Source organism: Mytilus edulis, chromosome 9 (genome assembly GCF_963676685.1).
Source record: "Mytilus edulis chromosome 9, xbMytEdul2.2, whole genome shotgun sequence".
Lineage (NCBI taxonomy): Eukaryota > Metazoa > Mollusca > Bivalvia > Mytilida > Mytilidae > Mytilus > Mytilus edulis.
This window is the reverse complement of record NC_092352.1, coordinates 16,631,213-16,690,804: the sequence shown is the minus strand read 5'-3', so window position 1 is coordinate 16,690,804 and position 59,592 is coordinate 16,631,213. Positions and strand designations below refer to the sequence as shown.

General features: G+C 32.4%; 2 protein-coding genes across 6 annotated transcripts; both read left to right on the top strand.

Moving 5' to 3' along the window:
- Nucleotides 1-16,462: 16,462 nt before the first annotated feature.
- On the top strand, nucleotides 16,463-27,855 carry LOC139487711 (heat shock 70 kDa protein 12A-like). Of its 5 annotated transcripts, none has more exons than XM_071272730.1 (12): nucleotides 16,625-16,861; nucleotides 19,342-19,442; nucleotides 19,958-20,008; nucleotides 20,650-20,725; nucleotides 21,356-21,435; nucleotides 22,050-22,125; nucleotides 22,721-22,787; nucleotides 23,225-23,336; nucleotides 23,645-23,930; nucleotides 24,259-24,477; nucleotides 25,714-25,867; nucleotides 26,559-27,855. In XM_071272730.1, the coding sequence occupies exons 5-12, from the start codon at nucleotides 21,422-21,424 to the stop codon at nucleotides 27,581-27,583; spliced, it is 1,953 nt and encodes a 650-aa protein (XP_071128831.1). In that variant the 5' UTR covers nucleotides 16,625-16,861; nucleotides 19,342-19,442; nucleotides 19,958-20,008; nucleotides 20,650-20,725; nucleotides 21,356-21,421; the 3' UTR covers nucleotides 27,584-27,855. The 5 variants fall into 5 exon arrangements, with proteins under 5 accessions (XP_071128829.1, XP_071128827.1, XP_071128831.1 ...); XM_071272727.1 differs by lacking the exon at nucleotides 22,721-22,787 and adding an exon at nucleotides 18,913-18,982 and having other exon boundaries at nucleotides 16,721-16,861; XM_071272728.1 differs by lacking the exons at nucleotides 16,625-16,861; nucleotides 22,721-22,787 and adding an exon at nucleotides 16,463-16,597.
- Nucleotides 27,856-35,459: 7,604 nt separating this feature from the next.
- Nucleotides 35,460-58,764, top strand: LOC139487710 (broad substrate specificity ATP-binding cassette transporter ABCG2-like). Its single transcript, XM_071272725.1, has 16 exons — nucleotides 35,460-35,583; nucleotides 45,646-45,760; nucleotides 46,479-46,631; nucleotides 47,014-47,171; nucleotides 48,232-48,383; nucleotides 48,908-48,991; nucleotides 49,326-49,386; nucleotides 50,654-50,762; nucleotides 53,298-53,363; nucleotides 54,013-54,098; nucleotides 54,741-54,785; nucleotides 55,086-55,210; nucleotides 55,644-55,798; nucleotides 56,608-56,697; nucleotides 57,633-57,688; nucleotides 58,290-58,764. Exons 1-16 carry the CDS (start codon nucleotides 35,534-35,536, stop codon nucleotides 58,441-58,443), a joined length of 1,659 nt encoding a protein of 552 aa, XP_071128826.1. The 5' UTR covers nucleotides 35,460-35,533; the 3' UTR covers nucleotides 58,444-58,764.
- Nucleotides 58,765-59,592: the final 828 nt, after the last annotated feature.

The following is a 59,592-nucleotide window of genomic DNA, read 5'->3' as shown; positions in this document are numbered from 1 at the left end:
AACCACCAAACCAATATTAAGACAATTCCAACTACCAGACCAAGACAAATCAGCCAATCTTATGACAACATTAACCACTAAACCAATAGTAAAACAATTCAAACTACCAGACCAAGACAAATCATCCAATCTTATGACAACATTAACCACCAAACCAATAGAAAAACAATTCAAACTACCAGACCAAGACAAATCAGCCAATCTTATGACAACATTAACCACTAAACCAATATTAAGACAACTCCAACTACCAGACCAAGACAAATCAGCCAATCTTATGACAACATGAACCACCAAACCAATATTAAGACAATTCCAACTACCAGACCAAGACAAATCAGCCAATCTTATGACAACTTGAACCACTAAACCAATATTAAGACAACCCCAACCAATAGACAAAGACAAGTTAGACCAATCTTATGACAACATTAACCACCAAACCAATATTAAGACAATTCCAACTTCCAGACCAAGACAAATCAGCCAATCTTATGACAACATTAACCACCAAACCAATATTAAGACAATTCCAACTACCAGACCAAGACAAATCAGCCAATCTTATGACAACATGAACCACCAAACCAATATTAAGACAATTCAAACTACCAGACCAAGACAAATCAGCCAATCTTATGACAACTTGAACCACTAAACCAATATTAAAACAATTCCAACTACCAGACCAAGACAAATCATCCAATCTTATGACAACATTAACCACTAAACCAATAGTAAAACAATTCAAACTACCAGACCAAGACAAATCAGCCCATCTTATGACAACATTAACCACCAAACCAATATTAAGACAACTCCAACTACCAGACCAAGACAAATCAGCCAATCTTATGACAACATTAACCACTAAACACATAGTAAAACAATTCCAACTACCAGACCAAGACAAATCAGCCAATCTTATGACAACATTAACCACTAAACCAATAGTAAAACAATTCCAACTACCAGACCAAGACAAATCAGCCCATCTTATGACAACATTAACCACTAAACCAATATTAAGACAATTCCAACTACCAGACCAAGACAAATCAGCCCATCTTATGACAACATTAACCACCAAACCAATAGAAAAACAATTCCAACTACCAGACCAAGACAAATCAGCCAATCTTATGACAACATTAACCACCAAACCAATAGTAAAACAATTCCAACTACCAGACCAAGACAAATCAGCCCATCTTATGACAACATTAACCACCAAACCAATAGAAAAACAATTCCAACTACCAGACCAAGACAAATCAGCCCATCTTATGACAACATTAACCACCAAACCAATATTAAGACAATTCAAACTACCAGACCAAGACAAATCAGCCAATCTTATGACAACATTAACCACTAAACCAATAGTAAAACAATTCAAACTACCAGACCAAGACAAATCAGCCAATCTTATGACAACATTAACCACCAAACCAATAGTAAAACAATTCCAACTACCAGACCAAGACAAATCAGCCCATCTTATGACAACATTAACCACCAAACCAATAGTAAAACAATTCCAACTACCAGACCAAGACAAATCAGCCCATCTTATGACAACATTAACCACCAAACCAATAGTAAAACAATTCCAACTACCAGACCAAGACAAATCAGCCAATCTTATGACAACATTAACCACTAAACCAATAGTAAAACAATTCAAACTACCAGACCAAGACAAATCAGCCCATCTTATGACAACATTAACCACCAAACCAATAGAAAAACAATTCCAACTACCAGACCAAGACAAATCAGCCCATATTATGACAACATTAACCACCAAACCAATAGTAAAACAATTCAAACTACCAGACCAAGACAAATCAGCCAATCTTATGACAACATTAACCACTAAACCAATAGTAAAACAATTCAAACTACCAGACCAAGACAAATCATCCAATCTTATGACAACATTAACCACCAAACCAATAGAAAAACAATTCCAACTACCAGACCAAGACAAATCAGCCCATCTTATGACAACATTAACCACCAAACCAATATTAAGACAATTCCAACTACCAGACCAAGACAAATCATCCAATCTTATGACAACATTAACCACCAAACCAATATTAAGACAACTCCAACTACCAGACCAAGACAAATCAGCCCATCTTATGACAACATTAACCACCAAACCAATAGTAAAACAATTCCAACTACCAGACCAAGACAAATCAGCCAATCTTATGACAACATTAACCACCAAACCAATAGTAAAACAACTCCAACTACCAGACCAAGACAAATCAGCCAATCTTATGACAGCATTAACCACCAAACCAATATTAAGACAATTCCAACTACCAGACCAAGACAAATCAGCCCATCTTATGACAACATTAACCACCAAACCAATAGTAAAACAATTCAAACTACCAGACCAAGACAAATCAGCCAATCTTATGACAACATGAACCACCAAACCAATATTAAGACAATTCAAACTACCAGACCAAGACAAATCAGCCAATCTTATGACAACATTAACCACCAAACCAATAGTAAAACAACTTCAACTACCAGACCAAGACAAATCAGCCAATCTTATGACAGCATTAACCACCAAACCAATATTAAGACAATTCCAACTACCAGACCAAGACAAATCAGCCCATCTTATGACAACATTAACCACCAAACCAATAGTAAAACAATTCAAACTACCAGACCAAGACAAATCAGCCAATCTTATGACAACATTAACCACCAAACCAATAGTAAAACAATTCCAACTACCAGACCAAGACAAATCAGCCCATCTTATGACAACATTAACCACCAAACCAATAGAAAAACAATTCAAACAACCAGACCAAGACAAATCAGCCCATCTTATGACAACATTAACCACCAAACCAATAGAAAAACAATTCCAACTACCAGACCAAGACAAATCAGCCAATCTTATGACAACATTAACCACTAAACCAATAGTAAAACAATTCCAACTACCAGACCAAGACAAATCAGCCAATCTTATGACAACATTAACCACTAAACCAATAGAAAAACAATTCCAACTACCAGACCAAGACAAATCATCCAATCTTATGACAACATGAACCACCAAACCAATATTAAGACAACTCCAACTACCAGACCAAGACAAATCAGCCAATCTTATGACAACATTAACCACCAAACCAATAGTAAAACAATTCAAACTACCAGACCAAGACAAATCAGCCAATCTTATGACGACATTAACCACCAAACCAATAGTAAAACAATTCAAACTACCAGACCAAGACAAATCAGCCAATCTTATGACAACATGAACCACCAAACCAATATTAAGACAACTCCAACTACCAGACCAAGACAAATCAGCCCATCTTATGACAACATTAACCACCAAACCAATAGAAAAACAATTCCAACTACCAGACCAAGACAAATCAGCAAATCTTATGACAACATTAACCACCAAACCAATAGTAAAACAATTCAAACTACCAGACCAAGACAAATCATCCAATCTTATGACAACATTAACCACCAAACCAATATTAAGACAATTCCAACTACCAGACCAAGACAAATCAGCCCATCTTATGACAACATTAACCACCAAACCAATAGAAAAACAATTCCAACTACCAGACCAAGACAAATCAGCCAATCTTATGACAACATTAACCACCAAACCAATATTAAGACAATTCCAACTACCAGACCAAGACAAATCATCCAATCTTATGACAACATTAACCACTAAACCAATAGTAAAACAATTCAAACTACCAGACCAAGACAAATCAGCCAATCTTATGACAACATTAACCACTAAACCAATAGTAAAACAATTCCAACTACCAGACCAAGACAAATCAGCCAATCTTATGACAACATTAACCACCAAACCAATATTAAGACAACTCCAACTACCAGACCAAGACAAATCAGCCAATCTTATGACAACATTAACCACTAAACACATAGTAAAACAATTCCAACTACCAGACCAAGACAAATCAGCCAATCTTATGACAACATTAACCACTAAACCAATAGTAAAACAATTCCAACTACCAGACCAAGACAAATCAGCCAATCTTATGACAACATTAACCACTAAACACATAGTAAAACAATTCCAACTACCAGACCAAGACAAATCAGCCCATCTTATGACAACATTAACCACCAAACCAATATTAAGACAATTCCAACTACCAGACCAAGACAAATCAGCCCATCTTATGACAACATTAACCACCAAACCAATAGAAAAACAATTCCAACTACCAGACCAAGACAAATCAGCCAATCTTATGACAACATTAACCACTAAACCAATAGTAAAACAATTCAAACTACCAGACCAAGACAAATCAGCCAATCTTATGACAACATTAACCACCAAACCAATATTAAGACAATTCCAACTACCAGACCAAGACAAATCAGCCAATCTTATGACAACATTAACCACTAAACCAATAGTAAAACAATTCAAACTACCAGACCAAGACAAATCATCCAATCTTATGACAACATTAACCACCAAACCAATAGTAAAACAATTCCAACTACCAGACCAAGACAAATCAGCCCATCTTATGACAACATTAACCACCAAACCAATAGTAAAACAATTCCAACTACCAGACCAAGACAAATCATCCAATCTTATGACAACATTAACCACTAAACCAATAGAAAAACAATTCCAACTACCAGACCAAGACAAATCAGCCCATCTTATGACAACATTAACCACTAAACCAATAGAAAAACAATTCCAACTACCAGACCAAGACAAATCATCCAATCTTATGACAACATTAACCACCAAACCAATAGAAAAACAATTCAAACTACCAGACCAAGACAAATCAGCCCATCTTATGACAACATGAACCACTAAACCAATAGTAAAACAATTCAAACTACCAGACCAAGACAAATCATCCAATCTTATGACAACATTAACCACTAAACCAATAGTAAAACAATTCAAACTACCAGACCAAGACAAATCAGCCAATCTTATGACAACATGAACCACCAAACCAATATTAAGACAATTCAAACTACCAGACCAAGACAAATCAGCCAATCTTATGACAACATTAACCACCAAACCAATAGTAAAACAACTCCAACTACCAGACCAAGACAAATCAGCCAATCTTATGACAGCATTAACCACCAAACCAATATTAAGACAATTCCAACTACCAGACCAAGACAAATCAGCCCATCTTATGACAACATTAACCACCAAACCAATAGTAAAACAATTCAAACTACCAGACCAAGACAAATCAGCCAATCTTATGACAACATTAACCACCAAACCAATAGTAAAACAATTCCAACTACCAGACCAAGACAAATCAGCCCATCTTATGACAACATTAACCACCAAACCAATAGAAAAACAATTCAAACAACCAGACCAAGACAAATCAGCCCATCTTATGACAACATTAACCACCAAACCAATAGAAAAACAATTCCAACTACCAGACCAAGACAAATCAGCCAATCTTATGACAACATTAACCACTAAACCAATAGTAAAACAATTCCAACTACCAGACCAAGACAAATCAGCCAATCTTATGACAACATTAACCACTAAACCAATAGAAAAACAATTCCAACTACCAGACCAAGACAAATCATCCAATCTTATGACAACATGAACCACCAAACCAATATTAAGACAACTCCAACTACCAGACCAAGACAAATCAGCCAATCTTATGACAACATTAACCACCAAACCAATAGTAAAACAATTCAAACTACCAGACCAAGACAAATCAGCCAATCTTATGACGACATTAACCACCAAACCAATAGTAAAACAATTCAAACTACCAGACCAAGACAAATCAGCCAATCTTATGACAACATGAACCACCAAACCAATATTAAGACAACTCCAACTACCAGACCAAGACAAATCAGCCCATCTTATGACAACATTAACCACCAAACCAATAGAAAAACAATTCCAACTACCAGACCAAGACAAATCAGCAAATCTTATGACAACATTAACCACCAAACCAATAGTAAAACAATTCAAACTACCAGACCAAGACAAATCATCCAATCTTATGACAACATTAACCACCAAACCAATATTAAGACAATTCCAACTACCAGACCAAGACAAATCAGCCAATCTTATGACAACATTAACCACTAAACCAATAGTAAAACAATTCCAACTACCAGACCAAGACAAATCAGCCCATCTTATGACAACATTAACCACCAAACCAATAGAAAAACAATTCCAACTACCAGACCAAGACAAATCATCCAATCTTATGACAACATTAACCACTAAACCAATAGTAAAACAATTCAAACTACCAGACCAAGACAAATCAGCCAATCTTATGACAACATTAACCACTAAACACATAGTAAAACAATTCAAACTACCAGACCAAGACAAATCAGCCCATCTTATGACAACATTAACCACCAAACCAATATTAAGACAATTCCAACTACCAGACCAAGACAAATCAGCCCATCTTATGACAACATTAACCACCAAACCAATAGAAAAACAATTCCAACTACCAGACCAAGACAAATCAGCCAATCTTATGACAACATTAACCACTAAACCAATAGTAAAACAATTCAAACTACCAGACCAAGACAAATCAGCCAATCTTATGACAACATTAACCACCAAACCAATATTAAGACAATTCCAACTACCAGACCAAGACAAATCATCCAATCTTATGACAACATTAACCACTAAACCAATAGAAAAACAATTCCAACTACCAGACCAAGACAAATCAGCCCATCTTATGACAACATTAACCACTAAACCAATAGAAAAACAATTCCAACTACCAGACCAAGACAAATCATCCAATCTTATGACAACATTAACCACCAAACCAATAGAAAAACAATTCAAACTACCAGACCAAGACAAATCAGCCCATCTTATGACAACATGAACCACTAAACCAATAGTAAAACAATTCAAACTACCAGACCAAGACAAATCATCCAATCTTATGACAACATTAACCACTAAACCAATAGTAAAACAATTCAAACTACCAGACCAAGACAAATCAGCCAATCTTATGACAACATGAACCACCAAACCAATATTAAGACAATTCAAACTACCAGACCAAGACAAATCAGCCAATCTTATGACAACATTAACCACCAAACCAATAGTAAAACAACTCCAACTACCAGACCAAGACAAATCAGCCAATCTTATGACAGCATTAACCACCAAACCAATATTAAGACAATTCCAACTACCAGACCAAGACAAATCAGCCCATCTTATGACAACATTAACCACCAAACCAATAGTAAAACAATTCAAACTACCAGACCAAGACAAATCAGCCAATCTTATGACAACATTAACCACCAAACCAATAGTAAAACAATTCCAACTACCAGACCAAGACAAATCAGCCAATCTTATGACAGCATTAACCACCAAACCAATATTAAGACAATTCCAACTACCAGACCAAGACAAATCAGCCCATCTTATGACAACATTAACCACCAAACCAATAGTAAAACAATTCAAACTACCAGACCAAGACAAATCAGCCAATCTTATGACAACATTAACCACCAAACCAATAGAAAAACAATTCAAACAACCAGACCAAGACAAATCAGCCCATCTTATGACAACATTAACCACCAAACCAATAGAAAAACAATTCCAACTACCAGACCAAGACAAATCAGCCAATCTTATGACAACATTAACCACTAAACCAATAGTAAAACAATTCCAACTACCAGACCAAGACAAATCAGCCAATCTTATGACAACATTAACCACTAAACCAATAGAAAAACAATTCCAACTACCAGACCAAGACAAATCATCCAATCTTATGACAACATGAACCACCAAACCAATATTAAGACAACTCCAACTACCAGACCAAGACAAATCAGCCAATCTTATGACAACATTAACCACCAAACCAATAGTAAAACAATTCAAACTACCAGACCAAGACAAATCAGCCAATCTTATGACGACATTAACCACCAAACCAATAGTAAAACAATTCAAACTACCAGACCAAGACAAATCAGCCAATCTTATGACAACATGAACCACCAAACCAATATTAAGACAACTCCAACTACCAGACCAAGACAAATCAGCCCATCTTATGACAACATTAACCACCAAACCAATAGAAAAACAATTCCAACTACCAGACCAAGACAAATCAGCAAATCTTATGACAACATTAACCACCAAACCAATAGTAAAACAATTCAAACTACCAGACCAAGACAAATCATCCAATCTTATGACAACATTAACCACCAAACCAATATTAAGACAATTCCAACTACCAGACCAAGACAAATCAGCCCATCTTATGACAACATTAACCACCAAACCAATAGAAAAACAATTCCAACTACCAGACCAAGACAAATCAGCCAATCTTATGACAACATTAACCACCAAACCAATATTAAGACAATTCCAACTACCAGACCAAGACAAATCATCCAATCTTATGACAACATTAACCACTAAACCAATAGTAAAACAATTCCAACTACCAGACCAAGACAAATCAGCCAATCTTATGACAACATTAACCACCAAACCAATATTAAGACAACTCCAACTACCAGACCAAGACAAATCAGCCAATCTTATGACAACATTAACCACTAAACACATAGTAAAACAATTCAAACTACCAGACCAAGACAAATCAGCCAATCTTATGACAACATTAACCACTAAACCAATAGTAAAACAATTCCAACTACCAGACCAAGACAAATCAGCCAATCTTATGACAACATTAACCACCAAACCAATATTAAGACAACTCCAACTACCAGACCAAGACAAATCAGCCAATCTTATGACAACATTAACCACTAAACACATAGTAAAACAATTCCAACTACCAGACCAAGACAAATCAGCCAATCTTATGACAACATTAACCACTAAACCAATAGTAAAACAATTCCAACTACCAGACCAAGACAAATCAGCCAATCTTATGACAACATTAACCACTAAACACATAGTAAAACAATTCCAACTACCAGACCAAGACAAATCAGCCCATCTTATGACAACATTAACCACCAAACCAATATTAAGACAATTCCAACTACCAGACCAAGACAAATCAGCCCATCTTATGACAACATTAACCACCAAACCAATAGAAAAACAATTCCAACTACCAGACCAAGACAAATCAGCCAATCTTATGACAACATTAACCACTAAACCAATAGTAAAACAATTCAAACTACCAGACCAAGACAAATCAGCCAATCTTATGACAACATTAACCACCAAACCAATATTAAGACAATTCCAACTACCAGACCAAGACAAATCATCCAATCTTATGACAACATTAACCACTAAACCAATAGTAAAACAATTCAAACTACCAGACCAAGACAAATCAGCCCATCTTATGACAACATGAACCACTAAACCAATATTAAGACAATTCAAACTACCAGACCAAGACAAATCAGCCAATCTTATGACAACATTAACCACTAAACCAAAAGTAAAACAATTCAAACTACCAGACCAAGACAAATCAGCCAATCTTATGACAACATTAACCACTAAACCAATATTAAAACAATTCCAACTACCAGACCAAGACAAATCAGCCCATCTTATGACAACATTAACCACCAAACCAATAGTAAAACAATTCCAACTACCAGACCAAGACAAATCATCCAATCTTATGACAACATTAACCACCAAACCAATAGTAAAACAATTCCAACTACCAGACCAAGACAAATCAGCCCATCTTATGACAACATTAACCACTAAACCAATATTAAAACAATTCCAACTACCAGACCAAGACAAATCAGCCCATCTTATGACAACATTAACCACCAAACCAATAGTAAAACAATTCCAACTACCAGACCAAGACAAATCATCCAATCTTATGACAACATTAACCACCAAACCAATAGTAAAACAATTCCAACTACCAGACCAAGACAAATCAGCCCATCTTATGACAACATTAACCACTAAACCAATATTAAAACAATTCCAACTACCAGACCAAGACAAATCAGCCCATCTTATGACAGCATTAACCACCAAACCAATATTAAGACAATTCCAACTACCAGACCAAGACAAATCAGCCCATCTTATGACAACATTAACCACCAAACCAATAGTAAAACAATTCCAACTACCAGACCAAGACAAATCAGCCCATCTTATGACAACATTAACCACTAAACCAATATTAAAACAATTCCAACTACCAGACCAAGACAAATCAGCCCATCTTATGACAGCATTAACCACCAAACCAATATTAAGACAATTCCAACTACCAGACCAAGACAAATCAGCCCATCTTATGACAACATTAACCACCAAACCAATAGTAAAACAATTCCAACTACCAGACCAAGACAAATCATCCAATCTTATGACAACATTAACCACCAAACCAATAGTAAAACAATTCCAACTACCAGACCAAGACAAATCAGCCCATCTTATGACAGCATTAACCACCAAACCAATATTAAGACAATTCCAACTACCAGACCAAGACAAATCAGCCAATCTTATGACAACATTAACCACTAAACCAATAGTAAAACAATTCAAACTACCAGACCAAGACAAATCAGCCAATCTTATGACAACATTAACCACTAAACCAATAGTAAAACAATTCAAACTACCAGACCAAGACAAATCAGCCAATCTTATGACAACATTAACCACCAAACCAATAGTAAGACAATTCCAACTACCAGACCAAGACAAATCATCCAATCTTATGACAACATTAACCACCAAACCAATAGAAAAACAATTCAAACTACCAGACCAAGACAAATCAGCCAATCTTATGACAACATTAACCACTAAACCAATATTAAAACAATTCCAACTACCAGACCAAGACAAATCATCCAATCTTATGACAACATTAACCACCAAACCAATAGAAAAACAATTCCAACTACCAGACCAAGACAAATCAGCCAATCTTATGACAACATTAACCACTAAACCAATAGAAAAACAATTCCAACTACCAGACCAAGACAAATCATCCAATCTTATGACAACATTAACCACCAAACCAATAGAAAAACAATTCCAACTACCAGACCAAGACAAATCAGCCCATCTTATGACAACATGAACCACCAAACCAATAGTAAAACAATTCCAACTACCAGACCAAGACAAATCATCCAATCTTATGACAACATTAACCACCAAACCAATAGAAAAACAATTCCAACTACCAGACCAAGACAAATCAGCCCATCTTATGACAACATTAACCACTAAACCAATAGAAAAACAATTCAAACTACCAGACCAAGACAAATCAGCCCATCTTATGACAACATTAACCACTAAACCAATAGTAAAACAATTCAAACTACCAGACCAAGACAAATCAGCCCATCTTATGACAACATTAACCACCGAACCAATAGAAAAACAATTCAAACTACCAGACCAAGACAAATCATCCAATCTTATGACAACATGAACCACTAAACCAATAGTAAAACAATTCCAACTACCAGACCAAGACAAATCAGCCAATCTTATGACAACATTAACCACTAAACCAATAGAAAAACAATTCAAACTACCAGACCAAGACAGATCAGCCAATCTTATGACAACATTAACCACCAAACCAATATTAAGACAATTCAAACTACCAGACCAAGACAAATCAGCCAATCTTATGACAACATTAACCACCAAACCAATAGTAAAACAATTCAAACTACCAGACCAAGACAAATCATCCAATCTTATGACAACATTAACCACTAAACCAATATTAAGACAATTCAAACTACCAGACCAAGACAAATCAGCCAATCTTATGACAACATTAACCACTAAACCAATAGTAAAACAATTCAAACTACCAGACCAAGACAAATCAGCCCATCTTATGACAACATTAACCACTAAACCAATAGTAAAACAATTCAAACTACCAGACCAAGACAAATCAGCCAATCTTATGACAACATTAACCACTAAACCAATAGTAAAACAATTCAAACTACCAGACCAAGACAAATCAGCCAATCTTATGACAACATTAACCACCAAACCAATATTAAGACAATTCCAACTACCAGACCAAGACAAATCATCCAATCTTATGACAACATTAACCACCAAACCAATAGAAAAACAATTCAAACTACCAGACCAAGACAAATCAGCCAATCTTATGACAACATTAACCACCAAACCAATATTAAGACAATTCAAACTACCAGACCAAGACAAATCAGCCAATCTTATGACAACATTAACCACCAAACCAATAGAAAAACAATTCCAACTACCAGACCAAGACAAATCATCCAATCTTATGACAACATTAACCACCAAACCAATAGAAAAACAATTCAAACTACCAGACCAAGACAAATCAGCCAATCTTATGACAACATTAACCACCAAACCAATATTAAGACAATTCAAACTACCAGACCAAGACAAATCAGCCAATCTTATGACAACATTAACCACCAAACCAATAGAAAAACAATTCAAACTACCAGACCAAGACAAATCAGCCAATCTTATGACAACATTAACCACCAAACCAATAGAAAAACAATTCCAACTACCAGACCAAGACAAATCATCCAATCTTATGACAACATTAACCACCAAACCAATATTAAAACAATTCAAACTACCAGACCAAGACAAATCAGCCCATCTTATGACAACATTAACCACCAAACCAATAGAAAAACAATTCCAACTACCAGACCAAGACAAATCAGCCCATCTTATGACAACATTAACCACCAAACCAATAGAAAAACAATTCCAACTACCAGACCAAGACAAATCAGCCAATCTTATGACAACATTAACCACCAAACCAATATTAAGACAATTCCAACTACCAGACCAAGACAAATCAGCCAATCTTATGACAACATTAACCACCAAACCAATATTAAGACAATTCCAACTACCAGACCAAGACAAATCAGCCAATCTTATGACAACATTAACCACTAAACCAATAGAAAAACAATTCCAACTACCAGACCAAGACAAATCAGCCCATCTTATGACAACATTAACCACTAAACCAATAGAAAAACAATTCAAACTACCAGACCAAGACAAATCAGCCAATCTTATGACAACATTAACCACCAAACCAATAGTAAAACAATTCCAACTACCAGACCAAGACAAATCAGCCCATCTTATGACAACATTAACCACTAAACCAATATTAAGACAATTCAAACTACCAGACCAAGACAAATCATCCAATCTTATGACAACATTAACCACCAAACCAATATTAAGACAACTCCAACTACCAGACCAAGACAAATCATCCAATCTTATGACAACATTAACCACTAAACCAATAGAAAAACAATTCAAACTACCAGACCAAGACAAATCAGCCAATCTTATGACAACATTAACCACCAAACCAATAGTAAAACAATTCCAACTACCAGACCAAGACAAATCAGCCCATCTTATGACAACATTAACCACTAAACCAATATTAAGACAATTCAAACTACCAGACCAAGACAAATCAGCCAATCTTATGACAACATTAACCACCAAACCAATATTAAGACAATTCCAACTACCAGACCAAGACAAATCAGCCCATCTTATGACAACATTAACCACTAAACCAATATTAAGACAATTCAAACTACCAGACCAAGACAAATCAGCCCATCTTATGACAACATTAACCACCAAACCAATATTAAGACAATTCCAACTACCAGACCAAGACAAATCAGCCAATCTTATGACAACATTAACCACCAAACCAATAGAAAAACAATTCAAACTACCAGACCAAGACAAATCAGCCAATCTTATGACAACATTAACCACTAAACCAATAGTAAAACAATTCCAACTACCAGACCAAGACAAATCAGCCAATCTTATGACAACATTAACCACCAAACCAATAGTAAAACAATTCCAACTACCAGACCAAGACAAATCAGCCAATCTTATGACAACATGAACCACCAAACCAATAGAAAAACAATTCCAACTACCAGACCAAGACAAATCAGCCAATCTTATGACAGCATTAACCACTAAACCAATATTAAGACAATTCAAACTACCAGACCAAGACAAATCAGCCAATATTATGACAACATGAACCACCAAACCAATATTAAGACAATTCCAACTACCAGACCTAGAAAAATCAGCCAATCTTATGACAGCATTAACCACCAAACCAATATTAAGACAACTCCAACTACCAGACTAAGACAAATAAGACCAATCTCAAGAAAACTCGAACCACCAGACTAAGACAAATAAGACCAATCTCAAGAAAACTCGAACCAACAGACCAAAATAAAAATGAGACCAATCTTAAAACTACTCAAACCCCCAGACAAATCTTAAGACAACTCAGACCACTAGACAAATCTTAAGACAACTCAGACCACTAGACAAAGACATATTAAACCAATCTTTGTACAACTCGAACCAACAAACCAATCTTAAGACAACTCCAACCACCAGACCAATCTTACGACAACTCGAACCACAAGACCAAGACGAATTATACCGATCTTTATACTCAAACCACCAGACCAAGACAAATCATGTCAATATAAAGACATGTCGAACAACCAGACCTAATCAAATCAAGCCAATATTAAGACTCGAACCACCAGACCAAGACGAATCAGACCACGAAGACTCGAATCACCAGACCAAGACCAATCATACCAATCTTAAGACAACTCGAACCACCAGACCAAAACAACTCAGACAAATCTTAAGACAACTCCAACCACCAGACCAAAACAAATCATATCAATCTTAAGACAACTCCAGCCACCAGACCAAAACAAATCATATCAATCTTTAGACAAATCGAACCACAAGACCAAGAGAATTCAGACCAATCTTAAGACAACTTGAACCACAAGACCAAGACAAATCAGACAAATCTTAAGACAACTGGAACCACTCTTGATGACAACTCGATTCAAACCACATTTGGAGGCAACACATAGATGTTTAAACGAGGAATTGAAATGGAGTTACCTCGACGTATAACAAGGTTATAAATCTTGCAAGTGAATAATATTAACGGTAAAAAAGAAATTATGTTTTGACTTTAAAAATACAAAATGTAGCGTGCAATTATAAACAACTTTTTGAAATAATTTCCAAGTAACCATTTGGAAAAGATACACTGAAAGCTACTACCAATTCACCCCTTTATGTTTTAGGCCCAAACACGGTAACGGATAAGAACATCAGCTGGGTCATCTCGTTTAAAAATTAAAAAAAAAGAGTTTGTAAATATAAAGACTATGATTGTTTTTTCAAAGAAACAAATAATTTTACTTTTGTTTAAATAAAAAAACGGGGTTTTCTTCTTTGATAAACCATTGTGAATAAAAGGGAAAGTGCGGTATACGTCAATGAGACACCAACCAAAAGACAAATACAGGTCAACGTCCAGTTGAGACGAACGATGAACGGACTTGCAAAAAATACAATCTTGAAATCAGTGTTTAATGGATATTATCATTACAAATGAATCTCTAATATCATACAAATTATAGTCATATAATGATATATTCATACACATTCCAAAATGCTTGTAATTATTATTTCATAGTTTCCTACGGAAATATGAACAACGAATATAATAAAAATTAGGAAATTGCCTGTAAGCTGTAGCAGGATATCCAGCGATTCATTCAAATACTATTGTTTCCTTCAACATAACATTCAAATGTTAAATTAAATGTCACAAAATGTTGTTTTAATATTAATATTAATATTAATCATAAATTCATAAATTTATAAATATTTAAACGTATTAATATTGTCGGTTAAAATATTGTAAAACATTATGAAGATATTATCAATACCATAATGTTACAATGTATTACAGAATAAACGACTGAATGAGACAGACACAAGCGGAAAATGTCATACATTTCTACTGTAACAAACAAAAAAAATAACTTGTCTTCTGGAAAATAGACCCGATATTCTTCTAAATAGTACCAAATATTTACCGAAATTAAAGACATAAACACAAGAGATAAGGAAAAGTCTGTGTCGTCCTAGTTATTGTACCAGCTACACCCCCTTTTCCCCCTAACCCGTAAAATTGGAAAGAAATATGCAAATCTAAAAAAAATCATAAGCCGTCAAAGTTTATATTTGAAAATATATGAAACTGTCTGCAATGCTGATAACAATTTTAATTTTTAATCAGCTATGAGTTGGCAAGCTTTTTAGACAGCGATATAACTTATTTGTTAATTTCTTCTCGAAAAGAATATGAAGAATAAGATGTTTGCCACTGGACGTCAGAAACATACATGAATCGCCTCTAATTCATATATTGTTATAAAATGTAGCACTACAATGTACTGCAACTCCAAATCAAGATTGATGTATCAAAAAAAAAATGTGAATTAGAGCTATTGATACTTAACATAGATACGTTCCACAACGGTAAGCATAGAAATAGTTAATGTCAATACACTCAGATTTTGACCTTGGATAATTTACTTGTAGTGTTCACTACACACTGAATCAATAATTATCATAATCATAGCTAGGTTGTTTAAACGAATGTATTGAAGAAGCAGACTTAAAGAATATCAGCCGCCTTGCAATCAATAAGCAAAGTATTCCTCCATGTGTATATTATTAGAAAACTGCAGCTAAGTTTATTGTAATGTTGATATTTTTAGTCAAAGGCGCGGCTCTATGAAGGTAAGCGAGTTTTATCTATAACTTAATAGTCTATCTGTACCAGGTCACAGGTATTGATTTACTTTACAATTTTACTGTTTACTATATTCTAACAAGCGATAGGTTAACCTAATATATGTCAAATAACATTTCGTAATTGTATTTTTGGAAAAGCTGCAATCGTGATGCATTCATGGACCAAGAGTTGGGTTCCAATCCCCTTCTTCAGATTTTATTCTCAAACTATTTACAGTTGTCAATAATAAGCCTTATTACAGTCCAACTTTACTTGCTCACTCGTTTACCCTCAATTAATAATCTTATATGATAAAAGAATCATATGTTTTGTTAGTTAATTCGGTAGCTGTTTCCCTTGTGAAGTCAAAATCATATGTGCATGATGTGGGCAGTGTAGTGCATATTTATATACAGATGGTCAATAGATCGTAAGGCCAAAAGACAAAAGTGTTTTTCGGATTTCCCTGGTTTCCCTGTTAGAACTCTTAAAAATAATAAACCTAAAATTTAAACTAGTATCTATCCTAATTTTCAAATTAACCCTCAACACTCAAACTTTTATCATGTTTATGTTTGGCGAAACTACATAATTCGTTGACCCTGTTATGGACAAAAAGTCCATTTCTTGTAGTTTTACCTGTTATATATATCTTTTTGACAAGTTATTAATCTAAACGATATGCATTGTTGACCAGCTACGCTTATAGGTTGTAAACATGTATACATGTATGAAGACGATGTGTGCGTGTTTATTGAACTATGCTTACTCTTTAAACAGTCCTGGGTTGAAAATAACCATTTTATAAATGTAAAAGGTACGTAAATTTGGCGATCGAATGCGGAAGTTTTTTTTCTTTTTTTCTTCTTTAAACTTCAATTTAAATTATTATTTCTAAAAATCTTTAATCATTACATATTGTACAGTGGTTATGAGAATAAAGAATAGATATAGCAGATACTAAAATTTACGTTTTGTATATGAAATTTGTTATATTTCCTATTTTGTAAATTCGGAATTTTTCGTTTTTACCAGGTAATTCATTATTAATATTTTAAAGCATTCTTTTTATGAAAATTACATTTCACATTTACTTTTAATTAAGTTTTATTTATTTAGTTCTATTTATTTAAAATGAGCGTTTTTAGTTTATTACATTACGATTAAATAGATGATTTTTTAAGTGAAATATACAGTAAACATAAATTCCGTAAATGTTATTTATTTCATTAATTTTCATTATTACATGCAAATTTGTTTACAGGAGATTTGTGAATTTGACGCATAATTTATTCGTAGTAAAGTTAAATTCTGTTATTTGGTTATATTTAATATTCAACGAAGTTTAAAGAAATCTTTGTTAGTCACTTTGGTTTACCTTGACAACGCAACAGAACACAAAGAAAATATTTGTTGTTTCATGTATATTGAAATCGTACCGATGCAGGATTGATCTCCAGAACAGAAATATTTGCGTATTACGTAATAGCAAGAAACATTTAATATATTACAGCTTGACATTATCTATGTATGATGAACTCTAAATATTGTGAAATATATTGTATGCATTTATATGAAATTGTATTATAGAGTTGCCATGAGATCTCAGTTGTAATAAAATATAGTTATTTTGGAATTCTTCGTTTTTACCAGGCCAGCTAAAGTCCAGACGACATAGGCTGAAAGTCAAGTACGACAAATTTACAGGGATAACCGAATTCGGTTTTATTCTTATCAGATTGATTTCAGTACTTTCGAAGTGTTTGAATATTACACATACATTTGACTGTTGTATACATTAAAATAAATAAAACCCGTAGGACATTTTTATGAAATTTAGCATTTGATAAGATATAAACTATCATACAGGTGGGAGGTTACGATAGCTATAAAACCAGGTTTAACCCACAATTTCCTCGGGGAAATGCCTGTATTAAGTCAGGAATATGGCAGTTGTTTTCTAATCGTTCTGTTGGTTCATCAAGTCGAGCACCTGATTTTGTCAGGTATGATAAACCATGGAGTTTGGTATCTTTGTTAATCAGTACTGTTTTAGAGTCAATTCATTCATTTTTCTGTTGAATGACCCGTTTAACTGTATGTTAAATAGCACACGAGCGACCACTGTGAGTATAAAAATCAAAATAGAAATGCTACACTGTTTTATTTGAATTCTAATTTCTTATTGTTTACGATACTAATTTATACTCAACATTCCTTTTTTGGGCATTTGATCGTTTTGTGATTGTTAGGTTCCGTTGCATTTAAAGCTGTTTAGAAGTCAATGTAAAAATATTCATTTAAGGCACATTTGATATTCAGTCTTAACTTTTATTTTAAGCATGCCAAGTCAGGAATATGACAGTTGTTGTCCATTCATTTGATATGTTCTATCATTTGATTTAGCCATTTGATTAGGGACTTTCTGTTTTGAATTTTCCTCGGAGTTCAGTATTTTTATGATTTTACTTGAATTTATACATAGGTAAGATGAACGGCACTTTGAAGAAATGGACGTCGCTATTCCGTGGATACCAACACAGATGGGTGATCCTCACTAATGACGGCTGTCTAAAGTACTACGAGGTAAAGAGAAATCTCTATAACTTCTTAATCGAAGTAAAAAATATATAATTACGACGTAATCCAATGAATCTCATGGTCTTAAAGCTTAAAATATGCATCAAGCATGGGCAATACCACGTCGTTCAATCTATCGAGGAAACAAGTGGGAAAAAAATAAAACCACTCACGCTGACCGTGAAGTATCAATGGTATTGTTAAGCACGGTATAACTTGTTATAAGACATTCTGATCGAGTAAGCTGATTTTTCTTATTCCAAGGCAGTGTCGATGTTGAAGTATTCGCCAAAAGCTTTATGTCAATAGGTAATACAAAAGGTAAATTTGACCTTTTGTCTAGTTACATGATAGTTTGGTAGATTGACAGAAGTTAAAATTAGATATATAGAAAAGCAATAGTCTTGAACATTTAAAGTTAAATAATTTTCGCTTAGAAAATATTTCAAATATGAGTGTTAAGATATGTTATATTCAACCTATGGTCCGCTTTCTCACAAAGTTACCCTTTATATATTTAGACAGAACCGGATGACCTAACAGAACCACCGAGGGGACAGATAAAATTATCAGTAAGTACCTTGGAAGCTGATCTCTTAATAGGTATTACAAAAATTTTAGTCATCTTTGGTTTGGTATTTCTCTATATATGGTAATCTCTGTATTTTCATGAACATTCTAATTTACGGACTGGTTGCTGAGTCGATCGTGCAAGTCCCTCATGGGTAATCAATGCAAGGTAGTTAACACCCCCTTTCATTTTTTCCATCTTCGTCTTCTTGTTGCTTTGGTATTGAAGTTGAAAAGAATACCAATTTTACAGTCTTTGTAAGTCTTCGGAGCTGTTACCATTTCAGATAATCCCTAACGAAGACGTTGAGTTAAAACGAAGTCAAAATATGACCAATCTGCATAAAAAATCAATTTGATCAGTAGTATATCACAGATTGCATTAAATGTATCTTTGCGGTTCCGCTCTAAAGAGACACATAACAATACTTTAACATATCATTATGCTTTTTAACAGAGTGATATGATTTGTAGATTTTACTACTGTATATGCCATTTTTATTATCATATACATATATAATGTTCACCAATTTGTACAGGATAAGTAGAATCTGGTAGTTGATATTGTATCAAGTAAATCTTTGAAATTTTGTTTAATCCTAATGAAATACCATCTGTATGAAACATTTTTGACTCTTTTAAGTTTGCAGAAATAGAAAGGAAAGATGACAAACGTTTTAAGGTGATTTCAAATGAAGGTCAGAAGTTCAGTTTTCGAGGTAAGTTACCTTTATTCAATTCATCTACTTATGGTTATAGTGTGAATACTTATCATTTGTTGTTATACTCATGGATTTATTGGGAAAAGACATTTGGTTTATACTTACCTGTGCTTGATGATGTATAAATACGAAAACAGCACTAGATTTAAAAGGTTGCGTTGGGTCTGATGCCTCGTGTAAGAAGAGTGACACACTCTAGATAGCAGTCGCTGCACACGAACGATGTAATGCGTCAACTCTTTTTGGGAACCTGTAGGTGGTTTTTTTTTTGGCAAAGCTAATTTTCTGACGCTACCTGAATTGAACTTTTCCACTACCAGTCCAAATTGTCCATTGTTTGTCCCTTTCTACAACTTCACATAAATATCTTATTTGATAAATATTTTCTTGTAAATGTATGGACTGATGGAAAATGGATGTAAGACACACAATAAATCAATCCCTCAAATTATAAAAATTGATATTTAAATAATATGCAAAAAAAAAAGATATTAAAAAGTGAAAAAACACAATGTCAAGTATAAATAATTTGAATATGATCTTAATGATCCTACTCCTTTATAGCCTATACATTCAAAAACATATTTTACTATACTCAACTTTGAATTTATTATATTAATTTAAAAGCCGAAAATGAAGAAGAAGCTGACCAGTGGATAGCTGTCATTGAAGATATCAAATCAGGAGCTAGAGATGATCTGTCAGATGTAAGTTTCTAAACAGTAGTATGCCCCCTCCCATGGGGGTATCAAAGTAATCACTTAATCACAAATGGTTTGCTAGTATAATCACATAATCATTAATTTAAGATAATCAAATAATCAAAAATACAATCCAAGATTATCAAAAAATCAAATAATCATTAAATATTTGGTCTTGTAATCAAATAATCACATCACATAATCGAAAACCCAATGCGCAGGCTCAGTAGTTTACACTTTAACATTTTTTAGTCAAAGTTGCTAGGGCATCTGACGTCTAGAAGTCTGTGTTAGTCGACGACCAATCCCATATTTCAGAATTTTCTAATTATTAACCTATTCCAAGCTTATGGTGACATGAAGCCCCCCATCTATTAATTTGATTTTAAATAACGACACCAAGGTGACGTGGACATACATGTACTGTCAAACAGTCATGCACATGAACTGACGGACGGGTGGATGAAAATATTAACTTTTTAAACTTTGATGTGTGGGTATTAAAAATAAGTGCTTAACAAAAAAATATACATAACATATTAGGAAACGAAATAGTTGTATATCGCTAACTATATAGTATAGATACTATTTGAACTTGAAATGAATTGTATTCATCGAAGGAGGAAGAAAAAGAAGAAGAGGACGAAACAGATTCTGTACAAGATGGAGAAGGGAATAAGGAGGTTGTTACTCAAGGTATTTTATTTAACTTTTTACAAAAGTATAGGAGTAGTTGCTAGAATAACGTAATTTGCATGTTTTACCCCATCTTTCCTTCAAATAATCAAGGCTTCAAGCAAAGTTAACAAATGCAGTAAAATATAATCTTGCCCAACAATAATATATTGTTGCCTATGTTTCTATCAAAAAGTTTTAAACACACAATACATTCAAAAAGATCGAAGAAAGATGTAATAATTAGGCAACTAAAAACAATAAATACACGAAAAATACTTAAATGAATCATGCTTTCACTGATCTGAAGTTAACTATTATACTATATTGTACTTTTTATTTTGTTTTCCCTGTAGCTCTTCCTTATTCAAATGTTAACAAATAACTTAAAAGTATTATGTTGAGCCTTGTAATTGAGGTTTAGGTTTTCTTTGCACCCTCTTGCTAATCAAAAGGTTAAAGTTGAAATAGCCAAATAATGCAATCCTTTAGAAGTATTTTATTTACATATATTCTGTTCCATTCTTTAAGTTCAGGGACAGTATATTTCATTAATATTTTACACGCCTCTTTGCTTTCGAAACCCAAAGGTTAATCATATAGTTTATTTATTTAGTTTTCCATGTACCACTTTGCTCATCAAATTCCAAAACTGCTAAGCTTCTGTTTAGCCAGAGTTGTAGGTAAGTAGAATGGCATTTGATGTTGAAACAGCAAAATGTCGTGACTTTTTTTTAAGCTGTCATATATATTATAATTTGTTATGCTGCTAGAAAAGTGAGCATGATATTTGTTTTATTACTTGTTTCTTTGATAAATTTATTTTTCAGACATTTGTTTTCATAAATTGCAGAAAGTATTTTCCTTCCGTTATGCATTTTCTTTCTACTTTATCTTTGTAACTGCTTTGGTAAGTGCTGCTATAGTGTTATAAATATTGCTTAATATTTTACATTAGTTCTAAATATTATGATGCATTTCTTGGTGTTATGGTAACGGTTAACTCGTTGCTCATTTGAACTGTCGACTAGTCCAAATACAAGTGTGCATCATTTTGGTTTTCTTTGTTTCAACTTGATGTTAACAAGTCATTTTCAGTAAAAAGAAAGTATTTTTTCAGAGGAAACTAATTTCGAAAGAAGGTTTACGTCGTTGAAAGGAGTTGTCAAGACTATAATGTCACAAGAACAAGTTACAGCACAATTCAGAAGGCTAATGATTGACAGCAAGAGGTACACATTTGTAAAATTGAAAATATCTAAAGTGTCTTGCGACTCTCAGTATTTCTTTTTCGCATTTACTGCTTTGAATGCATGTATTCAGCTTATATATATTCTTATCATTTGATTTTTGCCTTTTGATTAGGGACTTTCCTCGGAGTTTAGTATTTTTTTTATTTTATATCACACCGTTCATTTTTATCATGCAAAATGATAATATCTTGGTACATTTTAATCATGATTAGAAAAAGGATTAATTAGAATTTAATGTTTTTCATTTATGTATGATAATTTGTTATCATCATTTTTCATATACTTAGGAAGAATTTTCAAGTTGTTGCCGCTATCGATTTTGGATCTAGTTATACATGCTGTGCCTTTTCATTTAAATCTGAGTACAAAAAAGATCCTTTGGATATACATGTTGTGACAATTGATGAAAGTCATAAAGAACCAACTATTCTACTGCTCAATCAGGAAGGTCAGTTTGATTCCTTCGGATCAAAAGCAGAAGAGAAATTAACACAGTTACAACAAGAGGACCCAGATGGAGCGAACGATTGGTATCTATTTCGAAATTTCAAAATGCAGCTTTATAATAATAAGGTAATATTGACTTGCATTTCTTATAGTTTGAAAGTTTGAAATTATGTTTTCATTACTAATTTGAATGATTAATAGTCAACAGTAGTATTCCGCTGTTCGAAAGTCGATTGAGACATAAACAAATCCGGGTTACAAACTAAAACCGAAGGAAACACATCAACTATAAGACGAAAACAACGAAACAACAGAAACACTCAGGTCATGGAATTGTTTCATTGTCTGTTATGTATTATTTAAAACCTAGTAGGTCATACAAAACCAAGCCTTATGTTAGCGGTTTTGTTTGCTCATCAGTATGTAAAATTGAGATATGGCTATGTCCTTTCAGAGTTTGTCGAAACTGTTGAAGTTTAAAGATTTGGGTGGAAAGTCTATGAAAGCAGATTATGTGTTTGCACTATGTATCGAGTACATATATAATATGGTAGTGGAGAAAATCTTTGACAAAGATAGTTCATTAAAAGACTACGATATCCGATGGGTATTGACCTGCCCGGCAATGTGGAATGAATCAGCCAGACAATTTATGCTCGAAGCAGCAGAAGAGGTATGAACAAAACATTCAAACTTCAATTGCTCAAACTTATGTTGTTTATTCTAAAATGTATGCATATTTTTATACATTCTATTTTACAGGCAAGTGCATAGAACATCATGTGCGTTTTTCTGCATTTTTGTCTTTTTCTTTCTTTTATTTGGGGTCATCTATCGTGAAAGGGAATATTTGGTAACGATTCAACGCATTTTTAATGTATTTAGGTAAAATAAAAAACACAAAAAAATCAACAGCAAAGATGTTTCATAAAGTCGTTGACAATTGGAAATTTTCATTTGTAATGGGTTACTTGAAGTTACGTTATTTGTCCTAAATCCTTATTTGGTTCAAAATGAAAAGTCAAAAAAACAAAAACACTGGACTCCGAAGATATTCAAACGGGAAAGTTCCTAATCAAATGGAATAATGTACAGCTCAAACACATCAAACGAATGAATAACAACTGTCATATTTCTGACTTGGTAATGGCATTACTTACATTTTTAACGGATGTGAAGTTCTGAAACAAAACCGATTTTACTTTGAAATGGCGTTAAACAATATAGCATGTTTAGTTTATAGATATTAAAAAAAAAAATGTTTGCATGATTTTCCTTTCTTGCTGGCTTGCAGATTTTGGAAATTAACTTGATGCATAACAAATGATAGACACAGACATATCAAAGTATTGTCTTTATCTATCTTAAGTAAGCAAAGAAATTTATCACTGGTTAATCAAAGTTAAATCACTAAATGGAATTCACACACTAAATAGTTATAAGTATAATTGGATAGATCCAGTATGTTTCGTGTCCAGGTAAATTCCAGGCAACTTCGATAAACCGGTGTTCAGATCACAATAAACCCATTAAGAATATACAAGTCAAGGGTGAAAGGGTGTGTAGGTAGTGTAAGCGTATCATACTGTATACATATATCACATGCCACACAAAAAATGCTATACATGCATCACCCGCTATGCGAATCTTCACTCGCTTAACATTTCACATTCTGGAATAGATCACAAAATCTTTACATGTTTAGACCACTGTATTGAATCTGGTCGGATATACATTTGTTTGGATCAAACTTACATACCTGAACAGAGGTAAAGAATTGAACCATCACATCGGTTCATTGCTGTAATATTCGTTTATCATTGGATGCAGACATTTTGGGTATATCCTAACATACGTATATCAGTGTGGATTCCATAAGGTGAAAAAGCGAATATGTGTATGTTTTCAGAGTGGCATTGATAGAAAAAGCATTACACTAGTATTAGAGCCAGAAGCTGCTGCAATTTGTTGTAAATGTTTAGAAACAGACAAGAAATTGAAGGGAACAAAGGGAACGCATGTGTTTGCAACGGGATCAAGATTTCTCATTGTTGATCTAGGAGGTATGACTATCACATGCTGTCACAAACGCATACCAAACTTTGGTATCGTCTCAAATGGTCTGTTGGAGAAATAAAAATGACTCCCAAAACAAAACATTTTTTTATAAAAGTGAAAGGGTTGTTGGAAATTGTTTTAATTCATTCCAAAGTACTGACACATTTTTATGTGATACGACTTTCATTTAAATTTGTATTTCTATGATTGGATTATAGGCTCCTTTCATTGAGTCGAAAAAGTCAAATAATTGCGTGAGGTTAATCTTATTAAAACTGAGCTGTTATTTCCGTCAAAATATTTGGAATTGGTCAAATTATTGCTATTTTAAAGTATTTTTTATTAAGATTACATAACACCTGTTTCTGAGCTATCTTGTTTGGACTTTTATTTGGACAATTTACTATTTTTACTAAGATCTCATAACAAAAAAATTGTAAGTTCGAAATAACACGCTATAGAGTGCCTGATTTAATTGATTGATGACTGCTGAATTTAAGTGGCAAGGCAAGAATCAAATGCATGTTCAGGCCAATAACTTGTTAATGAGACCTGAATAATTCTACATTTTTTCTTTGTCGACGATAGAGGTTATGACCATCTCTTTATAGGAAATGAATTAAAAATTAGATAGCATGAAAAATAAAGAAGTGTAATTTAAAATAAAATAAATGACTTATTTAATATATTATTTAGGTGGAGCAGTGGATATAACTGCTAATGAAGTTTTAGACTCTGGACAACTTAAAGAAATATACAACGCCTCCGGTGGTCCTTGGGGAGGTAATATGATCAATCATAAAATATGGATCGTAATCTATGATTTTTTTGGCAATGCTGTAGTCCAAAACTTCATGAAAGAACATGGAGACGATTATTTACAAATGATACGTGCAGTAGAAGAAGAGAAGAAAGATTATGACTTTGATGAACGCTTTTATGTCGATGTTCCTGATTCATTGCTTGATGAGGCAAAGAAATTGAATGCCGACCTTGTTTATGACAAAAATAAAGATGCCGTTAAAATGGTGAAAGGCAGATTGCAAATTGAAAAGAAAATGGTAAACGCTATATTCAAAGAATGTATCGATACACTTTGTAAAAATATAAAAGATTTGCTAAGCAAGAAGGAAACCGAAGATGTATCTAGTCTTATAATGGTTGGTGGGTACTCGTCGTGCACCTTATTACAGAAAACCCTAAAAGATATGTTTTCTGATCTAAAAATAATATATCCACCTGACCCTGAAACAACTGTAATAAAAGGGGCTGTTATAATGGGTCACATGAATACACCCATTGCAAGAAGATTAGCACGATATCACTACGGAATTGCAATCAATTCTGAACTTGACCTTGTCGAGTCTTTTAATGGATCACTTGCGGAACAAACAGATACTGAACCAGAGTTCCTTGCTTTTATTAAGAAATTAGACCCAATTAAGGTGAATGACGTTATCGCTGAGTATGATGTCCCTGTCAGTTCTGGGCAAGAGAAGGTCATAATTGAGGTATATGCATCAGACAGCAATGTTCCACCGAAAGTTGTTTCAGATGCTCACTGCAGAAAAATAGGAACAATACGTATAAAAATGTCAAACATAAATGACGATACCATGCTTAAAGTCGGTATGTCCTGTGATGGAACAGAGTTTAAAGCTGTAGCGAGAGATTATACGACTGGGAGATGTTTTGCTGGAATATGTAGATTCTTAGAATGAGAATCTCAGAAACTTTAAAAATATGACTTTGTTGCAATGTAAAGATGACAATAGATTCCATGTGTGTATAAAAAAAATCAGCTCATTTTATTCAGTGTGTATAATTGTCTCGTAATAATACTATAAATAACCAATTTGTTATTCTCTGTTATGCATTGTATATTACTGTTTCAAAATGTATTCTACAATCTGGGAGGTCTTTTCCTAAAACTATTGTTATGGACTGAAATTTTAACCAGTTTATTATCCAATAAAATTATTCATTAATTTCATACTTCTTTTATTCATAAATGGGAGTAATAGTATTTAAAAAAAAATCGTTGCTATACATATGTCTTCTATAAATGATCTTCTGTTAAAATGAACCAATAGTTAAATGTGTGTAATGCCTTGTGTACTAGTACAAGTGCATTTGCCAAAAAAGTGAAAAAGAGCATTTCTCGTTTTTTATATAGATTATACCGTTGGTTTTCCCGTTTGAATAGTTTTACAATAGTAATTTTGGGGCCCTTTATAGCTTGTTGTTCGGTGTGAGCCAAGGCTCCGTGTTGAAGGCCGTACATTGACCTATAATGGTTTACTTTTTTTTTATATAAATTGTTATTTGGATGGAGGGTTGTCTCATTGGCACTCACACCACATTTTCCTATATCTACATGAGATACAAAATGGGAAGAAAAATCTGAAGGTTAACAAAGACAGACGACACTATAAAGTCACGCAGTAAAAATTAAAACAATTCAGAGTCAACAAAGCATTGCACAGAAACTAAAGTAAATCCTAATTTCAATAACAATTACAGCGAAGCTATATTAACTTTGGTTTGTATACTCATTTAACCTTGGCTGCAAATTGCAGGAGATTGGAACGAGATAACTTTCCACTTAAGTCCGAATGACGTGGATGTTCAGAAACTATGGGACACCGAACAGCCTTCAATAATGAGTAAAACGCATACCGAAAGTCGGATATAAAAGGCACAAACATTACAAAATTTAAAAGAAAACCTGCTGTTCGGTGTGAGACAAGGATTTGTGTTGAAGGTAGTACTTTGACCTATACTTGTCTACTTTTTTAAACATTGTGAATTTGATGTAGAGTTGTCTCATTGGCATTCGTACCACATTTTCTTATTTCTATATGAAGAAACAAACAAAACAAAAACGGCTCGATATATGATCAAACCATAAACGATTAACAAATATGACAGAAACCAAAAATAACCACTGTATTACTGGCTCCTGACTTTAGACAGGCGAATATAGAATGTGAGCGCGTAACTCTTCCACTACCCTGGAACCGTGGTGTAACTGAACAAACTGTAAAATTCAGTACTCATCAGATTTACACGAATCAGAAGAAACGACTTGCATAAAGACAAAAGACATGAAGTATACCATCTCAAAGTGTTCGCAGTTAATAAAAGCTACTTCAAAGCTAATGAATCAATCATGTTTCCCTAGACAAAAGTATCAATCAGTACACATATTTAAAAATGACACGTTGAAATTAATCACATCCTTCATCGAATATAGAAAAAAGTCAAGTTGTTGTTATTGCACGAAAATGTCGGACCGAACTAGTTATAATGTTTATATATGAAAAAATATTCTTTTAACAATCTTGTAAAAGTCTAGGTATCATTGGGATATGGTGATGATTTGATTGGAAAGATTAATAAAACTGCACATAATTGGTTTTTTATTGGTTTTCATACAGAGACACTTGAAATGTAATATTGAAGAACCCGGATTCAATTTTGATATGAAAAAAGTCCTATATATAGACATTGATCGTAAAATTCTTTATCATAAAGATAATGTAAAACTGCTGTCCATCCCTTTTCATTAATATATCACACAAGATACTAAAAAGACATTGCATGAATATTTGAAGAAGTTCATAATTATCTTTGATACAAGTCTATGATCAATAATCTATCTATGTTTTACATTATGAATTGCATTGTTTCCACTTCTATCTATATATATTTTTTCTGTGAAAAAAATATATTCAACAAACATACAAGTACTATTTTTCCCAAAATGGCATGTTAGCTGCATGTCATTTGTTCGTTTTAAATTGTAGTCCTAAAACTATGTTGAGTTAGTCCATATTTAGCCGCATATAAAACTTGATAGAATCGCTTCAAGTTTTTGAAAAAAAGTATTATTTGGTGGTGTTACTGTAAGTATATTTATAATAATAATAGTTAATGATGAACTCATCATCAATATTTTTTATTAAACGATTCGTAAATTGAAGTTTCCTTTTATTTTTTTCGGAATTCAATTTTGTTGGTGTAGATAAATAATGTGTATATAAGAAAACAGTTCAATTGCGCTATGAATAGATAAATTAATATGTGTTGTTGACATTTGATGGTCTTGTTTTATTGGTCAGCGTTATGGCTCCCAAAATGTTTATGCATGTATAAAATCCTTTCCAAGATGTCACAAAAACGAAATTATACTACAGGGAAACAATTCGGAGATAAGTTTAAGTTGGCACGGTAGTACACAAATTTCAGTATGTAGTTTGCTATTTTGTGTAACCTATTTAAGTCAATGTATCTGAACAGTGTGATTGGACAAAAACACAGTATCGACAGAACATACTTTCCAAAACTGAGGGATGAATCAGAAGAAAATGATTTTTTGAGAATTTTTTGAGATTTTGTATCCACTACATGATTCAAGACTTAAAAGCACTATTGACCTTAGGTTCTGAAAAATAGCAAAACATGTAAACAGTCATCATACATATTCAAATTTATTTCTGAATATGATAATGAAAGTACTTCAGATAACTGTGTATGTAGAATTTTTGGCAGCGTTACAAAGTGATGAACATTCTTTAAAGTTTAAGGCTACCATTATCCCTATCGGCCATGCCACGTTTACCCGGACATTAACTAATCTGCATTAAACTTGCATTTATATGTTTTATTTGTATTTATATGATATATCATAGTATCTATAGATTAATATTAAGGAGTTTATTCGGATGTAGAAACTCGTCCTTTTGAGACTAGTTATATGTTTCTTGTCTTTGTGGCATTTGAGCGTGAAAACAGAAGTGCTTCGTTCCGCAGTCATAGTTATATCTCAAGTCGAGATGATTTCAGATCGCTAGAAAGCGGCGTATAACCATAGTATTGAACTTCAAAACATCCATTTTTAAATGGAAAGGGGTAGGTGGGTAATGCTGAGTAAACGGCACAATGTACATATTTATTCATAAACCGGGCGCTTGAATATGTATGTTTTGGTACAAAATTAGCCTGAAAGTATTCATATTTCTTAACAAATTCGATATTTTTTTATTGTTGCATGTCAATTACATCGTCACTGTCTTATTGAACAGCGGTAAACTACTGTTGCCTTAATTTATTTATTCATTATATATGATGTCTTGGTTTCTTCATGTTGTTCTTTGTAATTGTGAGTTAATTCTATTTTTTACTTAGTAAAAACAACGTTCGATATTTAATCATTGTTAAGCGTAGAGAACGATACACCTAAACAAATAAATCACTAATTTTCTTTAAAAGCTTAAAATTATCTCACATTATCTGTATTTGGTCATGGACAAAATCGTTCTAAACCGGAAAAAAAACGAAGGGTTAACAAAAAAGTAAAACAACAAAAATACCGATTTCAAAGGAAAATTCAAATCTAAATAAATAGTGGATTTAACTTGATTTAATAGCTAGCTAAACCTTTCAACAAGTTATTGCACAGAAACAACATAACGACTGTTAGATGTGAAAAACTGAAATATCGAACTTCAATTTCATTTTGCTATCGTTTACATTATAATTACTATATGTGCTCTTACTAGTATATTGATATCTGTTTGTTTGATGGTCTCTTATCTATAGAAAGTATCATGATCGATCTTAATTATTACTTTTTTCACAACCGTATTTACATCTTTAAAGACCCATATGTTGCTAAACACTTATCCGACCTCCATGATAAATATGTTGTTGTCCCCGCAGACAAAGCCCCAAATAACATCGTTTTTGTCTGTAAAAGTCACTACATTAATTGCTTGATAAACGAATTAGGTATAGACAATTCACTTGGAAACTCAACATATACCCTCACGACACTTACCAAAGAGGAAATCCTGGATAATCATAGGTCTGTTCTTTGTTCCTTCGGTATTTCAACCAAAGATGAAGAACTGGATCTTCCATCACTGTATTGGATACCTAAACTACACAAGTGTCCTTACAAACAACGGTATATTGCTGGGTCTTCCAAGTGCTCCACAAAACCTCTTTCTAAATTATTAACATCTATTTTATCAGCAATCAAAGATGGGCTTCAAAGTTATTGTGAAACTGCCTATTCTAGAGGTGGCGTGAATCAGATGTGGATACTTAAAAATTCCAAAGATCTTTTAGAGTACATACAATCTAACTCTCTTTCATCTTGTAACAGTATTAAAACATTTGACTTTTCTACTCTTTATACAAATATTCCACATTCCAAACTAAAAGACAAATTGAAAGAGTTGGTATTACTTTGCTTCATAAAAAAGAATGGCCAACGTAGATACAAGTATCTTGTCTTAGGGAGGGATAAATCATACTTTGTAAAGAATCACTCTGATTCAAACAAAAAATTCTCTGAAACCGATATTATCAAGATGCTTGATTTCTTGATTGACAACATATTTGTAACGTTCGGAGGACGTGTTTTTCAACAGACTGTCGGCATCCCAATGGGAACAAATTGTGCCCCTATACTTGCCGACTTGTTTCTTTATTATTATGAGGCTGACTTCATGCAGGAACTTCTTAGGAAGAAAGATAAGAAGTTAGCAATATCCTTTAACTCTACTTTCCGCTATATAGATGACGTTCTTTCACTAAACAATTCAAAATTTGGTGACTATGTGGAACGCATCTATCCCATCGAATTGGAGATAAAGGATACTACAGATACAGTTAAGTCGGCTTCATATCTTGACTTACATCTAGAAATTGACAATGAGGGTCGGTTGAAAACAAAACTTTACGACAAAATAGATGATTTCAGCTTTCCAATTGTGAACTTTCCATTTCTAAGTAGCAACATTCCAGCAGCACCTTCATACGGGGTATATATCTCCCAATTGATACGATATTCCTGTGCTTGCATTTCTTATCATGATTTTCTTGATAGAGGGTTACTGCTCACAAGGAAGCTATTAAACCAAGAGTTCCAAATGGTGAAGTTGAAATCATCCCTTCGTAAATTTTACGGACGCCATCACGAGTTGGTTGACCGTTATGGAATAACCGTTTCACAAATGATATCGGATATGTTCCTTACGTCGTAACTACAATCCCCTTCCCTTTCATGAATGTGACTTACCGAATTAGACTATTTACCGGATTTGTAATCACATAAGCAACACGACGGGTGCCACATGTGGAGCAGGATCTGCTTACCCTTCCGGAGCACCTGAGATCACCCCTAGTTTTTGGTGGGGTTCGTGTTGTTTATTCTTTAGTTTTCTATGTTGTGTCATGTGTACTATTGTTTTTCTGTTTGTCTTTTTCATTTTTAGCCATGGCGTTGTCAGTTTGTTTTAGATTTATGAGTTTGACTGTCCCTTTGGTATCTTTCGTCCCTCTTCTATAATTTAAAATTTATCGATAGTTAATGTTGCACTGAAATCACTATAAGTGTTTCACTCTACTTACTGCAAGCCATAAAAAAGTTATAACCCATGGAAATTTACATCATCAAATCAAACTGTTACCCACAATTCCTTAGATAGTAGTCACAATCAGGTCAATAATGTAGTAATATCCCATAAGAAATGTATTCTATTATATACAAGCTTTAGGGTATCAAAACAAAACATGATGTGTATTAACAAGATTTTTACTTTATGTCAATTAACCTGTCAATGTATTAAAAAAAATAACTGATCAAATATTTTAAGTATCGAAAAAGAAGTACTTATCTCGTTACAGTAAAACACTAATAATATTTTTTTCAGTACAATACTGATAAATACTTCATGCGCGACGCGCATTTCTAAATTAGATGTAATGATTAGTCATTTGTCGACTATATTTTTATAATAATTTTTATATAAGTATTTCAATAAAACTCCCATGGAAATATTTCGATATTTTGTAATACTACATACATCTTATTTAATATTTCAAATCGAAGTCAGTTTTCAATAAAGATGGATGAATTTTAACAAAGAATAAGTCCTTAATTTTAACAATTAAATTATAAATAAAAATGATAACCGTACCTGTATTTTAATAACAATTAGTTATTCAGTAAGACATTATAAGCTGTTCTGGGATAGCAAAAATGAAACTAAAATCAAATAAAAAGGATTGCATTTATGCTTTTTTTTAATTTCAAATGTATGCATTTCTATCACTGATGACTTGACTGGCTGTGCTAGAGTACTTTTTGTAAATTTCGACCAGCGGTTTGAACTCAATTGGTGGAGTTAGTCCCTTCACAGAAAAATGTAATGTTTTCGACTGCGCATTTAAAAAGAAAAAAAGTCTAATTATGAAAAATCAATGGCTTATATTGACCTACACACATATATATATGAGTTCATGAAATTCCATACATTCTCAAAAATTCAGTTTCAAAATAACACCCAAATCTTTTAATTTTCGTAAAACATTTCCCCGGAATATAACATTGTTGGTGTGTTATTTTAGTTTTAATTCAAATATTCAGTATTTAAAACACCAAGCATTGATGGTTGAATTCTTTCATTTCAAATTCTGTAAAGAAAATTGGAGGGGGTGGAGATAAATAATAACTGCGTATTTATCATATATTATCAGTAGTTGTATATTTCATAAGAACATGTAAATACATATCTTATGTCCTAGGGGAAAATTAAAGTTATATAATGTTATAACAATATTTTCGGATGAATGACTATTACACTCAACTACTTGCTATTGCGTAACGACAACTAAATTATGATAATTTTATTGCCAGCTATTAGCGAATAACCTAGAAGTACTGGAAGAGGAAATTTTGTTCTTTTTGGTTTTATCTAATACAAATGCGTAGAATGCTTTTAATTTATTACCCTAATGCATTAAAGCAAAACATATCGAACTCGGTATTCGGAAGATGGTTAGAAAACACGTCGTCCAAAAATCATCATTAATGTAATAAGCGAGAACAATTAAATTTGATATGAAAACGAAATCTTGCGTGGTTAACCCAGTTTTTATCAACGATTGCAACACTGCGAGGGTCAAGATTCGTGTGAAAGAATTTGAACACAAACAGTCAACAACTATCACTTGTCATGATATCAGATATAGAGTGGATGTCAAAACCAAATTATGTCCAAGGAACATAGAATCAAAAGACATACTAAAAGGAATTCAATAAGTTCGGACTTTATCAATTAACAAATTCAAGTATATATATATTATATTAAGTAAATTTAGATTCAATATCGAAGTAGAATATTAAGTGTACCGACCTTTTCCAATATGGGTATAAATGAATAGAAAAAAATAGTTAGTGTGTTATTTTACTTTAATTTCCAATATTCAATATTTGAAAAAAAAACTGGTATTAATAGTTTGGTTTTTTTTTTTCATTTCAAATGGTGTATATTTATTTTTATCTTCTTTTTGGGGGGAGAGGGGGTAACTACGCAGCTATACCGATTTATGATCTAAAACCTTTTTTAATATTCATTTTCATCGAATTCATCGAGTTGAAACAATTTTCATCATGGAATTTTAAATAAAACTGAACACATTAATTATATTAAATAGCAGATGATGGGTGTAAAAATGAGATAATTACTCTAATCACAATGGTACGACGGCAAATATGGTTGAAAAATAAGTAAAATAACAATAATAACCGAATCAAAATAGTACATAATGTACAAATTTCTATCTATATTTTTTTTTTAATTTTTAGTGGAGTTTTCATGCCTGGTATGAATGCTATATTGGGACCAACTGGCTGTGGAAAATCTACGTAAGTTCTCTAACAGAAAAAAATATATCGTATATGTAATACAATATTACAATTATACAATCTATAATACTAAATCATGTCAATTTTTATTAGGTCTGAGTACACAGTTAGCGTCCTTTAATATAGTCCCTAGTGTGGACAGTGTGTTACTTGCCCATTTTTTTTTATACCCCTTTCAATTTTTTTTTTTCATGTTTTATACCTCAAATAGCAAGAAGGGAGATGAAATTACACTGTAAAAAAATTTGGGTCATGCATTTGAAAGTCAAGTAGGGATTTGGTCCAGTTAAATAAGGTGAAAAATTCGTATTTTGGAAGCTGTCAAAAGATTTCAAGACGCCCTTAAAATAAAATAGTCCATTTTTTTTAGCTAGAGCCGATGAAGTTTTCTATAATATGATATAATTTGTCCCAAAAATAGTACACACCACTGTAAAAATATTATTGAGAAAGCGCAGAAGGGATTTTTTTTAATTTTCAATTATTGTCCAAAAGAAATGCACTACAACATAACTGTGGTCTCTGACCTTCATGATGTTTTGTAGTTGCTTATCTTTATATATATATATACTTTTTTAACACCATTGCTTAATTTATCAGAATTACCTGTGCCCTGAAGATAATGTGTTGAGTGTAGTATGTTTACCCCACTTTTCATTATTTAGTTTGATATATCGTGGGGGAGGGGAGACATACCAGATGACAGTTCTTAAGACCAGAAGTCGATGACAATACAATACGTTGCCCCGCAAAAATTAGTACAATAATACAAAACACAAATCGATGACAAGTCACATTCGGTGCTGTCTTAATCGGGAAAAGAAGGTGGGTTTGTGACTACAACAATTGGAACTTATTTGTAGTCAAGTGTGACAGTGATATTCCAAACCAGTCGACCAATAGCTTCCGAGTAAGCAGTAACTGTCGATCGAGTAATGACATTGCAGGGAGCTCTGAGATATAAACTCCGTGTGCATGAGCTTCTCGTAAATTGCTACATGAAAATAGTAAGACCATAATTGAAAAGATGGATATGACTCTTTTGTCGTATTTAGTAATTATAGTTTAAAACTAACGCTTATCGTCAATTTATTGATGTAATTCAATGTTCGAAGCATACAGTATCGTGGATATCAAGTTCGAAGGTATGGACGCATTTAACATAGTGACAAACTTCTCTATACCGGAAGGAGAAATTTAAGGATAATTCTAGTATGATTTTATTTCCTATCTCAATTTGAGCAATAGTTGTTTATCGATGTTCAAATCTCATAAATCGATTAAGAAGATATTAATTAGTATTACACACAAATACTTAAGAAGTTTAATGACCTCTAGAAGGGGTGATGCATGATCATACCTTGCCGTCATAAAAATATTGATTATTGAGTAAAATATAATAAACAAAAGCGAGTGCGTCCATATAATAATCGACTCCTGGTATTCTTGCATCATACACTAAGCTAATCCACACTAAAATTACTACAACTATACTGAAATGTACAGTCCTTGGACTGGAACACCATTTACTCTTGAGTTGAGACACTTAAACATTGTATATTCAACCAGTTTATGATGGTTTTCGTGAAAATTATGTTGTGCTGATTTCAGTCGTTCATCCTCACAAATCTACTGAAACAGTTTTTGTGTAAAGAGCACGTCCTTGTTCATAAAGTGTAAATATGAACGATCGAAACGTATTTAGTGAGATAATTAAACTCCATACAAGGTTGCACGTAGTATGTCACAGCAAAGTAATGTGAGATTACCAATCGGAAAATTGAAAACATTACGTTTTTTATAGATTCTAGTTTGAATTCGTCAATTAAAGATAGTACAAAAACAGTGAGGAAAAAATCAAACTATTTTAAATCTTTGAGTTTTTGTTCTATTTAATCACAAGTTCACTGGCAGTGGCGGATCCAGGGGGGTCCGGGGGTTGGACCCCCCTTTTTTTGGGCCTATCAATGCATTTGAATGGGAACATATAGTTGGAACCCCCCTTTGTCCAAGGTTAGGAACACACACACCCCTTTTTAAAATGGCTGGATCCGCCACTGACTGGCATATGAGATGCAAGGACTCACTGAGAAATTTTAGTCATTGAGTAACAGGACATCCTCAATATAACTGAAAATGAAATATAAGAACTTTGACAGATGCGTGTAATGTTTGGCCCTAAGAAGATTCGATATGCATTCTGCTACATATGAGCACAGGATAAACAATAATCACTACTTACATCTAGAAATTGTCAATGCGGGTTTGTTGAAAACAAAACTTGCGACAAAGGAGATTATTGCAGCTTCCCAATTGTGAACTTACTATTTCTATAAAGCAACATTTCAGCGACGCTTGCATTAGGAGTACATATCTCTCAGTTGATACGATATTCAAGGGCTTGTATTTCCCATATGATTTCCTTAATAACAGGTTGCAGCTCACAAGGAAGATTTTAAACTAAGAGTTCCAAGTGGTGAAGTTGAAAGAATACCATCGTTAGTATTACGGACGCCATCACTAGTTGTTGGACAATTATAGAATATCACAATGGATAGCGAATATGTTCCAAATGATGTAATTACAAACCCTGTTCCCTTTTCCCGAGTGTGACCTACCAAATTAGACTTATTATCCAGTTTGTAATAACACGAGCAACACAGAGGATGCAACATGTGAAGCAGTATATGTTTACCCTTCCGGAGCACTTAAGATCCTCCCCAGATTATGGTTGGGTTCCTGTTGCTCACTCTTTCGTTATGTACGTTTTTATTTTTGTACTATTGTTTGTGTGGTTTTTTTTTTTTTTGGTTTTTTTTACTTTTTAGTTATGACTGATGACCTTAAATACTCAGTAGTATCTTTCTTATCTCTTTTAATACAATGTTGTTTAAGATGCTTTAAAAAGCCAATATTTCTTCTTTCATAAAGATCAATTTATGAACTTTCATTTTCAATTAGAAATTTCATATAACTCTGGATGAGACATTTTAACTGTTGAATAATCTAATAATAATGATGCATAAAAGAGGGTCGAACGATACCAGAGGGACATTCAAACTCTTTAATAGAAAATAAACTGACAACGCCATATGTCTAAAAAAAGAAAAAGACAAACAGACAATTATAGTACACAAAACTGAAGACCAACACGAACTCAATCAAAATTTAGGAGTGATTTCTAATGCCCAGGAAGGGTAAGCAGATTCTGTTTGACATGTGGAAGCCGTCGTGTTGCTCATGTTATTACAAACCCGGTAAATTGTCTAATTTTGGAGGTTAAATTCGAGAAAAGGGAGGTGGATTGTAGTTACGACAAAGTGAACATATCCGATATCATCTGTGAAAGGGATATTCTATAACGGTCAACCAACTCGTGATGGTCTCCGTAAAATTTGCGAAGGGATGATTTCAACTTCACCAATTGGAACTCTTTGTTTAAAAGTTTGTTGTGAGCAGCAACCATCTATCAAGATAACTCATGATAGGAAATACCAACCTATTGTTTAAATTGTGAAATACAAACTCCGTATGCAAGCACTTCTGGAATGTTGCTACATAGAAATGGAAAGTCCACAATTGGGAATCTGAAATTATTTCTTTTGTCGAAAAGATTTGTTTTCAATCGACCGTCAATTTCTAGATGTAAGTCAAGATATGTGGCACACTTAACTGTATCTGTTGTATCCTTTATATCCAGTTCGATAGGTTCAACATAGTTACAAAATTTTGAATAATTTAGTGAGATAACATCATTTATATAGCGGAAAGTAAAGTCAACGGATATTGCATGTGTTTTGAAAAATAGTGCTATTAATTCTTAATCAAAATAGTAAAAGACATTTCGGAAACTATGTCTATACCTAGGATTACACTTTGACTTACAATTACAGTTGACGATAAACAAGGGGTTTTTTCAAAATAAAAATTAAAACCTAATTGAGATTCATAGTAAAAATGAATGGTTTATTTTTGTTTATCTCTTCAGAATTTACACAGACGGCTTTCACATGCAGATTGATTATTTTTTAAGTCTACGGTGAAGTGTTCAACCCCAACTCAATAGTGTCTAATATGTCTTTTTAATGTTCTACGCTTCCTCTGCATAGTCCAAGTTTTGTCTTTAGTAAGGTGTCAATACTGGAAAAATATTCGGATATATTTTATCGCACAGCAAAATATAGCTCAGTCGGGAAAAGTAATTCTTATCCTATATTTCCCTTCAATATGTTTTGCTGGTGCCTAAGAAATCCGCATTTAATATAACATATCCCGTCTTCGTTCAATATTGCAACTTGAGTGAATGCAGGGACAATGTATGTATCTTGAGGAATATTGTTCTTGTTGATCCGTTATCGGCCATAAACTATCCGTCGATATCCCTATTGCATGCCTGCCAATCATTCAAACAGGGCAAATGAATGAGACTGATATATGTTTATTGGAATAGATAAATATGTATGTGTTGATCTTTAGTTTTTGAAAGTTGACTAGAATATTTCCCTGATTATTAATTGGTTTGTCGGTTGTTAAGATAATAAATAAAGGCAACAGTAGTATACCGCTGTTCAAACTCATAAATCCATGGACAAAAAACAAAAACGGGGTAACAAACTAAAACTGAGGGAAACGTATAAATATAAGAGAAGAACAACGACACAACACTACAATGTAACTAACACACACAGAAACGGACCAAGCATCAGACAAAATCCCACGAGAAAAACAAATATAACATCAAAACCAAATACATGAATTTGGGATAGACAAGTACCGTGACACGTCTTATCGCAATGTCAATTTACACTAAAAAATAAGAGAAAAACAAACGACGCAACGTTAAATTGTAACACACAAAGGAACTAACTATAATATAACAATGGCCATATTCCTGACTCGGTACAGGACATTTTCAAAGGAAAAAATGGTGGGTTGAACCTGGTTTTGTGGCATGCCAAACCTCGCACTTTAAAACTGAGAATGGAAATGGGAAATGTGCCAAAGAGACAACAATTAACCCGACCATAGAAAAAACAACAGCAGAAGGTCACCAACAGGTCTTCAATGTAGCGAGAAATTCCCGCACCCGAAGGCGTCCTTCAGCTGGCCCCTAAACAAATATATACTAGTTCAGTGATAATGAACGCCATACTACCAGACTACTAGACTACCAGGCTTAGAATCGGACGAAGAATGAAATGTGTATCATAATAACTCTTGGAGTCTGCACCATCTGCATTATGGCAGGTAATGCTGCCACGGTTAATCTGTGATCGTCATCTATAACGGAGGGAAATAAAATAGATGAACAAAATACACTTATCATTAATTCATTTTTCCATATTCAAAGGTCCACTCGATTTACAAAAGCGGAAGGTATATAGTAGGAGTCATACATTTTTATACGATTATATATATATACATTTGTATCCACAACTGCTTCTTAACTGACATAAATATTGTATGATTATATCACAATAACGTTTAAATCTTGCCAAATAATGTATACGGTATTTTTCTACTGGTTATAACGTTAATGATACAGTAGTAAATTTCGCGTTGGCGATTTTTTAAACTCTCAGTTCATTATATATTTCTAATAAGATATACAAACATTTCAATATACATGACGTGTTATGTGTTTGATTAAGATTTGCTTAATATTCATGTGCATTCAAATATCTTTATAAGCAAAGTGCATTTAAATCTAAAAGGGTGTATTATATTTTTTTATAACATATAACAACTTTATTTCTTAAGAAATTTAAAAACTAAAGATCATCGTTTAACAAAAGTTTTCAATTGCATTAAATCTTATATATATATATGTCTGCTTTGAGAATGTTTAAACAAAGCTTTTGGGGTCTATATATTAAAATGCGCGATTCAATTCAAGATGTAATGCATGTATATATGTAGAATGCATACGGAGTACTAGTATATATCGCCCAATTGATACGATATTACAGGGCTTGTTTTTCCTACTATATTTTCCTTGATAGAGGGTTGCTGCTCACAAGGAATCTATTGAACCAAGAGTTTCAAATAGTGAAGTTGAAATAATCTCTTTGTACATTTTACTGACGCCATCACGAGTTGGTTGACCGTTATGCAATAACCATTTCACAGATGATATCGGATATGTTCCTTTTATCGTAACTGCAATCCACTTCCCTTTTCACCCAGAATGTGACCTACCGAATTATACTATTTACCGGTTTTGTCATAACTTGAGCATTACGACAGGTGCTACATGTGCAGCAGGATCTGCTTACTCTTCCGGAGCACCTGAGATCACCCCAAGTTTTTGGCGGGGTTCATGTTGCTTAGTTTTTAGTTTTCAATGTTGTTTCTTGTGTACTATTATTTTTCTGTTTGTCTTTTTCATTTTTAGCCATGGCGTTGTCAGTTTATTTTCGATCTATGATTTTACTGTCCCTCTGGTATCTTTCGCCCGCTATTTTGATTTATTTATATTTATTTTTCAAACGAGGAAACCATGTAAAGGAAATTTAGAGTTGGACTCCTTCATGTTAAAAAAGGAACAAAAGTCCACAAAACTTCACAAAGAAACATAGAGTTGATTTCTCCATGACGATTTTCAAATCAACTGTTTTTGACGAATCATGGTGTATTTTTACCTATTATAACGGTAACATTTAGATAATTGAGACTTCTGACAAATGCAGACAACTTGACAAACCACAATATAAAACTGAATCAAATTGACGCTAACGTCAATTTTGTGTACCGATATTTCTTTCAAATCCCTTTGTTTAACTATAGAAAAAAAAAACATCATAGGAGTTGGTTTTCGTTTTGAACTGACGGATTGTATTGATACTTTGAAACGACCTAAGATTAAAATGCTACCTGAAAGTGTAATTGTAATCCTAATCGTATGATAGTTTCCGCAAATGTCTAATGATAAATCGTCATAGGTCATATTACTTTCTGTACATCTGGATCGATTGGTTTTTTTTTACAATATGATGAATATCAGAGTAAGGTACGAAACTTTTGTTCGCATTTGTTAAAAAAAACAATATTTCTTCTATTGATAAATAGAATGCATGATGTTTGTAATCTATTTTGGATAAGTTATTTTTTTTATATTTGAATAATTAAAGGATTAAGAAACTTATTTTTTTCCCAGTCAATTAACTCTCTGCTGGTATTGAAATTTTGAACAGCCTATGATTTTTAGTCAAAATGAATATGTAGATGGCTTGTTTTTCATAAAATATGACGAATACAGGAAATAAATGAGTAAAATTATGTTTGCATTGTTAAAGATTCCCCATATTTTCTTTTATGGAAATACATGCACTTTTATTTGTAATCAACTCATTTCAAATTCATATGTATGAGTTCTTTTGATAAAATTTGAATAATTTAAGGATAAATATGCATAAACTTATGTTTGTGTCTGTTAAATAAAGTGCAATTATTTCTTTTTTCTAATGAAGATAGTAAACCACCATTAGTTTTTAATACTTTTTGTACATCAGTCAGAAATACTCCAATGTACTAATCAGTTATTTTCAATGACTAGACAAGTTAATTAAAACACTTAAACTTTTTTTGTGTTATTGTTGAATGAATGTGCAAAATTTTCAGTTTTTGAGCACCTAAACTTGTCAATGATAAAGCTATGAAAAGTCAAGAGAGAACATTTTCCGGCCAATATGTCAGTGGCTTATATCTCGAAAACAAGCACATTGTCCTACTAATTTTTTTGGGTCTCTTTTGATTTCTTTAATATTCCCCTATAAATATATACTAGTGTTATGAAAAGGTTGTTATTTTGTAACTGAGTAGCAAACCTCCTTAATGGAATTCATCAACAGTTATTGGTTTGTAGACTTGTTGGTACATCAGGTGGGTTGTTTTACATAAGATAGGATGGATAGCAAGAGAGAAAAGATATTAAAATACTTTAAGCATTGGTAAGAAATACTAATGTTTCTTCCTTTTATCAAAAATGAAACAGTCTTGCTTGCAATTCTTTTTTTTAATAACTCCTGTTAATTTAATTCTTATCCAATTTCCATACTTTAAGGATATAACATCTTAAACGTTTCTTTGCGTTCAATACGAATGAAACTATTTTTTATTCAAATGGATGTCATGAACCGCCTTTGGATTTGAGTACTTTTTGTAAATCAGGATGTGATGTTTTTAATAAAGTTTTATAAATAGTAAAGAAAAGACGTATTATTAAAATAAACCTTCATTTTATCAAAATTGATGCAATGTGATTTGCCATCAGTTGTTACAAATGCCTCCGGAGAAGTTATCATTTGTGATAATATTTGAATAATTAGAGTATAAAGATTTAATCTTTTGTTTGTGATTCATAGGAAAAATAATTACAATCTTTTTCAAATGAAAATCATGACTAGTCATTGGATATCAGATCTTTTTGTTTATCCTGATGAGTAGTTTTTTAATAAAATATGATGGAGATCAGAGAAAAGTTACTTTCATTTTGTTTACATTGTTAAAAATGCACATATGTTCCCCTCTTTATAAAAAAAAGTGCAACGTTATGTAACTAGTCATTTTGAATGCCTCTGGATAAGTGATGTCTGATAAAATGTGAATAATATAAGGATAAAGATACCTAAACTTCTGGTTGTGTTGAATATGAGTGCAATTAGTTCTTTGTTCAAATGGATATCATGAACTAGTAGCTTTTGCATCACAGTTTTTTCATAAGATATGATGGCTATCAGAGAAAGAAAACAAAACTAGTTTGTATTATTTAAAATAGCACTATTACATCTTTTTTTATATCAAAACTATCGCACTGTTGTTAGCAAACTGTTATTTCAATTGACTATAGATAAGTAATATTTCTTTTGGAATTTGATTGATATAAGAAAATAGATACTTAATGTTTTATTTGTGTTACAATAGAGTGCAGTCATTTCTTCATTTCATTGCCAATCATTACAACTTAATAGAAATTATAAATCACCATTTGATATCAAATTTTTGTACATCAGAATTGTTTTTTCTCCCAAAAATATGATGAACTTAAGGGAAAATTTACTATGCCTTTTTTGAATTTACATTTCTCTATATTTTATTGAAAATAATTCCCCGAAGTATGCAACCTTTGATTATCTGATTTTTTTCCACAAATTTAGATAATCAGGATAACACCTTTTTTAGCACTCACCAGTTATGATAAAATTAATTATATTTATATCAAAGTTTTACCTTATTTCTCTTATCTCATAACAAACATAAAACTTTAGTTTTGAAAACTTAGCTGAATGATAAATAATGCTGATCCCTGAAATAGTAACGCGAAAGGTTGTAAGTACTGTATAAATAACTTCAATGAATCTATACTTTATACTCTAGCGATGGGTTCTAGTCTTAAACATTGACTAATTCAAACCCAACAAATGCACACACCATTGGCACATGTGTATTTTCTCACCCAAAATCGGTGACCAACAGTTACATTAAAAAAAACACACTACAATTTGTAATAATGGTGTGACAACATGTGAAACACACCCTTGGGCATCTTTGAAATCGATAAAACAAATTGTAATAGTGCCATTTGGAAATACTAAGAATTTTCTTATCCAAGGCATGGATCACCTTAGCCGTATTTGGCACAACGTTTTGGATTTTTTGGGTCATCAATGTTCTTTAAGTTTGTACTTGGTCTGCTTTCTTACTATTTTGATCTAAGCGTCACTGATGATTCTTATGTAGACGAAACGCGCGTCTGGCATATTAAATCATAAGACGAGTGCCGTTGATAACTAATTAGATCTCTTTGGATTCATTGTAAGAAACAGCCATTTATCATAAAAATACTGGTAGAAGGCAATGATGAAGTGTACAAGCAGGAATAATAATTATTAGCAATGACCAAGTCTTTTAGATGAACAGACATGTAGAGTGATATTGAATATTGCTGTTAATTTGAAAGCAGGCTATAAAATAAACTGACTGAAATGTTTAATTAAGTGACGAACTTCCTTGTATTAAGGTAACGTATGATAATAACTGATATGGATTTTCTTTATAACGTAGGTTGTTAGATGTATTGGCAGGACGGAAAGAACCACTGAGAGTGAGTGGGGACCTACTGTTCAATGGATCACCTCCTCCAGAAAATTTTAAATGTATGGTTGGGTATGTTGTGCAGGTACTTATCTGAAAAATTATAATGTGAAACACGACGGGTGCCATTAGTGGAGCAGAATATTTGGGAGCACCTGAAATCAACCCCCTATCTTTTGGTTCAGATTGCTCTTTTTAACTTTGTTTATGTTGCGTCTTGTGTTATTTATGTTTTTGTTGTTTTAGACAAAAAGAGTAACGTTGAGGTTTTTTTCAAAATATTTTTTTAACTCTCATTATACCTCTGATGCCTTTATTGTCTATTCATCGAAGTCCTAAATTACTTTCGAGCAATCATTGCAGTTCATCGATACTCAATAAACCTAATATGTTGATTTTGTTATGTTAGCGCTGCCAGGTAAGTGTTGATTGTTGTAGTCGAACAACCAGACATTTGGCAGGGACAGCTATATTAATAGTAGATATCTTGTTTTTGTTTTTTTTAATGTCGATAATACAAATATTATCAAACAAAATAAATGAATTTAATCGAAAGAAAATAATTTGAATAAAATAACAATTGCTGTCAAATTTCACTTTCTGGACTTTTTGAGATTGGACGATTGATTTCATTAGACAGTCAGTATTTTAATGGTACGAATATTTTGTAATGGTATTGTCGACAATTTTTGACTGTTTTGGATAGACATTGAGACAGGAAGAATAGAATCGAGAGGAGTACAAAATCTATAAATTGAAAAGTATCACCATTTTATGGATATCATTCGGTTTATTTTTAACAGGATGATGTTGTGATGGGTGGACTAACTGTTCGAGAAAACTTTGCATTTTCAGCAGCTCTCAGATTACCCACTCATATCACAAAGGCTGATATACATGAAAAGATACAAAATGTAATAAGCGAACTTGGTTTGAAAAGTTGTGCTGATACGAAGGTAATTATGACTTAAGGCATTGTTTGGAATCTATGAGTTTGACTGTCCCTCTGGTATCTTTCGCCCCTGTTTTGGAAACATATCAAGTCAGATTGAATTAAACAGTCTCTAGAAGACATTTAAAGGCCGGCTGGCAGATATGAAACAGCTGACAGAGTGTGCTGATACGACGGTAATTAGAATTAACTGCACATGTTAGCTACATGTTCAGTAAATGGAAACTTCATCAATTCTATAATTCATTAAATGGCCTTAAGCAATGCGATAGTTCCGACGCCGACGAATAGAAGGTTTCCTCAACAAAAAGTTAGTTGCATTTTAAAGCTCGACAAACGAATATATTTAAACAGAGCGTTTAGATAATTGTCTTCTATTTCTGTAGGTTGGAAACGAACTTTGTCGAGGAATTTCTGGCGGAGAAAGAAAACGGACCAATATTGGTATGGAACTGATTATTTCACCACATGTATTATTTCTAGATGAACCAACAACAGGTCTTGATGCAAACACAGCTCATTCAGTTATGCAGTTGTTAAAAAGGTACAAATACAAGTTTGAAAGTTAAAACTTTTGTATGTTTGCATTACGATCACTTAGATATATCACATTATCTGATATGTAATATATGTTCCAATAAGTTTCAGAGCAACTTATGTTTTCTAATTTGTTCATATTCCTCTTGGTTTAGTTTCCTTCATTGTTTATGTCCTCAAGCAAGTTATATATACAGTGCATCCAACTTCAGGTCGAATAAGGAGATAACAAATGTGTAAAACGTTCTACTTTCTGTGTTCATTGTTAATTCTGAAATAACAAGAATGCTTTCATGAGTTTGGCCTTTTCAACTCGTTTTTATAGTTAGTTCTTATGTTGTGATGTTACCCTCCTGTCCCAGGTTAGAGGGCGGGTTGAGCGCTGAAAATATATTTAATCCCGCGACATGTTTAATATGCCTGTCCAAATTCAAGAGCCTGTAGTTCATTGGTTTTATTTGATTGTAAATTGTTTTCTTAGAAATAAAGCTGTTAGTTTTCTCATTTGTTTTGTTTCATATTTTTCATGTTCGAGCCTTTAAATATGACTATATGATACTGGTGTTTCTCATTGTTGCCTATCAATGCTTACATGCACTTCATTTGAACTTTGGTGGATTGTTGTCTTATTAGCACTCACACCACATCTCCTTATTTTTATTTTGATATTTAATTATTTCCAAATTTTATGGGTTTTTTCTTTATGTGCAATGAACATCTAGTTCATTCTTTTATATTAATCAATAAAGGCATATGAATTTAGTAACATTTTAATACTAGTGCCGAAAAATATATTGTTTTACTTTGTTTCAGTATAAAAATTGAAATATATAGACAAAAACGAATCAAGAATATAACAAAATCACAATCAAGTACACGTAGTGATTTTGTATATTTTTTGTTGTTGTTACTATTACTAGAACTGAAAAATAGATTGTCTTAAGGTGTTTAAGTATCCACTGAAATTTATACGAAACAGTAGATATACAGTGACATTTCAAAATCATAATCATGTAGTGATATGTCAGTAGGTTGGGTTTTTTTTACTTCTTCTTTTTTCTTTTTAGTTTATCCAAAAATGGAACAACAGTTGTCTTTTCCATTCATCAGCCTAGATTCTCTATCTTTAAGTTATTCGATAGTTTAATGTTGTTATCCCTTGGTGAATGTGTCTATCATGGACCTGCTCGCGAATCTTTGGACTACTTTCGGTCTATAGGTTTGTAGTCAATAGTAGATTTTGTAAGGCATATCAAAATTATACATTTGATTGTTTATTACTCAAAATATTCAGATTTTAAACCACAGTGACTATTATACCAAATTGTCAATGCGATTTCTACAATTAACTGGAGCTGTTAAAATAATATATTATATTTTCTTCAGTATTTGAAATGCAATATTATTAAAGCAGTGCAATAAAACATTGACCTAAAAAACTTAAATGTGTCCGGAAATGTTCACATGCCAATCATATTTATCAGGGTTTATGAACGGCAAATATTCATTTAGTTTCTGAATGTGACTTGTATTAATCCTCCAGCAAATGCAATATTGACATGTGTGTAAACATATGTTCATTAAAAAAAATAAGAGCATATTTGACAGTCGAAGTTTTTTTATCTACATAGTTAATGTTATGAAAACGAATATACGATGTTACGGGTATTGTCTATAGAGATGAAACATTTAATCAAGTTTAACAATATGTTCTGATTAAAACATATTCCTTGAAATTTGTAGGATATATCATAGAAGAGCACAACAATCCACCTGATTTCTTTCTAGATGTTATTAATGGAGCGACTATCAACATAAAGGATAAAAGTAAATATAAATTGTCCATTATCGTTACAGATAAATACAAGAAAAAATTCAAAACATTATTTGAAAATTGGATTCCATAGTAGCAGATATATATTATAGGCAGATGAATGTGCTTAAAAATCCCTGCATTTTCGCTGGTTTGCAGTCCCTTATATATAATAAGTTTTGCACCTGTTTAAAATACGATTTAAGCTTTATATATTGTTTACCTTTTCCTTCTCTGAGACTTAATAAGGAGCTCAAACTCAAATTAATGATGTGAAGTGCTGCATAGACTGAACAAAATATCGCTTATATGTGTCTAAATAACATAACATTTTTTTTTAATGTTTAGACATTGGGAATGTTCACCAAACAATTGTATCATCATTCAGGAAATCAAAATTGAATTCCAGGTAAGTAATTATTGATTTTTACATCCCTTCATAATTATAAGAGTATACATCTTGCTTTTAACATTCTGCTAAATTTTCGTTCAACATTTGATTTCATATCTATTTAATAAATTTAGCTCTTAATTTGGTGTTCATCTTTATCACTGCTGTCACTACAAATAAGTAACGATAGTTAAATATTGCGATTTGATCGGGTAATAAACCAAATTTTTCGAGAAGACGCAAGGTAAGTTTTCAGTCATTTTTTTCTAATTTAAAGAATATAGATATGTTTCCTTATCAGAAAGATTAATAATCGGGATGTGACAGAGTTAAAGACATTATCTATTCTAGTAAAAATGTAAATTATAGTTATTCATTTGACAATGCTTGTTTGTCCTTTTCCTTCGTTTAGTTTGCGAATTATACACTGACGGTGTTAAATATTTCATTTTCATTTACATTTTCATTTACATTTTAAATTTACATATTCTGCTTCAACTTACTTCTATCAGATAACTGTGTTTTATAAAATAAAAAAATCGGCTAATTAAGAAATAATTCATGGGGGCTTGAATATATCGTTATTTTACCACGGGTTGGCCCTTTATGACAAATATTTTACCCTGAGCGATAGCGAGGGGTAAAATATCGGCATAAAGGGACAACCCGTGGTAAAATTTAGATATATTCAAGCCCCCATGAATTATTTCGATTCTGATAGGACAAATATAGCAATTGTTTTGGTTCAAAGCGCACTAGATGGAGGCAAATATTTGCCGTTCCCATAAATTAACCCACTTTAAGATTGGCGGTAAAGAACGGGGCAAACAGATTTAGTGACATGCTCAAACTATTTACAATAATATATTTAGATAGATTTGGATGAATTTTAATGATAATTTACTTATATATCTTCTATGTATATAAAAAAGGGCTTATACCACATTTTAGTATTGTTTGTTTACGTTTCATTCTGGTGATGATTTTCGGTATCAAAAGCGTGTATTTTCCCGAAAAATGCTTAAACTATTACGTTATCATTCTATGACGTCGTGTACTCCATCCATAAACAATCATATGACGTGGGAGTACAATCAGAACAGCCCAACCAATATATTCATATTTTACCACGGGTGTGTACTCAAAGCGTTTGAAGGACGTCATGTTAGAATTCTAATTATATATCACCTTGTCTAAACAAAAGTAAGGTAACAGATGTTTATGACTGCACATTACAGGCTATAATTATTGCATGCTGTAAATTTATGTCTTTTATTTTTGTTAGAATGCAGAATTTAATGAAGCCTATACTTTACCAGTACCGACAAGCACTTGATACAAATACCGTAAAAATATCACCTAAAGTAGATTATAAAACAAACTTTGTGAAACAGGTAAATAACATTAAGAATTTATTTATCAGGTAGACTGTTACAGTGTTTTAAATGTTTTAGATATCAAGTCGTCAATCAAAACTGTTCTACTGATCTATAAATAAAGATGTAAACTTATGATCAAACTACTTTCAGAAATAACATATGATGACTAAGGCCGTGTTCACACCAAACTCCGTGTACAGTAAACTTGTTTACAATTAGTTTAATGGACTGGACATTGGTTTCACATTAAATTTGTTCACATCTATACACCTTGTTTAATTACCTGTACATAAGATTTGTTCACATTTGTAAACTCTATGTCATTTAAATGTTCATTACGGAGAATCAAATGAATTATGTGTTCGGCAATAAAACGTTTGCGCGGAAAAAATTATGACTCGGATAAATAAACAAAATACCCCCCCCCCCTTTTTTTTAAGTAATGAGTGAATCGTTGTTTGAGTAAAGACCAGTGGCAAATATTTCTGTCAGGTCGATTCGGAAAGACCTTAATTTTCAAATGAATTATGTGTTCGGCAATGATGCTGCTTTGAGTCTTGATAAGGGCTCAATAAAGCTACGTTAAATTTTATTTCTAAACAAAACAAATAAATATATCAAGTTTAATAGACACAAATATTTCTGTAAAGAACTTTATAAATAATTGCTATAAATATCAATTTTATTCAAAAATCGTTTCTTCCTTAAATATGCACGGTGAAACTAATGTTTTAAATGCCTAGTTGTGTGTACACTTAATCTACACAAGGCCTACATCGAGTATCGACTGCATGTAGACAAAACATGATTTACACTACATGTAAACATTGAGTTTTATCAATGGGAACGTAATTTTGTTTAGTTTACGTGTGAGTTACACTTACACAACACCGAGTTTAGGTCAATGTGAACACGGCCTAACTTGCAATTATATACGCACAGTGAGTTCATTCATTTACGTGATAACAAATTTTTGTGGATTGTGAGAAAAATGAAATTTCATTGATATTTGATTTCATTGTTTTGCTAGAATCTGCATACAAGCGTATAGAAAAATAAAGGCAACAGTAGTACACCGCTGTTCAAAACTCATAAATTTGTATTCAGTTGAACATTTCAATTCATGGTTCCCTTTTACGCACGAAATCATCAAACATCGGTATGTTAATTATTGTATTCTTTTGATACGATGATTTAAGTTAAACATGTGGTCTGCGTTGAAAATACCTGAAAAAGAATCTGACACGGTAACATCGCACTTATGAAATCTCCTGAATACTATTGTAAAAATATTGTTTTCGAACATACTTATGCAATACATGGTTATACATTGAACAACAAGAAACTTACATAATGTTAACTGAATTTTTTAAATAATAATAATCGATTCAATCGAGGATTATCTCAAGCTGTGGTATGATCGTAAAAAACAAAATTTGATAGTGGATAGTTTGTTTTCCTTTGATTAAGGCTGTAAGATCATTTAACAAATTAGAATTAAAAAAAAACGAAATAGTTTCAACTACTCTTGATCTCGATTGTGTCATTACTAAATGAGACTCAACATAGTTTTTAAAATGACATGAGCAACAAGACGGTGCTCTAATGGAGCAGGATATACACACACTTCCAGAGCATCTGATACTACCACATGGTTTATGTGTGGTTCGTTTTGCTGAGCGTATAGTTTTCTTTGAAGTGTTTTTTTTTTTTAACTCGTTTGATTTTTTCTTCTGTTGTGTTTATCATGGCATTGTCAGTGTTACTCGACTCGATTTTGATATTTCCCTCTGGTTTCTTCGGCCTTTGTGTTATCATAAACGTTTGTTGGGAGAAGAGAGTAGGAAAAAGAGGGGAGAGATCATTAAAATAGAATTATGGTGGCATTGAATGTTTGTTTTGGTCTGAAGGTTTTACACCCACGTCAGTTGAAATACTTGTCCGAATGACAGCAGACAGTTGTAAGAACAATATGTTTCTTGACAACTACGATTATTGTCAAAAAAAGATTTATCATAAATGTCCATTCATTTATACTGTCTAGCAGACTATCAAGACTTTTTAAAACTATCGAAACATGTAAGGAAACAATATGCAAGTTTTAAAACATTTGAAACGTTGTATCATTATTTAATATTCAATGGTGTTGTCTCACATACTTTAATACGGAGACATTAGTTACACTACAATCAAGCGGCTACCCAACATCACATTAAAATAGTATACAAGGTTGTTTGCTTAAGTTTCAGTCAGTATGGGAAAAGAGAGCATAAGATAACAAAGGAACATTCAAAGTCACAAGTCGAAAAATCCTGACAATAACGATAACGAAAAACGAAAAACACAAAAGACAAACAGCAGTATACAAAACACGAAATAGAAAACCAGAGTATAAGCAAAACGAACCTTACCAAAACTAAGAATGATCTCAGGTACTGTGGAAGTATTGACATTCATACTGAACCATCAGAAACAGTTGATGCTTTTTTTTATCATTATCATTTTTATGTTTGCATATTCAAGTTATTTATATCTGTTCTATTTCCTCAGTTCAGAGTGATATCAAGTAGAACTTTATTGAATTCACTGAGAAATCCCCAACTTTCAATTTTACACGTAAGTATCAGTAGGCACTACTTTTTCTAATAACATTCATACCAGTCCAACACAACATTGAATATAAATAAAGAAAACAGTAGTATACAACAGTTTGAAACTCATAAATCGATAGAAAAAAGAACAAATCCGGGTTACAAACTAAAACTGAGAGAAACGCATTAAATATAAGAGGAGAACAACGACACAACAGAAACAAAACATTAAAATGTAACACACATAGAAACGAAATAAGCATTAGACAAAATCCGATGAGAATAACAAATATAACATCAAATCTAAATACATAAATCTGGGATATAAAAGTACCGTGATTGTTTATACTGTCAATTTATCTAATAGTGTCATCTAGTACTGTGTGCATACAATTGTTTAAAAGTGATGAATTAAATAGTAAAATACATAAATCGTATATCTTTATGATATGCAAATTTGTAATACATGTACCTTATAAAAATCTAATCAACAAAATGGTGTGCATCCTCATTGTTTGTACATTTCTTATCCTTCATATCAATCTAGTTAATAAAGATCTCAGTACCATAACCAGAATATATTTAATTATTTGCATTCCTTCATGATTTAAAATATTCTAAATATTGTCTTTTTTTATGTGTATTTGATTTTTTTTGGGTGCATTTCTTTTCAGTGGTTTGTTTTAATAATATTTGGTCTGATTGTTGGGGCTATTTATTGGCGGATGGAAAGGGATTGTGAATACGGTATACAGAACAGGTAATTACAAGACTTTCAGTAAGTTGATCATTTTATAACTAGAGATATGATACCAACTTGGCAAAGGAAACATAAGACGAATAAGGCAATCAATAATGTTGACAACAGAAGAACACTAACAAATGACGAAACTTTGGCCGGAGAATTGCTACATAAAAGAACAAGATACAGCAGCTCAAAACCGGAAACGAAATATTGTTTTTTTTCCATATTGACCTGAATTGAAATATACATAACACTCCACATTCAAAGTGAATAATTTATTTAAATGAAAGTTAGAAAAATAATTAGATAGAAAATACAATCAAATTTGTTTTACAAGACCTGCAAACGCCTAAACTGTCCGCGTATGTGATATGAAAAACGTCCGTGAATCAAAAATAAACAAAAACACACTCAATCTTAACTTAAGCTACCTTAAAAGGTATACATTCTTTTTGTTTCCATTTCGTTGATAGAAAACAATCGTTTACCAAAATTATTTATCGTAATAACATTTATGGACAAAACAACAAAATCACAACGATCACAGTATTTATTGTCAATACGTTTGTTTGTTGAATTTTAGTTGAATAACTCTTGTTTGTCTTTTCATAGAGTTGGTGCTTTTTTCTTCATTTTGATGAACATTGTCTTTTCAAGTTTGTCAGCTGTAGAACTATTTATCAAAGAACGATCAATTTTTATGTAAGTAACACATAAATTTGATTTATTAGTTACTATATATGGAAGAAATGTAAAATCCAATTTAAAAACCTCCATAGCTTAAGCAAAGAGTACAATTGATCTAAGAATCATAAGCAGAGTTAAGATTTGCCATTTACTATTCTAAGATTGCTGTAAGATCGTGTTTTTTTTTTATATATTTCAGCAAGTAAAGTATATGTTTAAATGTTCTTTTTTTTCCTTTTTTGTTCATTTAAACATTGTGAGTATTCAATGGATTTCTTTATTTGTATGTAATATCTTTTTTAATTTTATTTGCAGACATGAAAATTTAAGTGGATTTTACAGAGTGTCAGCATATTTCTTTTCTAAGATTATATGCGATTCTTTATCAATGAGACTGATTCCTGTATTTCTGTTTTCTGTGATCACATATTTCATGCTTGGTAATGAACAAATAATATATTTATTAAAAGTAGTGTTCACATAAAGTGTTTTACAAGTTGGCTAATATATTAATACATAAATTTATTTTCTTAACGTTGATGCATGTAGGCCATCACCAACTATAGAACATATATCCTGGTTATTTAGGTTCATCGTATTGCATAGCAAGTAACGGCTTAAGTTTGATAATCAAAAACAACATCATTGTACCTCTTACAATTATAATGAATGTTTTTTTTTAAATATTTAGACGTTATTGTTTTCTGCAACCAGCATTACAGTTTCCATCTTTTCATTTTTTGTTATCAAGAGTATTAGTTGACAAAGGCAATATTTCAATGTATTCTTTTTTTCCTTTTGCATCCGTTGTCCGAACATATTAGTATATATACATTGTTATCACGAAAGAATAAGGCATTTTATGCTTTACAGGTTTAACGGTGGACACGGAGAAATTGTTCCTGTACGCTCTAACACTTTTTATGGTAGCTATGACAGGAACTAGCATTGCATTTTTCTTCAGCGCATGCGTTACAGATTTTGGTATGGCTAATGTGTGGATTGCTGTGACATATGTGTTAATGATGGTAAGAATGTGTCTATAATTACGAATATAATGTAGATATAAAAAAAAAAAGAAGATGTGGTATGATATCAACAAGACAACTCTCCACAAGAGACCAAATGACACAGAAATTAACAACTATAGGTCGCCATATGACCTTCAACAATGAGCACAGCTCACACCGCATAGTCAGCTATAAAAGGTATCGAAACAATTCAAACAAAAAAAATTCATGTACAAAAAATAAACGAAAAACAAATATGTATTTATATAGTCTTTTTCAGACATAACCTATAATAAATAGAAACTGGCTCCATTATAGGGAAATTATGTGAACAAAAGAAATTTTGTATGATCGACTCCTCCTTTAGATTTTAACATTTTATTTTGATCCATTTGTAATAATTTCAATGTAAGTTATCGTTAGGAAGTTCATTTTGTTTTCTAATTACAGGGTAAGGAAACACAAACTGACATTACTAAAAAGTAAACTCCTTTAATCTGATTCGACTATTTCTATTTTCGTTATTCTAAGAGCTGTATAGTTGTACTAAATAAACCCATACCAGGATAGAAATTTTATATTTACGCCAGTCTCGCGTTTCGTTTACAAAAGACTCATCAGTGACGCTCGAATAAAACATTGGTAAAAAGGCCAAATAAAGTACGACGTTGAAAAGCATTGAGGACCAAAAAATCCTAAAAGTTTTGCCAAATGCAGATAATGTAATCTATGCCTAAGCCTTAGTATTTCAAAAAAAAATTGCATGTGTTTTTTTAATAGGAATGTCACTAAATAGCGAGTACCAACTTTTAATGTTATCTTTACAGGTGTTTAGTGGTTTGTTGGTTAATATAAAAACAGTCCACGCTTGGTTACGATGGATCAAATGGTTTAGTTTATTTAGATATGGTCTTAATGTAGGTATTATATATCTTAAGCTTTGAATAACCTATGCTAATAATTTCTAGTTAGAACTTGTCCGAACGATTACAACGATCTTTTCTGTTACACCACAGTCTACTCTGCTTATAGTTTGGAAAATAACAGTGACAAGTCCAGTGGGATGTGGATGCGAAAAATGGATACCGCTAGATTTGGAGCATACAAGATACTAAATAAAGGCAACAGAAGTATACCGCTGTTCAAAACTCGTAAATCTATGGACAGAAAACAAAATTGGGGTAACAAACTAAAACTGAGGGAAACGCATTAAATATAAGAGGAGAACAACGACACAACATTAAAATGTAACATACACAGAAACGGACTAAGCATTAGACAAAATCCGATGAGAATAACAAATATAACATCAAAACCAAATACATGAATTTGGGATAGAAAAGATAGATAATAAGGGTCTCTAGAATGCAATTTGCGACAGAAACTCGTTCAAATTTTAATTTTACTGCTGTTTTGATTTTAGCAGCCCTCTGAAAATTTTGTGAAACAATTGCAAGATAAACATGTTAAGAGGGCATTTCCGTTTTAATGCAGACCCCCCTACCAACCCTTTCGATGTTTATTCAAAGTCATGTAGCAATGTAGCAATTTGGGTATGGATATGTTAATAACCGGAATATATCGCAGTACGTACTTCAACAATGTGTAAAATTCATACCGTATAATAAGCTATAAAATAACTCTTGTGGAGAGTTGTCTCATTTGCAATCATACCACATCTTTTTTTTTATATCTACATGACAAAAGATAAAACACTTCAAACGAAAAAAAATATTTGTTTATTTGTAACTTACTGTTTCATGATTTGCTAAAATGTTGGTACGTATTATAAAATGTTGATAATTTGTGTGTTTTTCTCCATTCATTGTTACTGTTTTATATGACTTTTTAGGCTTTACAAATAATTGAACTGAAAGATATGACTTTAACGAATGGAAAAGTTGTATGGTAGGTAAATGTAAAGACTATGACTGTGTTCCTGTGTTTTTTTCCCACTTGTTCGAAAAATAATTTTGTTAATTTAAAGTTGTAAAGAAAATGCGATTAAATTTAACAGAAACAATAAAAGAACTGTAATTAAACATCCATTCCCAAAAATATAGAAAACATTGCAAATAATATGCAATATCTACAGACTAGATTCCAAAACAGGCATGTGGAATTGTAGCTGGATTAAAATAGTTTCTTGAGATATAAACATTCACCATCTGTTAATTTGATCAGAAGACTATCACAACTAACATACAAGAACATATAAGAAATCAGTAAAAAATCTTCATTGAAAAAAATACAAATACATAACCAATTAAACATATGAAAAATAGTAACACAAACACTACTTATACTTTAACAGTCAAATGTGCTTTTTGATTGCGCTTCATATAAACGAACCATTCCAATTGTTATCAAAGATACTAAGATTATAATATAATACGGACGTTCAATGGACGTGCGCATGACATGTGCTTCTGAGATTATGTTATCCTGTATGTAGCGTTCTATATTAATAAAAACAAGGAACTAATTCTAAAATATTTTATATTTCCAGTCCTAACACTGGCAACAGATATCTTAGAAGACAAGACGTTGCATATGAAACGAAATGGGATTTCTGGCAGAATATTGTCGCATTATTTTCCATGTCAGTGCTGTTGTTTATTGGTACATACGTTCAGTTGAGAAGAATGAAAAAAATACGTTAGCACGGACGTACAAACATTGCAATTAATGGATTAAATCATTACTGTAACACATGAACCCCTTCTGTCATACAAATTATAGTCATATAAGTAAATTATTTTTACTTTTGATTATGTTATTCATTAAACGATTAAGTAAAACTTATTTATCACTGGAGTTTATGAATTATTTGCGGAAATGAATAAAACATGATTGGTTTCGTTGCAAACATTGTATGCAAAGCGCTTGTTTTATATAAACAGATACTTTTAAAGTAATATTGAATTTTAATTGATTTTCATATCATAAATGTAAAATATGACCTATAGGGACATTGTTCGTACAATATTTTATCATTAAGAAAATGTTAATCTGCTGTCCATCCCGTTGTTAATTAATCGCAAAATTTGAAATGATTTTCTAAGTAATAATTATCGTTGATATCATTTAATTTATAATTTTTGATTTTATATTATATATATGAAAATCATACTTAGTCTAGTGACTAAAAGTAGTTCAAGTCTAGAAAAATCAACCAAACATATTGAAATTGTTTAAATATGGTTGATAAATAAATTAAATATACTCTAATCGTTTATACAATGACATTAAAAAGTAAAATCTCAAAAATACTGAACTCCGAGGAAAATTCAAAACGGAAAGTCCTTAATCAGGACATTAACTTTCAGCCATTGTTTGCGTGTATGTTTAATTAGGTATCAAAGGTACCAGGATTATAATTTAGTACGACATACGTGCGTTTCGTCTACATAAGACTCATCAGTGACGTTCAGATCAAAATTGTTATAAAGCCAAACAAGTACAAAGTTGAAGAGCATTGAGGACCCAAAATTCCAAAAAGTTGTGCCAAACACGGATAAGGTAATCTATTCCTGTGATATTAATAAATTACCTTAACATCTCCTGAGTTTACTACAACAATTATATCAGCTATACTTTATAATTTTGAATTTTCGATAAGAATACAGTTTCGAACAAATCTTTTACTGGTATCAAACCTTAGTAATCATAAGTTTTACGTTATGACCATATTACAGTTTGAGTTAATTCCCTTAGAATGTAGATTTATTTTACGTTATAAATTTACTTCTTCTTCATTTTATCTTTTTTTTTCTACTACTTTAAACATACAGGCAAGGGATCAATCATTC

Excerpts from the sequence above, each read along its gene's own strand:
- LOC139487711 (XM_071272728.1), top strand. The coding sequence starts at position 19,347 with ATGAACGGCACTTTGAAGAAATGGACGTCGCTATTCCGTGGATACCAA. Across the intron at positions 20,009-20,649 it reads GGGGACAGATAAAATTATCA|TTTGCAGAAATAGAAAGGAA; the intron begins GTAAGTACCTTG and ends GACTCTTTTAAG. Across the intron at positions 23,931-24,258 it reads TGCAGCTTTATAATAATAAG|AGTTTGTCGAAACTGTTGAA; the intron begins GTAATATTGACT and ends ATGTCCTTTCAG.
- LOC139487710 (XM_071272725.1), top strand. The coding sequence starts at position 35,534 with ATGCCTGGTATGAATGCTATATTGGGACCAACTGGCTGTGGAAAATCT. Across the intron at positions 48,384-48,907 it reads GGACTACTTTCGGTCTATAG|GATATATCATAGAAGAGCAC; the intron begins GTTTGTAGTCAA and ends TGAAATTTGTAG. Across the intron at positions 57,689-58,289 it reads ACGAATGGAAAAGTTGTATG|TCCTAACACTGGCAACAGAT; the intron begins GTAGGTAAATGT and ends TTATATTTCCAG.